Here is a 72,089-nt window from a genome sequence, read left to right as displayed (position 1 = left end):
TGTGTTAAAACACGTTTTTGTATCGAAAAAAAAAATTGATGGCATTTTGCCATCTGGGTTTGTTGTTTCGCTTCTAATCTGGATGCATCAGCTGATAAAACCGCTGCTTGTTAAAATTAAATGCTATACACCACACCTACCATATTTAATTACAAATCGGGAACAAAGATCATAATCACTCATTACGTCAAATGTTTCTGTGCTTTAACTTGTTACAAATATGTGTGGTAAATGAATATACTAGTGCTACAATATACTTGGAAAATATTCTTACATTTAAACAGCTTTCAATGCCATGTGCTTTAAGTGATGGTGTATTCTCAGGAAGTCTCGAAGACCATCCATTTTCTAGTATTGATGTCTTACCTGTAAGGAAAGTTAATATAAATTCATATTAAAAAGCACAGCCTGTAGAGATTCTCCTTAATGGGCATGGGTATAACCCATGTACATGTTGAGACCTTAGTATGTAGGGTATGTGAAGCACGTCATGGCACAGCAGAATGCATCATAGCATAAACTGGCAAAGACATAACTGACAAACACCTAAAACTGATTTTGGCACTTGCACATCAGTATGGCCTGTCTGTGGATGTATGTCTTAAAAGAATCAAGTTACGTATTTTAAATATCTAAAAACTTTAGACATTAAGTGTTTGCATTGTGTCCAAACTGCATCAGGGTAGTATGGAATTAAGAAACTTTAAAAATTAAATTGGCCTGTTGGAGTTGAATAAGTGTTATAAATAAGGTAAGTTTTTTCAATATAAGTCAATCTTTTGGATTGAAAGAGTATGGCGTGGAAACCTCAGAAATGAAGTTCTTTGGTCATAAGATCAAAATACAGGTGGAAAAATGTTTTGCTTTGCATTCTTTGATGAGTGCTGATTGCTACCTTGTGTGGCTATTAAAAGATTGTGGTGCAAAAATCAAACAAAATCAGCAGAAATTAATTATTTGCAACTGTGTTGCAATCAAACAGTTGTGATAAAGAGGCTAAACATGTTACATCAGAAGCAAGTTTTCTAGCGTGAAAACATTTGAAGTACAGCATAGTGTAATCTCAGATGCTGGTTAAGACTGACTTTTTGTTGTGTTCATTTTAATTAAAACACTCAAGAAACATTAAACTATTTAGTCAAATTTTTCTGAGATCAATGATGTCAGTTATCGGATTTTAAAAACCAATTTTTAGAGTTTATAGAAGTCAAGATTTTACGGTTTACACATTAAGATGTTAAGGATTTTAATGACGATTATTATACACAAGCCATGTCCTATGTAAATACAGAGTACTACCAATGTTACAGCTTTCCCAAAACAAGATGCAAAACATGACTGTTAGTAGGGAAAAAAGCTTATTGAAAAAGTTGCGATATCAGGATTTCCTTTTTAAGCACTGCAAAATGAATTTTGACACAATATTTTTAAAAGTAATTAAAAATAATTCAAAAGCCAGGTCGATTGCTAAACCCCTTGCATTTGCCTTTTTGCAGACAGTAGTAATAGAATAACAGTTTGGACCTTTTAGAGTTCACAAGAATCTCTAATCCAGGGTTTGGAGACTCTATTCCAAGACAAGTAAAGATTTGGCTTAGTAAAATTAAATAAATGCGGAGAAGCTGGCATTCTTATTTTCTGTATCAAATATTGATTTATGGCTTTTAATGTCCAACGTTACAGCTTTGTCATCATATAATTTGTTACTACAGTCGAATCCGGTTAATTGCATAGTCAATTTGCCAAGCCTTTTTATGCGATTAAACGAATTATGCGAAAGTGCAAATTCCACTTATTTTCTTACTTGACGTGCAAAGCTGGTCATGTGTAAAGACGTCAACACGCAAAACACTAACGTTTATTGTGTATTGCGATCATCCATTCATTCAAGCACGCAAAAGATGAAAACATGCTTTCTTGCATTTGTGTTTTTAAACGAACAAATGTGGCCATGTCCGCCCCTTCAAACTGTAGTCGTTGGCGAATTGTATGAAGTACATACAGAACTTCTTTATTTTTTAGCGTTGTCACAGCGATTGCGTCAGCAGAGCCTTCTTTATTGTTGTCGTCTTTTTCAACTTGTTTGTTTCGTAAAACTTCTTCACATATTACGGCATCATCTTAACGCAACGCTTAAATGAAACTAAAACAGTGCGAATGTTAATGTCTGCGTATTGATAGCCACGTGTTAATGCTTAAATTGAGCATTGTTGGTTTGATTGTTTCGTAACAAAACGCAGTACAAGTCACAAAGCTTACGCATTGCGTGTGCGCTCTCAGTGCGCGTTGTTTTCAATTTTATCTTTTAAAAACTTTTGAATAATTGAATAAATCACCTTCATTTTTATTCAATTAAGCGGATTATGCAATAAACCAATATGCGATAAACCGAAGTATTATCTTTACAAATGATAGACTATGGTTTGGGACTTGCGCCCTTTATGCGATAAAACGAATTATGCGATTATCCAGAATGCAATTATACAAATTTGACTGTATACTTATAGCTTAACAAAATTTTATTCAAGACATACAATAATAACGAGCAGCTAGGAAAGTGTAGTTTTTATGGAGGAACTTGAGAAACTCCATAATATGAACATCATCTATTAATTATTTATAGTACTATGCATATCTTTCAAATATTGAAAATAATGGACAGCCAAAGTGAACAAACTAAAGGGGCAAAAAAACAAATTTTCTATATAAGCTGATCGCACATCGATGAGATTTTTCAACAACTTTTACATTTAGATTTGTGTTAAAGGTACATCTGGCGTATTAGCCAACTCATGCTTTTTTCTTGCGACAAAAGTTTTGCGTTATATATCAAAAAACTGATTTTCACTACTGGAAAATCATCCAAACTTTGTTCATTAAAACATGCATTCGTTAGCCAACTAGAAAGTTCTGTGCAATATTACATGACTGCAAAATAATTATAGCACAACAAAATGCTCAAATTGGGTTTAACTTTACTAATCTTGTTTCTTTACTTATGAAACTAAAGAGACGACAACTTTAGATGACACCAACAAGAAGAGCGATTCACTGCTATACTGTCAAAAATTACATGGCTGAATAAAATACTCAATAGTCATACGTTGAGTATCTTCATGTGAAAGCAACTTGCCTGATGCTATGCAAGATTGTGTTGATGACAAAACAATCATTTCGTTGGTAAAACTGGTGCACTGGCCTGACTTGTGACAAACACAACTGTTCCAAAAAAGTATAACTAACAAAAAATTAAATTTCTATGATAATTAACACAAGTTTGGTTTGTAACACAAATTACAGTTATAGAGAAAGTATTTTTATTCCTGTGACCAACAACATGGCTGTAACCCTGCACCACTGGCCATGCCTTTACCCTGCATCTTTTAAGTCGTTGCTTTTGCTGATTGAATCAAAAGGTCAAAAACAATTTCACATAATGCATGTGCGACAAACATTTAAGAACCAAATTTAAGTTATCTATAGTCTTGTCAGTGCAGGGAACCTAACTATGCGTTTTAGCAAATTTTTAATTCTATTTTAAAAATTAACAAAAACTTACGAGAATGGACTGAATTTTTCATACCAAAAATATCATTTCAACAAAATAACAAACTGAAATTTTCTAACTTGGATAATAAACTACCAGTAGGCTTTTCAGAAAATAAACTTAAACTTAAGGAAGACCATTCTATGCAAGATGGTGTCCAAACATCATTGATCAAAGATGAAATGCAATTCATGTTTCCGATCCTTCAGTTTATTAGAAACTTTTTGCAAATATTGCTTCAATCTATCCTAAAGCAATTCCTATTTTGGATGGACCATGATATATAATAGCCCTGGGCGTATATTGTTGTTTTTTTATTGCTTTATAAATAAATATAAACATTGTTATAAATATTTACAATTACAGTGATAGACACTATATTTAATATTTACTTTATGATATTGGTGTAACACTTACCACCAGTGCAATCCAAAAGCAACTCATTTCCCATAAAACTTTCACTGAAGTCAATATCCATTCTGCTCACTTGTCCACATTCAAATACAATTTTTGCATTTTGCAACCATTTTCTACTCAGATAATTTTAAATAGGGTAGGCTAGCAAATATTTGAAAGCAAGCAGTGTGTCAAATTTTGCCAAAAATCGCTAATTAAATTTTTATTAATTAAATGAATTTTCATATGAAAGAGTAGCAACTCTTCTTCTTTAAAAATGCCAAATTTCAAGTGGCTACTTGCATTTCCATTATTCCTAGAAAGACAAACACACTGACCTCAAGGAAAGCTAAATTTTCCATTTCGGAGAAAATTTGATCCCTGCACAAATCTTTGAATTTTTCCGAAATTTTAGAAGCTAGAGGGCTCTTTTTTCGCACACTTACGCTTCAGTTCTTTCCCTAATTACCTTTATATTTTCGTGGAGCTACCTTATCTTTTAGTATCTTTTTAACCAATTCTTTTACATCGATCTAACTGAGATAGCCCATAAGTGAAAATATTTCAATATTAAAACCTGTTACATTTTTGCACCAAGAGACTACATTGCTCTGTAAATACTGTAAAATCCTTACTTTGACCAACTGTCGGTTATACTTTGGAAAATTAAGCTGTCACTAACAAAGTGACAAGAAGAAAACTTGTTGTTCACCATGACACTTACAGCAACGATCGTGACATCATGTGAAAATAAAGATTTGTTAGCTTGGTTATCTGTAGCAATCATAGATAGTTTGTAAACATTGCTATTTAGTCTTCATTCAAAAGCGAAAGGAAACCTTTGCTTTAATATTAACTGTTTCTAAATGTTAACTTGTTTCCCTAATAACAAATTAGACGGGTGCCTTCAAAACATACAGGTTCACTTGGATAGCTTGGATCACTTCGCTCGTTTTGACAACTACGATTGTTTGTGGATGGGTTAAAACTGCAAAATTCCATTGAAGCCTAACGTGACGCTATCTCACAAACTTGAGGACAGGTTGAAATTTCAAAATTTAATTAAAACCTTGCGATTAAATTTTTTCAAACTCGTGCATATAATGCGTAATTTATATAATGCATATAATTTATGTTAACGGTTCTATATAAACAGAAGAAATGGACATGCGCAAATAATTTAATCACGTTGCAAAAAGTGCAACAAAAAACATTGACATTGCTTTAAAAAACATCTATTCGGCGACATATAAAAACATCAAGTCAATGACTATGAACTCAAAATTACTCCTGAAAGTTTGTGAGATGTATTGTCATAGCGATACCTTATTCTTCAATTGGATTTTACAGTTTCAACTCATCTTCAAGTGATCGAAGTTGTTAAAAGGATCGAAGTGCTTCATGCAGCCTAAGTGGTCCAAGTGAATTTAACGGCCCAAGTCTGCAAGTAAACCTGTATATTTTAGAGAAGAATAAGACGCTTGGCACTAATTTAACCCTATTTACACTAACTAGGTATGGCCTCTCCTGCACACAGTCACAGCAAACGTGGCGTTCAGTTACACTTTTGCTGTAGAAACGTGAAATTTGGTGACCTTTCCTAAAAAAGTTTCAGTTATCTTTCCACGTTGGTTTTATAAAGTTTGATTTTGTACTTTTTCAAATATTGTCATATTTTCATAATTTTGCTCTCTCTCCGCATTGAAGCGTATCGTTTTCGTTTACTCATTCACGCACAAATGACTCGACTAACTGTTCTCTTGTGTTCTCTTCTCGCGGTCAGCTGGTTTTCCACACAGCGGGTGCACGGCGTAACAAGAAAAACTTCTAGAAATGTATCACTTGTAGAAATACTAAATTTAAACTAAATGCACTTTCTTTAGTTTTACAATTATGATGTATACAGGAAGCCAGATATTTTTGCTACTAACCTGTAAAAATCTGATCAGTTTACGACGTATATTTTTGAGTAGTTAACGATTGAAAATGTGTGTGCAGTGTTGACCACACCTAGTTAAAATAGTAATGTCGCGCACCAGGTTTGGATAAGGTTAAAACTGTTTTTGATTTATATAATTTTTTTGGAACAAAATTCTTGCCCTTTTCTTCACCTGCCATGAGTTCCCATTCGAATCTTGCTATTGTTTGACTTTTTTTTTGTCCAAAATCATTTTAAGATCTAATTTAGTCATGAGAGATCGGGTGGAAGGGATTAGTTATAAATTAATTTAAAATTTCGAAATATTAGGGGTCTAGTAGAATACAAGTTCACAACCAGCAAATCACACTGTCAAAGTAGCCTAGCTGGTGTCTAGTATATAAAGGCAACCTGTGGTTGTGTACTTGTATAAAAGAGTCAAAATTACTAACTTACGTCATTTTTATAGTTGAGAAGTGGCATTTATTTGACGTCGCAACTCAGTTTAGAAATTTAACCATGAGAAATGAAAGTTTGGGCCAGAGGGGATAAGTTTTAGGTTAATTTATACTCTGAAAAAATTAGTACGTTGTTTTAGGTTGAAAATTAGCATACATTTCAATTCACAGCCTAGCCTAATTGTCATTTACTGTATTTGTAATTTCCTACTTCGGTCAACGGTGACCGATGAAATAAATGTCTACTTCACCAGCCACGTTTACCAAAGTAAAAAAATATCAATTGTGTATCGGGTTAGCCGTTTACCTAAGTCACTTTCTCCCAATTCGGAAATCGGTAGCCGGTGAAATAGACCCTGCCCATAACTTTTGATTGCCTCAACCGATTTTTACTTGATGAAGTGAAAAGTTTTGTTCTTCGACAAGGAATTTGGGCTATTTCTACGAGTCAGTTTGGGATGTACTGCTGTACTGAGTGCTGGGTGTACGATTTTTTGAAAACAAAAGTGTGCCCTGCTGACAAATAACATGCGGGAAATGCTACTAGTACTAGCCTACTTTACATAAAATAAACATATTTCTGACGTATTATACGTATATGACGAAAGATTTAACTACTAAACCCGTCTGGAACCCTCTAAAAGTAGACATAAGCTAGGGCTACATTGAAATAAATGAGAGTAGGCAAGAATTACTGGGAAAATCGTTCAGTAAATTAGGAAATGGTCTGAATAAAGGGGATTCCCAAAACCTTGGCGTCAAGCAAACGCCACATGAACATACAAGCAAACAACCTTTGTTTATACTATGTATGCCACGCATAATTTCAAGGACAAAATGTGCTAAACTGACGATTGAATTCTTTACAAAAACCAACGTTTCGCATGCCCTACATACAGCGGAAAGGTCAAAATCGTTTCGAAACATGTCGACCATAGATGCTGCATTGCAGTGTATGTCAGGCTTGCTCAGGCTCATGGAAATGCATAACAACAGCGATCAAAAATTTCATTACGGCAACCAGCTGTCAATGTAAGAACGTAAATCTAATTAATTGGTCACAAGGGTGTTTTTCTTCTACACACACATAGCAGTCGCACTTCACACGAATCATGGTTTCCAAGAAAATGGCTGTTACTCTGTTACCGACTTCAGATCATACTGGCTGGATGTTGTTGTGCTTATTAGTAATATGGAAAATTTTGTTGCCGATATTTGGCCTCAGCAGAAATAAAAGACTAAACTCCAGCAATTCTTTTATTGTGCATTGAACGTGATTCAAAATATTTGGATCATGTTAACTACCAGCAATCTTAGGGTTGACTTGGGAGCCATAAGTGTCTATACTCTATAACTTTGCAAGGGGCCCGACATAAAAAAGTTTGGGAGCCTGTGAAGTAGGATGTCTATAGTAACTACGCTCTCAAGCGAAAATTGCTTTTTTGCCGCGAGAGATTGATCACCCAGGAAGGCAGAAAGGCAACAATTTGGCGATTTGCGATGTTTCGAAGCGTGTGGGAATAGCATAGGCTAGTTAACTCCGCAAACATACAACGATTAAGGACAAGCAGCAAAGCCCAAAAGCTTAAGACGTGCAGAAACTAGAAAACGACTAAAAACGTTGAATAATGGTTAGCACGTTTGTGAAGTGCTTAACAGCACGTGCATAGAATAACCTGTCATTTTTCAAAAATTTACCCTGTACCTTATGCGCCTGCTTAGGCCTAGTGCTTTGTTACATGGTAGGCTATTTCAGGACGTAACACACTTAAATCTGTGATTAGTAAATAAAAAATCTACAAAATAAAATAACAGTTATTGAGGTTGAATTTTCTATAGCCTACCGGTATTGCTGGCCTAGTCAAGCTTACAATAGTAATACAATCCAACAATATCTCAATATACGACTAACAGCGGACAAAATCGTGTGTTTAAAGCTATTTTTAATAGTTTGTTGTTATTCTAAATTCAATGTTGAGAGTGACTACTTCACTGAAAAATGATTACAGTAGATCGAAAATTAGGGTCTAGTGCAGAAGCGCACAAATACAGGATGCCTTTGCATAATAGACCACATGCAGTTACTCCAATTGTGACTGCATCTGGTTGTGCACTTCTGCACTAAACATGAAAATTGTACTTGCTTAACTGTTTTACGGCTACCCTGCACAACTTAAAAAATTAGCATTTGGGGACTGTAAGCTGTCTTCCGAAGTTGAAATTCATAGTTAGTGTAATCTGAAAATTTTTTTTCCGGTTATGCTAGGCCTAGTTTGCTAGTAGCAAATTAAATGTTAGGTAGTCGGAGATTGTGTTAAATTTACCAGATTATTTATAGTTACCCAAGTAAATTTCTAGTGGTGGGGTAACCGAAAAATAAAAAAGTAAACAAATAGGCCATTTCATGGTTTCACACTGTACTGATTACGTTGGTTTATGGAATGGGTAGGCCTAGCCCTAAAATATTGTTCCATTTAAACTGTTTTGTTGTTTCAGCTAATATTTTTATTTTCCAGGATGCTCGTTTCACTCTGAAATTTTTAAAAAAAATCACTGGCTGGTTGTGTTTGTTGAAACTGCATCATGTGTTAAATTTCTTAAAAATTTGAGAAAGTTTACTTCTCACTTTAGTCAGCGGCATTAGGCTGTCTTTGGTCATCACTCATCACAAACAATATGGAGCAGCAGCTATGGCGCCATATTAGTTCTTTAAATGAATATTCAGACGGTGGAAACAGGTCATCAGTTTATAAAAGTATTGAAAAGTAAGATGGTTTTATTAAGTTTCTTTGTTTATCAATGTCAGCTGCCAAGCTTTCATTTTTTCTGCAGCTGTTTGCGCTGCTTTACTGTATTTTTTATGTACTTTTTAATATTTTTTTAATTCAAAATTTAATCACCGGCATAAATGTTTGGATTGGTACTGCACTGCTTACCAGCCTTTCTTTCTTTCTATTTTTGGCTCATCACCCTTGTTATGTAGTCTTGCTGGTCCTCTTCTTATGGATAAGATATTATACATTACTATTCATTCATTGTTGTATTATCTGCATTTTATTTCATTTGGTTAGCTGCTAATTTTCTAACTCTATCCAGTAAGATTCCACCTTTTGTTATTAATGTTTGCCAACTCAAAACTTCAAATAAAAAACAGCAATTATGACCTTTTATGGCTGTTGTTATTGCTATATTACTTTCCAAAACTGTTATAGACTTAAAATACTATCCTAGCAATTTGCTAAATTAAAATTAATTTGTTGAATTTTGATCTAAGAGGCCTACTCTGGTGTGGATAAATTCTTTCTCTTGTAAATATGTTTGCTTCATTGACAGATTGATGAAAGCTTCTGATGTCAAGAATTCTCTACAAAATAAGTATGTCCATCAGTTTTTGGCCCACATAATGGCAGATTTGAAGACAGAAGATGAAGAGTTAACACAAGCAGCATTAGCAGTTCTCTGTTTACTCTTTTCTGAAAACTTAATGTATGCATTAAAAATTATAATTTACCATTTTACCAACATTGTGTTATCTAGTAAAAATACTATAAAAAAGTTAAATGAACTACGCTGGAAACTTGTTAAAAAATTTTGATAACTCAAAAGTGAAATGGTAAAATGTCTCCTATGTAAATCAATTGTACCAACTTCGAATACCTTGAAGTAATTTAATCTGTTCTTTGGCTCTGAGTAACCTCCGTGCAGTATAAAATTAAGAATTAAGCATTTAATGCCAGGTCAAGCCTTGAAAGGGAATATGAAAAGGATCTACTTACACAAATTGTGGAAATTCTTGAGCACAGTAAAGGTCCTTTTTTGTTGCAAAAGTGAGGACAAGTGTTGTGAAATCATTTTATAAGTTTGATGTTTTTCTGCTAAATATATAGTTTTATTAATTTATATGTTATAAATAAATTTTATGTTTTTTTTTGTTCAGAACTCTGTGTATTATAATTACCAAACAAAACTTCAGTCAAACCGTGATGGAACTGTTTGTTAAAAGTATTCTTTCTGCTCTGTCTGTATCCAATACATCATCTGATACTGTAATTATTGATGTTATCAACAGGTAAGTTTTGAAAAGTTGTCTGCAAAAATTGAATGGTTTATGTCAGTTACATTTTTTCTTTTACTGACGCGGTATGCATTGGTTTTAAATAGATTATTACAGCAATCTCCAAGGAAAATGCAGGAACACATGCTGCTTTGGTTAAAAATAACTTTGGAATTGACAGCAAACAACAGTGTGATAATTCGACAACTTGCAGTCACCACAATTAAAGCAAATCTTTCACTCATTCAAAGCAAAAGGAAACAGATACTGCCCGTATGTGGATCTTTCTTGAAACAGGTTAAAATGCACTACTTTAATTTTTGAGTTCGTTGGCCTATGACTCTAAGTGTGACTAGCAAAATGCAAATTATTTTAAAGTTGAATAAAAGTTTTAAGGTTTCAGGTCCAGAGCATTGGATGTTACTGTGTTGTAACCAATGTTCCCTCTAAGCTGCGCAAATGCGCACTGCTGACACGGTCTCCGCGCACAGAAAATCTGTGCTGCGCACAAGAAAAAATCTAACCTGAATTGAAATTAAAATAAATGCATAATTATGGCCACAATGCGCACGTGGCACGTCTGATGTTGCTCACGGTGGTCCAAGGTACCGCTCAGGGAGTTACTGTGTTTGCTCAGACTCGTGAAAAATTAGAGGGAACATTGGTTGTAACATGCCTATTGACAAATTTACTAGTTCTTTATCTTGCCGGTATTCCTTTTTTTATTGCTTTTCATAAATAATAGCCATGCAAGGTTACTGCCACGGACTCTGTTCTAGCAAAAGCACCATTTTGAGTAAATTTGTGTGTTTTTAATTCAGGAATTGAACTGGTTATAGGTCAGAATTTGATTGTTCTCTGTAGTCTCTTTAATTCCTAAGCCTTGAAACCTATAGGCTATGGCATTTGGCAAAACATGAAAAGAACGTTGCAATTTTTTTGTAAAATTTTGTCCTACATCAAAAATCAAACATTAATTATATCATTAACTCATTGGATTATTTTTATTTTTTGTTTTCTTTCCTGCCTGTGGTATTTGAACGAACTTAGTTTTTCATAGGAAGGCCTGCTGTTATAAATCAATAATGGGGGTAAAATTTATAAAAAATATTTAACTTTTGTTACTTCATATTTTAGAAGCAGTAGGTTCAAACAATAGCTAATAAAATGGTTTATGAATTCTGAGATATTTTAGTTGTTATACATAATAATGATAAAATGTATCACCATATTATGATCATGCCAATAACTGTTTTTCTTAAATACTTTCAATGATGATAATGAGTGAATGTAGTTTTGGAAATCATTTTTTGTATTTGAAATTAAGTATAACATTAAATTTAACACCATTTCAAAATTAAAACATTTCTTTTGCAGAAGATTTTAACAACTTTGAAAAGCCTTGCTACGAAAAAAGAAATCTTACAAGAAATATTGTCTGCACAGCTACCTGTCTACATGAATATTATTGGGGAAGATTTGAAACGAAGTGCTAGTCTTAGTAATTTGGTGTTACATTTTATGGAAAAGGTGAAATATCATTCTTTGTTTGAAACTGTCTTAATGTAGCATTATTTTCATGGCAGTAACTTATACCATGATTTTTTTATAAAATTTTGTTAGTTTGCTAAGGTTTTTGCAAATGTATTCTCTGCGAAATTTCTACAGGGTTTTCGTCATGCGGATGATGATATTCGTCTTACTGCTTTTAAGACTTGGGACTGTCTAATAGAATGTTTTTCTGCTAATAAAGGTGAACCTTAGTCTAACGTTAGGAATTATGACACACAAGTAGTACAACTATGAAGTATATTTTGTGATTGAATTATTAAGTCCTTCAAAATGAACAAAAAAAGGTTTGGCAATAACTAAGATCAAATAAGAGTTAAACTCAAAAGGACTGAGTATAATTATAGCTACGATGTGGAAAGTTGTACCATCATTAATTCAAAGCTTCAATATGAAGATGACGAACAGAACCAGAACCAGTTTTGTTCAATAAATTTTCATGTTTTTTTTCCGTTATAAATAAATTCCTATGGCCTATAGTCAAAGATAAAACTGTTCAATGAAATCAACTTTCTATGTAATCTATGCCACACACGGAAATGTTACCAAGATGCTTTTGCTAGTGGACCAGATGTCTACAAATTTCTTTCAGTTTAAAATTGCTGTAATATTTTTATGTTTATCTTCTAACAAAAAAACTTCACTCTTTGCTATCTTAAATAACTTCTTGGTATTTAATGATGCCGTTAAAACTAAGGATTTTTAATTATAAGAACTATTACTAAAGCTCTTTAGCTTTAGCAAAATAGGTTAAGAATACCATTAATCCTAGTCCCCAAATATACATACTGGTATGCAATTTTTTAGCATTTGGCATAATGCATGTTCTGAGTTGAATGTGAACATTTTTAAAGATATTTTGAAAACTTTGCCATTGTGCAATGCCATGAATAGTGTTGGTCAATATTTGCAAAAATATTATGGTATGGAACCTTGTTTGACATTTATACAGTATTGCAATATATTTTTAGTTATCAAGAAATCCTTTTTTTAGAACTTCTGTCTACATCAAAGTATGTCAAGCTGCTCACAGAGCCTTTGAAATTAAAGATAAAGTCGGAAGCACTGTTGCATGCACTTATTGGAACTATGTGGAAACTTGCTGTTTATCTTGATGACAAACTACCAGATCTTTTTGAAGTGGTAATATATGTGTATTTTGAATAGGTTTGTAGCAGTTGCTCAAACCTGTACCGTTGTACTTTGAGTCTCTGTGTTAGATAAATGTGTCATTTATGACAGTTATGCAGTCCACTCTTGGAAATTTGTTTTGGTGATTCTTCAACTCCCGTCAAATCAAGGTTAGACGTTAATTTTATGGGATTTTCTTCATTTATATACTTTGCATTTAATTAAAACAGTTTCTAAGTTTGAATCTGAATCCAACAATGTAGCTTTAAGTAAAACTATTAGTAAACAATTTGTTGGCTTTGTGATACAACAGTATGTTTATTGGCTAAGTTAAAGAATTTCCATTTAGCTGACCTGCTTTGAATTTGTTGTTATATAGCAGAAGATCCTCAGGAAGACTTTCATTGCGTAAGCAAGTTAGTCCATACAGAAGTATTCAGGTTTTGGGGGCAGAAATTCTCATTCGGTTATTATGTGATGTTACAAACTTGAATTACCCCATGAACCTATGTAAGGATTCATAAATCGTTAGGGTACTACAGTCGTATAAAAATCTTTATTATTTTTCACTTTTGCAGTGTTTGATATCATCGCAGTGAAATTTCAATGCAATATAACTGAAATGATATGTCATGCTACAATAGCTACGTATATTACCTTGCTATGTCCATAAATTAGAATAGTTAAACTGCTAATCTAGTTTTAGTTATATACTTCTTTTTTAGCATCTCTGCGTAAACCTTGGATAAAAGCTCCATCAACATTTGCTCGTTTTTTTTCTGAAGTTATGCGTTTTGTGTGTGATGCAACTTGTTATCTTCATAAAATTTTACCAGGTATATAAAACCATTGTTCTTTAACTAATCTTTGTGTGATTATGGTATTTCTTGCATTGGTAACGCTTTCTGTATGCAGCTGAAATTTTTTTACACTTATGGAAAAGTCTGGTGGAATGTACACATGACAATGTTGTTCGAAAACGAGATGTTGAAATGTTTCGCTGTCTTTATCAGTCTGTTCATCGTATAGTTTCCTGTGATGTCACACCTACCTTTCTTCTGGTATGTTATACTTGCAGTTATGTATTTGTTGGTTGGGATGGTGTGTCCAGTTAAAAGTAATTTTTGCAATTTTAGAGATTTTGGGAATTTTCAGAAACTTTTTCAGCACAGATTTAAATGAATTTTTTGTTGTTTGTAATTTATGGCATGAGATCATAATTTTTTTTCTTGGTCTGAGAAAAGTCTTTGCAACACTTAACACATGGTCATCTGCATGGAAAAAAATGGGAGCGTACTGATTAGAAAAAGTGAAAGGCACTGAAAATGAGATTTATTGAGCATCAAGCTCAATTTGCTTTTCTTATTTAAATTTTCCTTCAGACTATTTAAATTTATCAAAACTTTGAATGTTTCTAAATTTATCTGTTTATTATAATGTTTTTCATTTGTTAAACATTAATAAATACAGATACGAAATTGGTTGCGCAATTTTAAAATTGCCCAGGTTTTTACAAAAAATTTACTTTTTATAAATTCATTTATATAATATACTTTACCTACACTTGTATACTTTTCATGACAACCAAAATTAAATTTTTTGTGTATTATACCGGTGAAAAGTTTTAATTAAATTATTTATCGAAATCCAGATGTGTGTATCCGATGATAGCTAACCAGTTATCCCATTTTTGCAGGCAATTATATCGTACTTGACATCATTTCCTACAAAAATTCTCAACTCAAGTTTGCACTCTACTTCAGAAATATCAGCTATGCATGGCACACCGATCTTAAGCATATTCCAGTTTCTATTAAGCCCACACGTTTGTGTTGAAGAGAACATCAAAAATCCTAAGTACTGATCTAGTAGCCTATATTACAGTTAAAATGAGACAATAGTACCGGTAGCACCGCTTCAGTTAATACAAGTGGCCTTATTCTTTCATAGATTTCTGGCATGTGCAGAATTGGTAATCTGCTATGGACTGGAGAGGAAAATTGGAACACTGGAATATGTTCGCGCTGTGATTACTCATCTCTGCTTTGATAATGATATTTATATTAAAATGTGGAACTGTTTGTGCAAGCACACTTTGGACTATGTTCTCAAGGTTTTTGTAGAAGTTTTGTAAATTAAATAGCAGTAAAGAGCAGATGTTTTGAGCAGTGCTTCTCTATCTTAAGCATCTCTCAACTTGTGTGTTGGCACCAGAATCTATTAAGTTTTTACTTGTGAGCAAAGTTGACTAGAATGTTATGTATTGTGGTGAATTAAATATTGTTATTGTTTTCAGACACAAAACATAAATCAAGGTGACAGTCTTGAAAATGATTTCACTGCAATACACTCATTACTATTATTTCCAGTTGAATTTTTCCTGCAACGCAAGTCGTCTCTGGATTTTGATATAATAGATTTATGTAAGACATTTTGTATACTTTACCATCTATTACCTCCGTTTTAATGTCTTATCCACTTAATAATAATCATGCTTGTTACCAGCAACTTCTTTATGGATGGAATTATTAAAGCACTTTTTATCATTTTCTTCCTTGGTAACCAAGTCGGACTCAGATGAAGAAAGAACATTTTTATTGCGGCATATACTTTGCATGGTGCAAAAGCATAAGCTGGTTTGTGAATCAATTGCTTCTAAGATGACAATTGTTGAAATATGAGCCGACATTAAATTTTCATAAAAAATGTGTTCTGGATGATATAACAAAAATTGTCATGTCATTGTGTTCAAGGTGCACCTGTCTGAAGAGCCCATAGGATTTTTTGAAAAGTTACTGCTCGCATTAATAGATGATGCCAAGTTCCTCAATGAAAATATACAAAGAAAGTTACCAGCTAGCAAAAAATATGCTAATAATGACACATCTTCCTTAACTACTAATGGATTTAATGCAATTATAACAGAACTTTTACTGGAGTTTGGAAAGGTTAGGGTTTATATTTTTTCCGTGTGTAAATAAATTCCTTTTTTTAAATAAGACATGTTACAAAGGTTTCCGATTATTTACTCTGATCAATTTATGCCTGTAAAATTCTACTTTTTTCAAAGATTCTTTTACTTAGGTTTCTTTGATGGACAACAAGCAGCTGCCACCCAATATTTTGCCTTGTTTGAAAACCATTTTCAGAAATGTTCCCCAGGATCTTGTTGCATCGAATTTTCATTCCTTTATGGAGTTATTTTCAATTTATCTTAACATCCATTCAAAGTAATTGTTCTACATCTAGCCCAGCTGTGCTGTATGTTATTAAATTTATGTTGTAATATTTTTTTTTCATTGCAGTAAAACTTGGCCTTACCAGATAGATGTCGAAGAAACTTGGAATCAGGTTCTCTCTCGATTGCAATTAACTGATACAAATTTTGAGGATGATGTTGTATGTGATCTTTTTTTAATTGCCTTTTCACATCCATCGCAGTCTATTTATCACACCACTGTGAATTTTTGGAAAATGAAGATCAAAGACTTCCTTGATATCACCAGTTTAAATGAAAATTTCAAGTCAGTTAAGTGATTAGTACTGTCTGATTGGAACAGCATAGCATGTGTTTTTATTAATGCAGATTGATTAAATCTGAATCAGGTCTACACTGTTAAATATCTATGAAAAAGAAGGCTTTGCAGTAACTAGAACTCTTTCATCAGTTGATTCCTCTGAAGTAGATGGCAATGGTATGTGTGCTTTAAATTTTATGTTGTTTTAAAATGCAAAAGGTTGGAAGGTTATTGGAGCTGCTGTATATGCAGTTTGTGTTTTTATTTTTATTTGCAAGAATTACTTTACTTACGCTTTTGTTTTGCAGTATCTACTGAATCTTGGGAAAGTGATATTGAACATCAATCAAAGGTATGTACGGATGTACGTATGTTATATTTCGAACAAGTAACTTGACTCGAGTCAATGCGAATTAGTTACGATTCCTATGAAAAAAAATCAATTAATTCTGCCTGTATGCAGATGTTAACATCTAAACCAGGGGTGGGCAACCTATTTGAACCCAAGAGCCGCTTTGGTTGTTAAATTTTTACTGACGAGCCAAGTCATAAGAACTTATGATGTCATAAATAGTTTATGTCGTTTAATTGTTCCATATCTGCGCATTCCTCAATCGAAAAATATCATTAAATTTGGATAGTTAACAACTTGTCATCAATGCTGGCCTAAATAAGGAAAAGAAAAAGAGAGAAACGTTCATAATCGGTACTCTTGGTAGCCTTTACAATTTTTTTTTGAAATTTTACGATTCGACTAGAAGAGCCACAAAAAACATGCCGGCAAGCCGCAGTTTGCCCACCCCTGGTCTAAACTAAACAGACTGATTTCTTCAAGGAAATGTTTGTAATGCTCAACGTAAACATGCTTTATATGTGTTATCGTAGGATGAAGCCAATATTGCTGGTTTTGCAATAAGTCGTTATAATATATAGTTGGTATAGCAAACTACAGATTTGCATGGCTTTGCCCAGATTGTTGTACACATGCCTTGAAGCAAGATGCTTTATTGCTTGACATGTTTAATTATATAGAATTTTAATTTTCTTTACATAAGTTTTAGTTTTGCTTTTGTACGTGTATTGAACTCGGTGAAATGTTTCTGTGCTATACAGATTTTCAACAGTAAAATATGTTGAACTGACAGTTATATTCATAAAGCACATGTTTTGCTAAGAACAATAATTTTTTGCATTGCATTTCGTATTTCAAGGTTTCACAGGATGAAATTACTGAAGCATCAGGCGATGTTAGCATCTTGTCTACTAACACTGAAGATGATAATGTATTTGAAAACGTCAACAATACTCAGATTCCTTCTCCAGTATCAACAGCTAAAGCATGTCTTTCTTTAGTAATGACCTGCACAAATGATAAATCAGGCAACAAAATAAATAACAATGCCGAGCAAACTTGTGTTGTTAAACAACCACAAACTACTCGCCAAAGTGCTAGATTAAGAAAAAACAATTACGTCCAACTTGCTGGAGAAACAAAAAAGAAGAAAGTTGACAACAATGAAGATAGAACAACAATAGGACAACATGAAAATCCATACCATTCAGAGCAAACGGGAAACCTTGGTTTGAAAGAAAAGCATATTTCATCCAATGATGGAGAGGAAGATAATTTTGATAAAGTGCAGGAATCCTCCCAACCGGTCACAAATAGCTCAACTTCCTCAAGTAATGTAATAATTTTAGAAAGTGAAGATGAGGAATTATTTTCAGAATGCCAAAACACAGTTGATGGAAGTGCTGCTGATGATGAAAATGATAATATCTCTTACAACACTGCAGTGGACTATGACACTACAAGAGTAGATAGTGATATGAGTGTTAATTCAGTAGATGACACAAGGAGAACTACTTGTAGTCCTATGACCCTTTCTTCTGAACCTAGCCCTACTCATACAGATTCTGTTAATGCTAATGGAAGCATTTTTGAAGTGGTAGAAATGGCTGAAATATCTGTTTGTCCAGCTCAACAATCTCAAGATAAATCTTTTGCTACTGCACAAGCTTGTACTAATTCTGGTGGTGCTGCAGTGCTTTCTAGTAAGACTTTGAATCACACTGATGAACGTTCTATCAATGGTGACCACCACGAAGTTTCTTTAGTATCCAGTTCCCCTCAGCCAACCTCTCAAATTGATGAAAGTGTTTATGAAGTGGTGGAAATGGCTGAGATGTCCGTTTATGTTGGCCGCCAACTAGAAGACCAATCTGCTATTCAACAATTATTGTCCCCAGGTGCCGAACAAGATAACCTTAATGTATGTAAAAGCGACACTGATATCAATTCAACTTCGAGCAACGAAATGTTGTCAGTAATCAGTGACAGTAATGCAGTTGTTGCGGAGACAACATCACAACATGATGAAAACAATTCAACCTCAAAAAATGGTGACCGCAGTATGTATGAGGTTGTTGAAATGGCAGAAATGTCCATAAATCCAGAAGTGGTTTGTGACACAAACAACAGTGAGTCAGAGCTGTATGCAAATGAAGCACTTGTAAATGCCAAAAAAAACATCGGAGTAGAAGAGCTAATTGGCAGCAAAGAAGTTTTGGAGATGTCCTTGAGTTCTGATATAAGCCATGGAACCATGGACACAAGTATTGAAAAAAGCCTGTATGAAGTAGTGCAAATGGTGGATTTATCTAGTTCTTGCGTAGACCCTGTTGACAGAGCCCCAATAGAGACTTCGACACCTTTTTCCGCAGACAAAGAAAAGCAACCTGTCTCCTCAAACAATGATTCATTTAATGTCTGTGCAAAGGATTTAGACATCCATCCACTTGATTGTAGCTTTGAAGCTGGCGACGAACCTAAAGAGGAAAAACCTAAAGATAACCTAATTGGTGATACAATAACGCCTGTGTGTTTGAACAACAGACCTACTGATGAGGAATCTTCAAAAGATAGCTTATTCGTAAACACTGAAACTAAGAATAAAAAAATTGATGTAGTAGTTTCTCTTAATCGTACACAGTGCAGCAAGTTTTCTGAAACCAACACTGTAAAAGTGCAACAATCATCTTTATGTCCAGGTTTTCAATAGTTTTCATATTTAGTAGATTATAATTACTAAATAGTAATTTATTGGGTGATCTTTAGTGATAAAGAAAAAATGTGTTAGTATTTATTTTGTTCTTAATGTAATAACTTTGTGATATTCAGATCCTCATATACGTCAGTGTCTGACGGCGGCGGATCCAGCCACCATCTTGGAAAGCGCTGTTTTAACCCCAAAATCTTGCTTACGAAAACGATGTGAGTTGTAAATCTTTTATTTCTGTATTTACCTGTAGAAGCTTTTCTCATTCATGTAATACGTTTTGCACTAAATAACTTTTACTTGTACACTGTGTGCAGTTTGTATCAAAATGTTAGCTTTATATGAAAACATGTGTAAATCAGATGAAAAACAGGTTTAACTTGATTTCAGTGATTTCCAAAGATGCGTATTCTTCACCTAATGATCCACTTAAAGAGGGCATGACAAGAACGAACATCATGGATGAATTCAGCCCTGCAACAAAGGTATTATAATTGTTGTGGTGATAGAAAACAAACGTTTCCTGTAGCGAATAAATAAACTGTTTTTAAAGATTTTATTTATGTAAATCCAAAATAATAAACTGGTAGGTAGTTGGTAAAAGTCTATAGTTTAGTTATTCCCGTTGTAGCAAAATTTTGGTTATAATTTTAGTTATTTAGAAAAAATGTTTGTTGGATAACGTTAAATATGTTGACCGTAAAAATAACCTATGTTTTATCAGTCTTCAGTTTCCATTATTAAGTTGTTTTTGTAATTATAGTCTCGTCGAGTTTCATTTGCTGAGCCAATTTCGACGTCAGCTGCTAAAGAAGACATTTTGCCAATCTCTCCTACGGCCATTCCTGTTAGTGTGAAAAACAAGTTTCACCCAAGGTTAAATTTTACTTTAAATATATTGTTAATCAGCTTCATATTGCTGGAAGATGTATATCAAGATAATATACTTTTGATAATATAAGTAAGTTTGCAATGAAGTTAACAAAATCTATTTTCTTTCTTCATGCCAATTAGGGTGGTTAATCGACGTTTAAGTCTTCCGGCTCCAAAGCGGACTTTGGTATCCCCACGATTAGATGTTACACGTTCACCACTGAGCGTTAGAAGTGCATCTGTTGCTGCTGCGATCGCAGGAATAAAAGTATTTATGCATATGTTGCCTATATGATTTTAATAATGACTGTAATAGTACTTGATTATCATTGATTTAATTACACGCTGACTAAAACCGTCTTTGCTAGGCGAGAAACACGGAATCTCCAGTTCGTCCAGGGCAAACCAGTTTGACGAGTCAGATGTCGCTTTTGAAATCGCTCGATTTTAACAATGTTACCGTTTCAAAATTAATAGACCTCGATTATCTTAATAACCTCAGTACAAATGATCTTGAAAACTTGACTCAGTTTTTGCTGACATCTACACCAGTTATTCATTCTGTTTTGATGCAAAAACTTAAAAATCATGCTCACGAAGCTTGAACAAATTATGTCTTCTGTTTTCCAATCGTATCTGCAGAATATACGTTTTGCTCTACACATTTTATCGTTTTCTTATCGTGTTTAGTAAGTTTCATTTTTGATATTTACATATCAAAGGCAATGATCAATAGGCCAGTTTATTTACTAAACTATTTCACCGAAATTGGTCGGTTTGTGATTACAAAACTTGCTGCATTTCTTTTGCTTTTGTTTTGCCGATTTATTCAGTTATTGTAGTAGATTAGTGACAGAAGAGATGGTTTATTGGCTGGAAAAGCAGAAATGTGCAATGAAAATAGTACTGGCGTGAAGTTGGTTACTCGTTAAGCGATTTTTATTCGATAGCTTAATTGCATGTAAAGTTGGTTTAAGAAATAGCCTAACTAATCAATAACCATTTTTCACGCCGTTAGAATAAAACTTGAAGACAGATTTAGGTTACACTGGGTCACAAAAACCTGTGTTGATGAAGGTAAACTGCTACAACGTAAGCTTATGGACGCCGGAAGCATGGGGGCAGCTGTCCCGGAACGTTTTGCAGCGAAAGCAGTTGCTTGCCCTGTGATTAAACTGACAATTTGTTTCGTGGCTTTTCTTGACGTATGTACTGAGTCCAATATGTTATGGTAGTTATGCTTTTGCGCAAAACTGTACATGTAGCCTAATCGTCCCCAAAGTAAGGGTTTTGGGCTTAATATTTTTGAAAGTGGACTGTGTTCGAATTTGTTATCTTGCTTGTCCATAATCCATATTAACATTTCTGGGAACACGGTAGAATTCCCAATCATAGCCTACGTATAAAAGAATGGTATTTTTAAGAGCAAAATGTCACAAACGTATATCTTGTAATTCATCAATGAAATAAAGATCATAGAGAACAGTTTTAGCGTGTTTCAGGCTATTTGTTTGTACAAACTGAAATTGCATGGTTGTCTTTTTGGATTATGAATCGCACTGATGCTTTCAGAAAACGCTTTTCAATTTAAGCTAGTCTGCGTTTCGACGCATGTGGTAGTGTTGTGTATAAAAAGCTTGTTCAAGCTAGCTGCAGTTGTGGTCCAAGAACAGCGCGGCATTGCATATATGTTGTCATGTGCAGTAAATCCAGTGGCGTATTTAGGATTGCGTTGGGGGGGGCAGAACTCTTTAGTGCTAGATTTAAAACTCTCGTGTAGATCCACTCCGCCGAAATGCGCGGAGCGCAAATTTTTTACGTTTAAAAAATGCCTGGAAATGAAGTGTAGTTCTATTATTACCCTTGCGATATGTTATTACTACTAAAGTTAGGGACACCTAAAAATATACACACAATGTAACTTTATAAAAATACAGCTATCACATCAATACACTAACAGTTTTAGTAAATGAAACGCATTAATGAAATGACATAGCAAAGTTATTAACAACGTCGATTCTTTTGACCAAGCTCAGGAATGACATTGTCGTAATTTAATGCCAGATCACGATGAATGTACAAAGAAGCGAGACCATTTAAACCAGGGATGTCCAACCTTTTATTGTAGTGGGCCGCATTGTCACTTGAAATAATTCAGTGGGCCGCAGAAACTATTAAATTTCAAGAAAAATGGGTACATCTTCGAGTCTTATAGTTATATATAACCCTGTTGTTACCATACTATACTATTACTGCACCCCTAAAAGCTGACTGGTACATTTTAATTAGGGTAAGATTGAAAGTTCAAAATACTACTTGGAGTGAAAATGACTAGCGGGCCGCACAAAAATCTCAGGCGGGCCGCAATGTGGCCCGCGGGCCGCAGGTTGGACATCCCTGATTTAAACGATTCTTGCCCATGGTGTCCGATAATTTTTATCGGATCCGTTGTTTCATCAGCCATGAGAGTAAAAAATTTGACGTTGCGCATTTCTTGCACGATGACCTTTCCCTGTACAATTTTAGTAGCATTGATAAGGTCGTTTTGTGCACTAGGAGATATGTACATCGCATTATAAGGAGCATGTTTTAGATGTTTTTGCAATACATTATCTCCGTATTGCATCATTAAATGGAGAAGAGCTCGAAAGTTTCCCTCGTTGAATACTGTGTCAATGGAGAGCTCACAACGTACTAATGGTGGCATTTGCTATGACGCCACTTTGAAATTAGCATGATTGAGACTGGCGTAGTCGTGTTTAAATTGAAATGAGACGAAAACGGAAAATAGAATTAAAATTGAATAACCGTAACGTTAACCTCGTGATTAGCAGGTTTATGAACAATCCTCAGTAGTAACAACAAGAAAGAGGTTTCAGTGGCAAAGCGCAAAGCCTTACATTGCAACAAAACGACTTAAATTTCACTTCAAAAAGGGCAATAAAACACAAAAATTATATCTGCTATAAAGATTGGATCTGAAAATTACACAATTATAGCCTTAACTTGTTGCATGAAGATAGCTGCGACCATTGTATTATTCAAAAATGGTAATTGAACTATGACATTTTGCTCTTATGAAGCTCTGGTGCAGATATTTTCTGTACACTGTGACGATTACGTCACGAATCATGAGTTACTTTTCGAGATGCTGAAATTTTATTTTGGGATCTTGTGATTCAGTTGTTGATCGGACTTGAATTCTCCTTAAACACATCAGATAATTTCCTCGATTGAACTGATGTGTCACATAAAAATACTGTTGTAATGTTTACAATCCTTCCTTTTACCGTTCTCATTTGTTATTAAGCGCAATGTAACATTCAGTAAGCTTTACCCGAAGGTGAAAACCTTTGTGTTTTATAATAAATAAAATGGGAACTTTATCATTTAGTAATATGTATAGACAGAATTTAAGTAACTAACAGCATAGTCACGCCGTTTGGGAAATGAGAACTCGTACCATCGAAGCAGAAGTAAAACAAGTTATCAACAAGTTATATACATATATCAATCGTCCTCGCTCATATTGCTACAGCCGCCAGCATATGCGGTCTTTATGGCGAATATGTTTGTTGTGTAATACTTCACACAAGTAATGCACAAACTAACAAATTTGTCATAACACAACCCGGGATATTTACGGGTATTCCCCAAGATTGAAGCAGAATCGCTTGTACCTACTTGTCTTGTAGTTTGGTACCATAGAAATGATGTAGATAGGAGCCTCTAGTAGTCCAGCTAATGTAATGAAATGTAAGCTTTTACCAGTTGCTACTTCAGAATGTCAGCTTAGTAGTATGTAAATTTATCACACCGTTTATCCTTGAACTTATGAAAGTCTTTTAACGACTTAAATTCGGCCATGCTTTACGATATAACTCGAGCCCCATGCTTCAGTTACTGAGCTCATGCCTGGTTCCCTACAAGAAAGTTTGTTTTCAGTGCGCTGGATAAACGCGCCAATAAATGTAATGCCAAAATTTGGCCCACGCCAACGTAATATTTTTCATGTAAAATACCAGTACAGAGCCAATGGGCAATTCTGCGCAAGAAAATCAAACTTACTGTACAGTAAGGGCTTGTTTTTGTCACCGCGCAAATTTCGATCAAATTCAGATTGGCACACAATTTTTAGTTTATAACCAAAAGATGAGCTCTTCTGTCCGTATATATGTTCATTTTATTGACATCGCAATTCGCAATATATTCTAATTCGACTAAAGACTAAAACAACATCACGAAACACTGTCTTGGGTACTAGACTGTTAAAAGACCGAATAAATAAATCCATTCCAATTTAGAAAAAAATCAAGTATACCCGCGTAGTGATAAAATAGTTTTCGAGCATATTTTTACACCATAAAATTGGTACTGGAGCAATACTATAATTTTTATTATATTTAAATTTAATTCCGTTGTACAGTACGAGTGTTTTAGTTCAATCTTTTAAAAATATCTTCAGACAGGTGTTGTGTGTAAAAATTTTCATTAAGCAAACAGTGTGTTTACCTGGGTATTGTATTTATTTTCCAAGTCAGAAGATTACCAAAAGCTTGCAGATGTCAACAGCTCACTTGTCGGTAATACATAACCTATATGTACAGTACCAGCTAGAACTTTGCTCTGTGTCTCCTTTTGTATATGTTTAATTTTGCCATAAAGCGGTTGGCTATTGTTCAGTATTGGTTCTTCTTTATATTTGCACTCCTTTGCAATTCCTTTCATTCAAGCTTTTACCCGAGAATGCAAAAGTAGAAGAGTCCCTAGAATATCATCGCAAGGATCTGTGTAGAGCTACTGTATATACATTTTATGTTTTTAATGGTGATGATAACTAGGGCTAATTTTTTAAAATTGCAGTGCACGCTTCTCGAAATAGAAGAGTATTACCAGACATCACTGTGTTATGTTAGCAGTGGTCTTGCAGCAGACGAAAATGGCGATATTCAGCTTGCAGTTCAGCATTATGTTGATGCTATGCAATCCTTGGAAAAGGTTTGACTATAATTGTTTTAACGTTTTACTACTGTATTCATATACCAAATTTCATCGATATTTCCAGGGTGTAAAATGAGCAGTTGTGTGGACTGTGGTCATCTAAGATCAGTAAAAATTTTTGTTGTTGTGTGGCTTTGCAACGCTTAGCTGCCCAGCCTGCAGCCAGACATTTTGTATGGAAAGGAGTTACTGGCATTTCCACAGCCGGTTGTTCACCATAATATACATATATAACGTTACTACTGTGTTTATTGTTTCCTAGTTGACTTTAATGTGTGAACTTGGCAAATTTTTGCCAACTTCTTGTTACACAAGGTCAAACTTGTGAAAGCTCATTATGATAAAATTAAAGTTAATCATACTAGTAGAGAAGTGCTAACTTCTCTACTTTCTGTATTTAATTGTTTTTTATCTACAATACTGCAGGGCATTTCTGTGGAGTTGGTCAACCTATGTGATGAAAAGCACTTAAGTGCACAAGATATGCAAGCCAAAATGATTTCAGCATTGAAAGATGTTCAGACTAGACTTTATGAATTACAAGAAACGACACAGAATGTAAGTGTTGCAAGTTTGTCCCATAAATATTTGGCTTAAAGAGGCTTGCAAAAACTAAACTAAGCAGCATGTTTGTCTGCCATTAAAAGCTGTTAATTTTTATTTAGGATCCTGTACCTGAATATTCAGCTGTTATTCCAAAAGGTCATAGTGGTGAACCAATGCAAGCGAAATCTATCAATGCATGTGAGGTATACATAGAAACTAATTAATTCTTAACCTGGGACTAATCATACAGTTTATGATTTGGTGAGCATTGAGCAGTAAATACTGTTTAAAATTGAACAAAAAGCAATTGTCATGAGAGTAAATTTACTTTTTTAAGCTTCTTGTATGCATTATTGCATAAAAATTGCTTGCTACATGGTTTCCTTGAATGTAAGCCACCCTTGTTTGAAAATCGCCTGTGATGGTGCTAAAAGGTTAATTAAGTTACCCTATGTTGTAAGTAGTATGTAATGGTAATAAAATTTTGGTTTGATAAAAAAGTGTGACATGGATTTTTATTTTAAGTTGGAAAAATGATGATAAACAATGTATAAATCGTGGCTTATAATCGAATAAGTATGGTATATGTAAACTATAACAAGAAGATATACAGTAAAGATAAATACCACTAAAAATTTGTAATTTTTTTCATGCTATTTGTGATGTCACAAGAACAATACTATTGATCTGACTAAATTGTTCTTAGATAATTTTTGGAATTATGCCGATGAGATGATCACCATATGTGTACACTAGTAAAATTTAACCAAATTTCATTATATTAGGAAATTGACCTACAGCATATAAAAATTAAACTTGCCCATTGTAAACTTACGCAACTCAAGTTTTTATAATTTTTCGTTGATGTGTCATTAGTTAATTTGTGCCATGTTTGATGTACGTAATTGTGTGTAATTAGGCTCCAACTAACAACTTAGTGGCTGAAGATGCTGTGGAACTACTGCACATACCTGGGGGAATTCAACTGTTTTCTGTCAGTGAAGACTTGAATGTTAACGTTCCTCCGCCATCATATCCTACTTCACTGAGTGTGTTTATATTTGAAAATGATTTGGAAGAACCTTCAACACAACCTGCTCTGTAAGCATCGTTAAAAAATAAATATAACAGAAAAAATAAAAACTAGGAAGTAGCATAGTTTGTTTGTTGTGTGCTTTATGTATGGGTATGTAAAATAAGGATTGGTATTGTGTTGTTTTTTGATAAACTATGTTTACTCGGAAATGTTTTTGCTAGACCACCAGCATTTATACAAGCTGGTGACTGGATTTATCCTTTGGTTCGAGGACATTCGCCAGTGTTGCTCTGTGCCAATGGTGCATATATGTTTCAAAATATCATAGACCCTTCTTTACCTACCACAGATCATCCCGATTATATTGGTTTAGTGATTTCCTCCGCACTTGATCCCGCTTATGGTGAGATGTTTACTAACATACTCTCAAACATGGCTTGTCTGCAGGTATGTGCTATCTTGTTGTCAGCCTATGTATTCTTATATCATGCAATATACTTTGCTGATTTGCTTTGTAAATTAGTACCAGTTTAAATGTGATATTTGTGTAGGTGCAAGAGCAATCGTCTGAAGAAGGACCTCCTAAATATCTCTGTAATTTTGTTAATTACCAAGCCAAAGAAGAGCCAGTTACAAATAAGGATGAGGCAATAAGTCAAAAAATAGCATCTGGTATTGAAAAAAGTCAGTAAGGTTTTTTAAGATATAAGTGTTGGTATACAATGGTATACAATTTCCTAGAAGTCTTCATAAACAGGTGCTGGCTGGTTGAGCTGGGGCTTGGTAAAAGGAGCTAAATACACTTCCAGTTTGATTAAACTTGGTGCAGATCACCTTCAGAAAAACATAACTCCAGATGAGAAACCAACTACTGTAAATCCAACACTAAATAAGGGATTACAATACACTCATGAAGCATCAAGTATGATTTTGTGACACAGAACTGTTGTCCAGTTTATTTCTAATACTAATGATAGGTTTCTCTTCTGTTGACAACTACATATACATGAACTTAGGATATTTTGTGTATTAGAGTCTACAGTGAAAGTGAGCGCAGAAATTGTAAAAGGTTTAACAACACTGACAACTGGGGCCACCAAAACAGTTTTTTCACATGTGAAACCTTATGCGAATTTCTTGTTTCCCAAATCCAACTCATCAGAACAGGAAGCAAAAAATTCTAATATGAAGGGTGTCATGACTGTAGTTGGCGCTGGAGTGACAGGTCAGAGCACTTCTTCATAACAACGTATATTACAATTGCCTCAAAACTTCATATCAGTATCAACGTTTTGTAAATGTTTGTGTATACTATACAGGTTTTAGTGAAGTGTGGACGAGCCTGGAAAAAGCTGGCATGGCCATCGCACACTCAGTGTCGCAAGCAACTGTGGATACTGTGCAACACAAGTATTCTATTTTTTACAAATTTACAAAACCGGATAGCTTTCAGGGAACATATGCGAATTTAAGATAAAGGCATATATGGACTGACACTCCAAGTTTAATATGTGACTAACGTACATTTATATGTTACACCCAAGATGCCAAGCATACGTAAGGGTTTTTGAAAATGTGTATACAACAATACACAGAAGATGTATAGAAAATCGTAAACATTCGGTGCTTTATAACAAATTTCAGACAACAGCTAAATATTTTAAACCAGATGTGCAAAACCGTTGTAGTATATTCCTCCTACTACCCAACAAGCATTGTAATCCTCACTTGATTATTGTGGGTTCTTTAAAGTGTTTACAGAGATGACATTTCATTTAGAATACTAATAACAAAAGCAGACAGGAGCTATGAAATTGTCTTTAAATTATTATTTCCTTTCACAGTCACACGTAAATCGATGTTACACTTTGCATTTGTTTGGGCATGAAAAAAAGACTTCAAAACGATTTATAAAAATACGTTTTGAACAAGTTTTTGACATGCTCAAGAACAAACTAAGTATTTCCTTGCGATTAATAGCTTGTGTAATATCATAGGTATGGCGCTGAAGCTGGCAAGTCAACAAGTCATATAATGGGCACTGCGGTTAATGTTGGCAGAACTGCATTCAACCTTGACAACCTCGGTATAAAAGCAATGGTTAAACGCACGGCAAAGAATGCCGGCAAAACTGCTTTGATGAACTACGTAGGAAACAAGGAACGCCTCAAAGAGTCTGATGGTGTTCAAGCAGACGTAGGTGGTGAAACTTCTAGTAGCGAAGTTTACTTACCACCAAAACCTATGTGAGTTACTGGAGAACTAATCCGGTTACTATAGGACAGTAGCCCTATGTATGTTAACAGTTATCTAATTCAGCGCCACGAAAGTATTTTTTTGACAATATATATTTTTAGTTTGTTAATTTTTAAAAGGTCTGTAAGCGATATATTCTCATAAAACGTAATTTTTTGGAAAAGGTACTATGTATTTGGTGGTGTTTAATTTTGTAATCTTGTAATGTTATACTGGTGCGTTACTTTGGCTGCCACTATTTCACCGGGAAAAATTGTGCGTTCGAAGCTACTTTTCATATTTTCTTGTTAACCTAACTTAAATTTTATAACTTAGTAAATTGTAACCTAAATCTAACCAAAATCTACCTTCTAATCTAAATCTAACTCCAATAAAACCTTAAAAAGCTAAATTCAACTTTTTGTTTACCTATATTCCTAACCACCTATCTTTTACAACAGGCTGCGTGACCTACATACGGTGAAATAGTCACTTCCATTTACTTTTTTTCTTTTCTCTTTTTTATTTTGCTCGTTATTTATAGATAGCCAGATATTTTTGTAATAAATATTGCCGTAGCAGCTCTTCCTATGTCGTTTGTTTAAGTTTTCGGCTCCCTTGGAATTGCGCCCATGTAAAGTTCACTAGCAAACTTAGTTGATGAACTTTTAATTTTGATAATTAAGAAATCATTATCGGCTTTAAGTGATTTTTTTTATAAGCACTACATCTATAAGCATACCCACTACTCAGCCTGATTTTTCTTGGAAACGGACCTGTCGATTTATGCAGATACACATATGTGTCTGCCAATTATTTTCGCATTCTTTTCGGCATTTTTTGTTGTTGTTGCTTAGCGTTTTTCATTCTTATACGTCCTGACTTTTTTATGCACCTGATAATTGAGCATGGTATATTAAGTAAACAAGCGTTAAGATTTAGCATAGTTTGAACTTCAAAACTGCAGACTGCTAAACATGATCCTATTTATCTTGAAATTGTATATGCTTACAAAAAATGTATTACATGATATTTACAACTAAATCAGTTAAAAAGAGTGATCATCCAACAAATAATACTCATGGGTGCAATTTCACATGGATGCAGTAGGCTACCATGGTTACCCAAGTTTTCGAAAAGAACCAAATAGCACCTTACATGTAATGGTCATGAGTGAATAAATAATATTAATTTTGAATGTTAGAGAACTAAACGTCAAGAATACTAGCGTCTAGATTAGACCACGAGCAAATTGAATGAAAACGTTATATTTTTTACACAAATTTGACTTTTTGTTGGTAAACGTTTTAATCCGCATTCTCACCTTCCCTGAGCATTATGTTTGGATAAACAGTTTAATTTAAGATTAACACTGTTTAGGTTGAATGTTTAATTTAACGTCCTGCCTTTAAAGTAGGCATACTTCGCTCAAATCTACCTTTGCAGCGGTTTACACGTATGCTACGATAAGATTGAAACAAAGAAAACGGAGAAAATCAGCTTTTACTATATACTGCTGAGTCTGTCTAAACATTACTCGCCTTCGATTAACGACATTGAATCGTCAACGCTAAACCCATGATAAAAATCCTTGGCACACTGCAGGTGCCTATTCTGAAGGAGCCAATGTGAAATATAACCAAATTAAAATTTAATAACTGATTGTTTTGCGTCCATAAAATAATAGACTGTGTGAATTTTGACGAAAGCTTTTTGTTCTTCTCAACGGGTATGAAATGGAGGCCAAGAAAGTTTTTATATCAAATGTACCGTAAACCAAATAAAGGCAGACAAAAAGTATCTTGTACTTTAGCACATGCTCTAGGCCAGGGGTGTCCAACCTTTTTGGCCAAGGGCCACATGCGATTTACGAATGATTGCGCGGGCCACTTGAGTGTTTACTGCTAATTTCTAATTAAAACCCTCACACCAAAATTCTAATCTTAGAAATACTTATTATCTTCTTTTACAATTATAAGAACAATAAACAAATAAAGATATAGTAAATTCAACAAAGTTTTTACTACACGTCGACATTTCAATGTGAAGTTTGGCACTGTTTTTTCTTAACAAGTTGGCAATATTCGGTGAGATGGAGAATGTAGCAATGCGAAGCGAGTTTTCCATATGGCTGTCAGAAATTAGTAAACAAACAATAAATGCCAATTTCTCGGAATGTAAGTTTGCCATAAATTACTTAGGCAATTCCGTTGATAAATAATATAAGTCATTTCGACAAATACCGCGCGTGCCAAATGTGGCCCGCGGGCCACGGATTAGCCACCCCTGCTCTAGGCAATTGGATCTTGTTAAGCTTGCGATTAAGGAATCGTTGAAAATGCGTGGAAAATTGAATAAAATGATCCAATAACAATCTGTGAAATTATTTCATATCTGATGGACTGCCACACAAATAAGCTGTAAAAGCAACTGTGAGAAACGGCTAACACGAGGAACTATTTTGTGGGTTTGGTGGACACGCTAAGCTATCATCTTATAGCACAATTCTATTAATGCTATCTTGCATGTTTTTAAGCCCTTCTGCTTTGCTACTTTTTCCTGCTCGTTAATTATCCGTGAGCATGTGTTTTATTGTACTGCAACTGCAACTACACACCACTTTCCGTTAGCTAATTTTTGAGTATTTACATTTCTGGAGTTTTCCCTACGAAACAACCTAATAATGCACAACAAAATGGTATCTTATACAGTTCATGCTAATTTTGTTTATTTTAACTCTAAGGCAATGCTACAATTCACACCGGTTTGTATAAAGCTAAAAACACACCATGAACAATACTAACTTTCAAATTTACAGTAAAACAAAGCCTAAAATCCTATCACAGAATTATAATTATACAAAAATAAAATCTTTAACGGCGACCGAGTAAAACGTAAATTTGTAAAACAATTCAAGACAATGTTAATGCAATAAAACAATAATACCAGAATTGGTTATGGATTGACTACACTTGGGCACGATTAGTTGTCTAATTGGCAAATAAGCGCCACCCCACGACCTATCCAGTGAGCCTGTGGTTTGTCTGTATTCAGCGTTAGAGAAATAACAAAGTTGGTCGAATGTCCTGTTGTAGACAGCACACCACGGCGTTCAGTAGTTTTGTAAACAGGGGAAACATAGCAAGGTTTATCCGGAATGTCAGTCTGTATTAAATTAACATTGTTTAAAAAATGGTGATTTCATACTGTTCCTTTTGAGTACGCAAACAGTGACTCGATTTAATATAGCACACAAGTTTCCAGCAACTAACCTTTTTAGTGGGTACCAGTAATATCTTGGGCATAGGGTCGTGCAGAACCTTCGGAGTTGATTCAGCAAGCATTTTAGCTTTGCGATCCCATCTGGCGCCTTCTAGGTATAAACCGAACACGTAGGCACCTAAACAGAAAATATGAGAAATTAATTGCAAATTTGAAGAAAAATAATTATATGAGGAAATTATCAACAGCAAGTTATTCCCGGTTACCGTCTTCTGGGGGGATTTTGTAGTCTTTGTCATCCAACATAATATAATCAAAGCCGAGCAAATCAATTGGAATTGTGTACTTCCTCGCAAAGTTTTGTTGCACGCCAGTTAAGAAGGCTTGAGTGAAGAAGAATCCTGACACCCAGAATTGAGGTGGTGGCCCATTCTCATACCACAACTATAATGCAAATGCTTTTAAAACATCTTAACAATAGAAATAGATTGCATTAGATGTGATGCAACTAACACTTCTTGTTATACGAAAAGTATTTGTGGAATGGAGTTTCATAACATCTAAAATTAGACAACATACCGGCCACAAAAGCTCACCTGAAGGAAGTTCAGTCTCTCAAGGAAGTCACTCACATAACCTCCAAGCGGTTTCAAACTGGGATAAGACTTCTTCATCCACATTTGTGGTATTTTTCCCTGCAGGATGTTATTCAAAACCTCCTCCAAATCGGCACTCATGACGACTAAACCCTGTCAGCAAGAAGTATTGAAAAGTCAAATATCGCTGTCAAGAAAAATACGCAGCAAACGCACGCTAACGGAACAATTTTATTTTACCTTAATTGCTTTCTGTACGTTGATGAGTGAATTTCTAATAGTTGTGGTAAGAACGTTAAATCTGACCATCTCCTGGACCAAAACGGTATTCATAGACTGTTTATACGCGGTTGGATATCTAAGAACATTAACAAATCCATGATGCAGTGACTCGTGTCATAAGAAAACGATAACATATTATGAGAAGTTATACTCACCGCCTCAAAGCCGCCTCTGTATCAAAGTTGCTTGGTATTTTGCTGAGAATATCTCCAGCAACGTTGTAAACGAGGGTGTCATTAGAATCTCCACCACCACCACTGGAGCGTGCCTATATTATTTGGGTAAAACCGTTGTAAATAGCATACTTAAAATGAAAGTTATTTCAAATATATAAACTATGTATATATAGTTGAAACATTATTTATATTTACAATGAAAGCCATAGCTATATAATAAAGTCAGGTAAAAAATACGAATACATCACAAAGATGGGACGATAGTTTGCTTTAACCAGCATGAAGCTGTGAAGCGCTAGGTGGCATGGGTGACATGGTAAGTGACTGTAAATCCAGATAAAATGTTATAGTTGTAATCTACTGGAAGTGCATGTTTAATACATTGAATGTCCTGTGCATATTTCACAGCAAAATAAGCAATTAATCATGAAGCGATGAACCATAACCAAGCATTTTAATGCAGAGTACAGCTAATTAGCGCCGATGAAGATCAATACAGATCTATGATTGAATGGATTTCACATATTAAACGTCTATTCTGGGTACCACGCCGTTTGCTTTCTCCAGAGTCTAGACTCTAGACCTTTTATGCACTAACACAAATTCAGTGAAATTCAGATAAATGCTTTTCATAAACTAAACTCTTACAAAATTTAGAGATACACTTTCTTAATATGGAATTATACTGGTAGTACTGTACTATAGACGATGGAGGCTACTAAAACAAACGAAAGCTCCCAAACTAAAGCTTACTGATACCCTTTAGTACGCTAACGTCAATCTGAGTAAATGCTGAATCCCGGTTTCACCTCATGATATACAGTTCTTGTGCTAAATTTTTAATCAAACTAGACTCGTCAATGCAAAGCTAGTGACGTAACTGATACCTGACCTTTCAAGCAACAAATGGATAAAGCAAAGCGAAGTACTTACGGAGTCGTCTGCCTGCAGAGAATAAAACGGGTTGATTAACGCTAGATGGCAAAAATCAATACACCAAAAACAGTCGACGAAACAGTTGGTTTTACGCACATGGAAAAAAGATAGCCTATGTGATATTTTCTGTAAGTATGCAATCAAAATCATTTAGTCATTCAGAATTTCCGACCGATATACGATAAATTCTGTATAGCCTTGAGCTTGCTATTTACGGGCGTCAAAATTATTGTCGGTCAAATGTGCGCTCTACGTACAATCATTTTTCTCTGTTAAAAATAACTGATAAAAATGAACAGTTAGGAAATCAACAGTGGGTTATATCTATACGAGACTGTAAAAAATTACATACCAGAGTGAGGAGAACGCTGTTAAAAAGCTGTTGAGTTTCATTCTGGTCCTTGGTAATATCAGCGTTGGCATGCATTCCAAACACTCGCGGGTCAGCCGCAAGGGGCAAGTTCTTACAAAACTCGATGTAACTTTCCCACTAATTTGAAAAAAAAACGACCTAAAACAGGCACTGAACAGAAAAAAACATACCACATACCACATACCAACAAATCGTACTTTCCGGTCAACAAAATTAAATAGTTTCTGGCAATTTCACCATATTAGCTCCCTGACAAAAGAGGCAAGTATTAAAATGCAACATTATATAAGTAAAACATTTACGTCGCCTTCGGGTGGTCGCTGATATTGTTCATCTTCGTCGAACTTGACATCATCATCGTATACAACAGCGTCATTGTAACCTCTCCTGAGGACAGTGTTTAAAGTTCTGCGATCCCAGTCGTCTGTCACTCGACCTCCGTAATTGCATTCACCAGCCAAATAAATCAACGCCGGTAGAGGGACGAACTAAAACAAAAAGTGTTTGATAAATATTATGTCAACTCCACGCAATTCAGTTTCATTTATTTAAAGAGCCTTTGTTTTGTTACGATAGTTGCTCAGTATTGTACGCGGTATAACTCTTTTCAAGCTTGTTCAGGTGGATGATGGCCCAATTTTTTTCCAACCTCAATTGCATGTTATTAGTAGTTTTAGCTTTATGCTTTGTTCAAAGTATATTCGTAACTATGTCTTGTTGGTTTGCTATGTCTTTTAGCGAATTTAAGGATTTTGAAACGTTATTTCGTCTCATGCAGTTTTGCCATCCATAATGATTGATTTTAATTTGACGTATTTTATAAATGCCATGCACCTACTGTCCTACTCACTCAAGGGCCGTATTTGGGCCAAACAGTTTTCGGTAATTTCTCTTTCAAAATTGACCATTTGAAACCCCAGGTGAATCGGAAAAAAAGGTTTTAAATTTCTCGATAGAGATCGGCGTAAATCGGTTAGAAATATCGGAAAGGTGGAGAGTAGACAGAGAAACAAACTAATAGATCACTACAGGAAATAAAGGGCTTGCCTGTCATGCATTGACTTGATATCTTGACTTCAGTTTCTGCTATTTTCGAAACCTTTATTTTGTGTACTCTTGTTGTTTTTTGCATCAGCAAAAAAATGTTACGCTTCATGAATCATTACCCCGTTATGATTGGTTGTGAAAAGTTGAATTCAAAACTTACCTCATACTGGTTGAGAAACATGTGAAGTTGTCGGACTGAAATGCGAAGATCAGTTTCATTGAATTCATACGGAATGTTCCAACCCAACGGTCCGAACTTTCTGCGTTCTTGCACAAGTGCATGGAAGAAGCATAAGCCAAAGAGTAGCCGCTTAAATGCAACCTAAAGCCATATTAAATGAAGATGTAATAAAACAAACACTGTAAGGAACCCAGTCTAGAATTCATTTTTAACATCATAAAGAGTGAGATATTACCGGTTGGTTGCAGCTTGTAAAAAACTCCGGATCTGATATTGGGTCACTCAAATATGATCGCAGGATGTTTGCTTTAAGTCCCTTAGGGGGCTCATTAGTCATCTTCACTCCATTTTGCAAAACTGCCACTGGAAATGTGTTAGCTGGATAACTGGTGAGCCATAGTCGGAAATCAGGGTGAATAGAATCAGGATTAAGAGTTTCCTGGTAAACATTTATAATTAAACTACAGTATATCAATTATTACCTATACAAACAAATTATAATGCGTTTACTGTTTATATTAAAGTACAAGTCTGACTATAACTACCTTACGTGTAAATTACAATGGTTAATTGTGTTCAGTTCTACACATTACTTACTTCACAAATTTTTTCAAGAGTCGACATCCAAGACGTGGCAAGATGACAATTCTGCAAAACCACCCAAGTACCTTCCTTGACACCTCTGTCTATCATTTTCATTGCAATCGGGCCTTGGCCTTGTCCAAGAGACAGAGATGACATTTTCGATCCTCCAAATCCCTACAATATATATATAGCAGGGTTGTTGGTTTAGACACGAAACTGTAAATTAATTGGCGTACTTGAAATAGAAATAAATATCCTTACAGAAAGTAAGTTTTGCTACGTATGTTTTAATGAGACTATAGCTGTTTACCTGATCATCTGCAAACTTAAGTAAAGATGCCATTGGATCTGCTCCAGGGGACAAAACAAAAATAAGGGGTGACGTTGCATTGCTGTCCAAAAACGTTTTTGGCAAATCAAAGGGAGGAGGCTCAATAAATTTACGGCCCAAGTTGTTAACGATGAAATTCTGCATTGCTGGAACCATCTGAAGTCGTATATTAAGTCAGTTAGACCAAATTACACAAGTATTGCAACTTTAGGTAAAAAGCAAGAGCTTTTACCAAGTGCAAAATACGATTTCTTCAGAACCCTCGCTGCTGATATTAAGAAACCTGACACCTTGGTGTCAATAAATGTCAGCAACAACTTTTTTTGTTGATCATCAAACGCCAAACCGTAAATTTCAACTAAGACATCGTAGTTTTAATTTGTGATAACCTTGTCTGGTCGCAAACAGCGAAGAACCATCATGCGGTGAAACTCCGATAATTTGGCCCAGTCACCAGGCGGTATCTTTTTATGAGGATCAGGACTATCGTAAATAGCTTTCCATTGTTCTTTGTAAGCAGGAAATTTCTTTCGGATGCCTTCAAAATGTGCCAGAGCGTCGAGACGGCAAAGTTCATCCCATGACTTTGAAGGAAGCCAAGTAGCAGGATTAGAATGAGGGTTTTCCAGACCAACACCTACACAAAAAGGCAGACTCAATGTAATTGCTATTTATATTTGCATATTGTATATATGACACTTTGCATATGACCATCAATCATAACCACTCCCATACCAGGACAACACATAAGAAGTAAAATGTATAAATAACATCCAAATTACCTCCAGTAAGGAGGAATCGGTAATCGTTTTCATCAACACTGCCTTCGTGTTTAAGAAGATTGACACAAAGAAGGATTGAAAACAGTAATTTGTCCTTTTCAAACAATGAACGACAAATATTGCAGTAAAGTGAATACGTCATGTAATTTCTCAGGTGTTCGAGTCTGTAAACACAAGACTTCCACCTTCAAAACTGAAACTATTCATCATTTTTTGGCTTGAGCTGCTTAGTTCGAAGTGCTATGTTTTGTTTATGATGATAAGGAAACTACTTAACTAAAAACAGGCACTTACCTTTTCTCCAAAACGTCAGATTTCTCAGCATTATCAATCGCGTTAATGAAGAGGTTCACATACCAAACAAGCGAATACTGATACATGGGGTCAATGTTTGCCAAATCAGTGATACAGAAGAACAATATAGTGGAGTGAATAGCGATTGGAGTATAGCCCATACGAGCATTGTCAATTTTCTTTTCGGTTTCCTGCAACAGAAAGCTCACTCATTAAAGAATATAGACGGAGTAAAAGTAGTACAGCTTATAAAAGTTTCATTGCAAGGGTTATATAAATCTTGTGAGATAAAAAAATCTTTTGGCAAATATTTTAGTTTACTTCAGCAATAGCTTGTTTCTCTGAAATTTCATTGGCAAGGGTTTTTGAGGAAGACAAGACTTTAATTGCAGTCTCATCTTCTAGAATATTGCCCTCCGAAGTAGAAAGAACTTCTAAAATCTTATCTTCAATTTCCTTAAGTTGCCTGAAGTGTAAGTAAGCAAGTGAAGGTAACTAGTCATAAAATCAACTTCCTATAATAAAATCTGGTTCATATACACTACAACTGTGCTTTACTTCTTATTTTCAGCTGACTGCAGAATCAAAGCATTCTTTTCTTCCTCAAGCTCTGGTCTTTCTCGGGCAACAACGATGCCAAGAAGTTGATCCTGTAATCCTTCCATTGTAATCATGAAGTTTAACAACGTAACCTGTGTGCAGTAGATTGAAAGCGTTTCAAGCTAGCATACGTTTCACTAATTCATCGACGTTATACAACATACTACCTCACGGACAGTAAGTTAACAGCATTAATACGTATTAACCTTGACAGAAGTCTCCGGCATGTAGTGAGGATTTCTAAGCTTCGTTGTCATATAGAATCGGAAATCAGCGCTGTACTCAATAGTTGAATCACCAAGTCTGATGCAAATTGCGCCTCCTTGCTTAAACGTTTGTTTTAGAAGAAGAGGTTCTAGAAGAGGATCTAGCTCTTCACCTGTGAAACATCATTGGTACAATGATTATCCTGCTATGTGTCAGGGAGCTAAATAGCTGCACATCAAAAAGTGATGTAAAAACTCTGATGCTGAGCATATTTTTATGATATTAGAGATTATCATTTCATCAGATAACTTCATAATATTATTGATACCAACAGTAATCAAAATTCACTTCATACCAATGTTTTCAAGAAGCACTGGGGTTCCAAACTGAATGCAATTCTCCAACGTTCTGACAAAGTCGGAATCTGTAAGTTTAATTACGTGAAGATTATTGGCGCGTTCCATGTTCTTGATCCATTTGTTTGCTTGCCCTTGAGGATCAATCATCAAAGGCCAACGACGAGCATTGCTAAAAAGATGAGTAATATTAAAGTAACATGTAGAATCTTGTAGACTAACATACAAGCACACTAGCATCATTTAAAAAAGTATACCAACACAAACCATTTGGGCAACGGAATAATAATTAATTAATTAATACATTGCCATTTAAAATCGTATAAAAGTGCTGACCTTATAATTATGCCGTTTTCCACCGAGAAGGTATCAGTGGGCAATCCATAGATATTCCATTGACGTATCTTCACTGGCTCACCCAAAACCATGTGAAGAGTAACATTGTCAGTGCAAGGAATACCAATCTTACGACAGTCCATCAACCACTGTTTTATTTGGTCCTACAAAATATACCATAGCTTAATTTTATGAAACAAACAATGCACATAGATCATCAGGACCTATAACATAATTTACCTAAGTCTGCCAAATAATCTATTTCTTACCTCCCTAAATTTAGAAGTAAATGTGCCCAAATATGCCACAATACCAGAGGCAATTAAAACATCTCCAGTGAGGTTGTTGAATGTAATGCCAAGATTGTGAGCAGTTTCTCCCCAGCGATCTTTTTCACCTCCTAAACTTTCAATCAGCTGGGTAGCACGACTTAACTTTTTGCTACAGAGATCGACCTACAGAAGTATACACAAACACAAGTTTTTCAAATGTTTTTGAAATTTTGTTTGCAGCAAGTATGCTGCAAGTTGTTGCAACCTTCTACCTACAACAACAGTAGGACACTGATATACCTGATTTTCAAGATCAGCTTTTCTTTGCTTGTTGAATTCAAGTTTATCTTGCAATATTTTCAATTTGTCTTGAACTTCTTTCAATGCAGCTTGTTTTTTGCTAAGGCTGGTCATTGCAATATTCAGTTCACCTTCAGCTTCCTTTAACACAATATAACAAGAAAGTTAACAGCAATTGGGCTTGACACATTGTAAAATTGATATTATATTCGGCTTTAGAAGCGATACAACATAAATAGAAACTAGACAAGTGTTCCTAGAAACTAACCTTAAGTTTAATTTTCTTGGGAGCCACAATCTTTGCCACCTTATCATAAGAGTCCATGGCCCTAACCCATTTGCATAAACCTTCACAGGCTGTGGATGCATTTCGAATCTTCTCCGGTATAAACTCGGGATTAGGAATGTATTTTGATCTAAAAAATCGAATGTATTTTTTGCCTATTACAAACTACAAGTATGATGTTTTTTAAATGACACGACATGGTCATGTGTCGAAACATGTAAAGTTAACCTTAAGAGTGCCAAACTATATCCTGTTTTCTATTTTACTTTAAACTACAAGTAGCAACAATTACAAAAGCCATCTTTTGCTTACCTGATTACTTTCATGTACGCTACAGGTATATTATCTCTGTCAAAGTCACGAAGACCCTGTAAGAATTTCATGTCACCAAGAACCTTTTTGGATGGACCCCAGAAGTCTTCCACTTTTTTACCTATATTTGGAAAATATTGAATAAATAACTCAAAGACGACCTACATCTATACTCTACATGCTTATGAAAGAATATATTTTATGCAGATTTGATAAATTTAACAAACCTGAACCAGAAGGATCAGGGATTCGATCAGGCTTTATCCCTTTCAAAATGCAGATTGTTTCCATAGTAAGTTTGACAGGATAGGGTGGGTTTTTCATTGCCTTTACAACAGTAATATCAGCTGGGGTGAGGGTATTCAACGCAGAGAGCGCAGCTTCCAGTACAGGTATAGCTTCAGCCAAGTCAGCATCACATTCATCTTTAATACCTTTGGCCACTTTTGCTTGCTCATTAGCAACTGCTTCATCTGCTTTTACAACCTATTTGGATAAATGCAAAGTGAGCGTTGTTGTTAAAATGCAAAAAAATGTGATACAAATAAACAGCAACCGACCTTTTCAACTTTGGCAACCTCAATACTCTCTTTCTCCACATTGACCATAATTTCATCGACCTCTTTACTAGCAACCACTAATTGAGGTTGAAGATCACGCAATTCTTTTTGCATGTCAGCCACCTTAGATTGTAAAACAGTTTAAAATGTACCTTCACCATGCCTGCCACACTAAAAAAGCAACACACATATGTACCTGTGATGCGGCAGAATTTAATTTTTCCAAGCCAACTTCATATCTTCTTTTCAACTTGTGCACCTCAGTGCGCTTTTTCCCAAGTAAAACTTTAAACGTTGAAATAAGTTCCAAGTAAGATGTGGGTGTAACATAATTATGGCGTTGTAGCTCATTTAAGAAGCGTTCGGACAAAAGACGTGTTGACTACACAAAAATAAATGCAACAGGATCAATACAGTTTTATAATGAAACATATCATAAAAACTACTGAGTAGTCTTACAGTATGAAAGCCTTTGCACATTTCTATGCAACCTTCACGATGTTGGTCAGACATCTCCACTTCTTCTAAAAAGCGTGAAGCAACAGCAGTTAAAGCATCTTCTGGCCATGACTGTTAATGTAAAATTATTTATTAGTATTAAATTATTATCACAAATGTCTTCCTTATAAATACAATGGGTGCAATAGACACAGAAGATTGAAAAAATTTATGTATACGAAAAAATAACATAAATGACAAAAATTTCAAAAAACACCTCAACAAATATTGCATCAAGATTAAATGTTGCTTTGTTAATGCAGTTAACATAGTAGAACTATTATTCAGCTGAAAACTTAATTAGTAAAAGAAACCTTATTATTGATTAAATTTACTACACCTGAAACCAATCAATAGTGCAGCAATTGACTAAAGAAGGGAATTTCCGTAATCTGGTTCGGAAAGCATCTCCAATGGGACTCATAGCCAGAACAACATGCAGTTGGTCTCGACAGCGATCTGCAAATATGCCAAATACATAATATTAATAGTTATTAAATGTTTAGATTTATCTGAAAAAGTTTTATGTTTACTGGTTTAAAATAAGTATACATGGCTTTTTGTTTTGTACATACCAACAAAGAAACTAAAGAGTGCAGCTGGGGTGCCATCTGTTTGCTTTGACTTATCACGTTGCCTGTCAACTTGTCTCATTTTTTCTATAATTTCTTGCTTTTCATCAGTTGCAAATAGATTTGGCACCTACAAATTTTAGAATATATAAAGTTTACTGAAACAAAACAAAAAATAGGAAATATCACAACTGGAAGAGTACTATACCTCTCCGGCATTAAGGAGGTTGTTGATATCCTCTAGAAACGATTCCTCTTTAATTTGTGTGTCCGTAAACAGAAAAGTGCCATGTTGATCTGATTCTGTTGATTTTCGGAGAATAACTTTTAAGTCTTCCCTCCATTCTGTAGATGTATAGCCCTTGGATATTTCCACCTAAAACAATATTAATTTACATTGAGTTAAAGTACAAAATTAGTTATTATAACATTCTTTCAATAGCAATGCTTACTAAAATACGTAACTTAAAGGAGTGATATAAACATATTTTTGTTGCAACACATTTTTTTGTAACATGACCACATCAAAATAAGCTCACATACCTGAAATAGCTCATAATCAGCCATATGAGAAGCAAGTCGTGTCAAAGACTGACGTCCAGACCCACCAATACCAACAAGCAGTGCATGACTTCTCGGTTGCTTTAGTATCCGAGAGATACGACATACATGCTCAATGGCAAACCTAATGTAAAACATTGTAGCAAAATTTGAACTTTTGGTTTCGGATAAAAACAACAAAGTATATTCTGATGAGTGAATAAACATGAACAAAAAAGAAGAACTTTAAGATTATATGAAATTCTGCTGTATCTGAACTTGATAACTGACATTTTGAAAAAATTAACAAACAGCAAGAACAAACCTGAATATGACTAGATTCATTGGCTTTTTACTCATATTGTTAAACTCTTCCAAATGGTTTTCTACCACCTCCCTCAGTTTGTCAACATTCTCCACTTCTATGTAGAGCTTGTTTTCATTTTTTGGTGTAAAGTCACAAAACATAAGACTGCGCAAATCATCTTCCTCAACCTAAATTAAATTTACAGGTTTTCCAGTCGAGGTCAACAGAATAACAGTATAAGAACAACAGCGTCATAAATAGTAACATAATACTAATATATTTGCAAAAATTAAAATAAACTACAACATGTGTTTTCAAAAACGTGACCCCTTAAACATGTGGTTCACTTGTTCAGCTTGCAGGCAAAGTTGTTATGCATTGAATGAATATGTTCAGGCAAAACGCTTTTAATAAAATCTTACATGAGAATTTAAATAATTTCAGCAAATTAAGACCATGCACGCTAACCTTTCCATCATTGTCAAAGTCAAGATGCTGAAATAATGTGTTCATTTCAACATCAAGATGTTCAGGAAGGGCTTCACAAAGGTAATTATATAACCAAGACTTATCAGATGCATCGACAAGCCGATCATAGTACACCCTCATCGCCTAAATTTAAAATAGTATATTAATTATTATCGTCATTTTGAGTCACTGCTATGTTGAGGTTTGCAAATTATGTTAATCAGTACCATATCTGTTTTATAAATTTCACATTATAAAATAACAATCGTGTGTATTGTGTAATATTAAAAAATATTAATTCTAATCATTATTTATGGAAAGTCACACATCACCTCATGCACCCACAGACGTTTGATGGCATCAACTGTGGCTGCTGACTGAGGAGTAGACAAACAAACTCCACCAATAATTCTGCTGTAGTCTCGTAAGTTGAAGAGGTAATGGGACTTGGCAGGAGTTGGAAGTAAGTTCTTTGATGCAGAATTGTAAACAGCAGCTGTGCTTGCAACTAGCTTCGGAACTAGGGAAGTAAATTCTTTTTCAAAGTCGTATCTGTGCAAATGAAAAAAGATTTATCATAACAGCAACAATAAAAAAATTTAATTAAAAGTTCACAGTAAACATTGTTTCTGTAATGCTGAAAGATTATGTTTAAATTGTAAATTGAAAAATTTAACTTGCACTATTTTTAGTAAAAACAGAACAATAGGCTACCTAATGGAAAAGTGCCAATTCAAGATCCGTGAAAAAATGGTTGACATAGCATCGTCATCAAATGCATTGATTGTTATAGTATTAAAGTGTCGCAGGAAGCGTGGTGTCACTGGGTTACGACCACCACCTGGAGGGCCCATGGCAGCCATCAGTTGAATGTCTACCAATTTGATCATGGAACAGTCGCTTAAGTCATACCTGAAATCATGCAAGTTACAATTATTACAAAAAATATACCAATCACAAAGCATCTACAAAGAGCATAACTGTTCAGTTAGTTTTGTATACAAGAAGTTTTGATGCTAAGTTTACTCAGTATTAAAAAAGAAACAGCTAAACAGCCACTTTGAAAGCTAGACAACCCATAAAAAATTGAAAAAAATTATCAGAGAGCCATACCAATTCCAATGATCAAGCCATTGTCTTAGCAACTCAATAGGTGGTTGAGCTCCATATGTTTCACGCTGGGGCATGTTGATGTCATCAACAAACACAATCTGTAACCAAATAACAAAGGCGCATAAAGTAAAAGAAAATATCTTACACAATAAATAGCCTCAAATTTATTTTAAATTTATACATCTGCCAAAGATGTTATGCCACATGCGGCCCAGTCGAAGGATTTGTGAGGGCCAAGTAGAAGTTTTTATTGTTATGTATGCCCAGTAATGACAACTACCGATACACCTTAATTTAATAGGCAGTAAACAATTGTGAAGAATACTCTGGCCAGTGAAAATTGACCAAAACAAACCATTTTACAACAATGTGGTTAAATATTTCACAATTAAAATTTGCTTTATTTAGGAGGGATAGATTTTTTTAACATATGCTATACTTTGTGTTAAATTTAGTTAAGTATAATCAGTTCTTCAGCATCCAGCAGTTCTTAAAAAACCTCATTATTGGTCCGCATTAAAGCGTTTCCGTTGGAAAACTGTTTTAGCATAACTGATTAATCTAAAGATTTATAAGTTTCTGACAAGATGCTGCTGGAGAATAATGAGCTGTATTGTTGGAAATGTGTGCGTTCAGTGTGATTTTGTAGTTATCTTATATTATGGGATGTATTATTAGGTCATTACAAACAATGCTAACTAGAGCATTGTTTTGTGCATACAGTTTTCTTTCCCAAAGGAGGTCCATAAACTCCTTTACGACGTTTATCCAGTTTAGACATGATGATATCCTGAGTTTGCTTGGCGGTAGTTTGAGCGGAAAAGTTGATGTTCATCGGCTTATAAGATTCCATGTCCAGCTGATTTGACAAGTAGTGCTAAACAAACATAAAAATGTTTTAATTAAACGTTAAAAGTTTTGCAACCTTCTATCCAGTTTTAAACTTTAAAATTATCAAATAGATGAATTTTGCACCCACAAATTTTATCCACACTTAATATAAGAAACAACTTTAACACTACCTTATTATGATAATAACATTATGTTTCTATTGCTTACATTTATGTATACAGATTTGCCAGTTCCAGTAGGCCCAACGAGAAGAAGAGGAACTTGGTGAGTGACCAGTAGGTTAATCAAAAATGAATACCTTGCTGTATCCAGAGTAGGGATAAGAATTTCATTGAATGTTATATCTTTCGGCAATTGTGGTGCATTTTTGATGCTTTCAGTCCACTTTTCCCACCTGATCAAAAAAATAGAATAAACTAGATGATAGCAAAAATAATTTGTACTAATGTTGATAAAAATCTGACAAAAATTGTCTAAATCTATGTATACAAGTAAATGCATCCATATGAACCAATATCTTTTCTAAAGGTAATCTGCATATTCCTGATTGATATGACATTTGTAACTTACCGCCCCAAACCTTCTCTGACAAATTTCCAGCTGAAAACATCAGCAGTACGAGGAATTGGAGCTGAAAATGACTTGCTTGGTGGAAGTACTGGATCAATGATATGATAAGCATTCTTTGTCTCTTCACTAAGAGGTCCATCCATAATTTCACGCATCAATTTGTCAAACTTGGCACGGCCATCAGAATCAGTTGTTGCTCCAACAGACCAAATGTATGAGAATAAGAAAATTCCCTGCATTTAACCGACTTTTAGTATTTACACAAGATTTCAAACAACAACGCATGTATGAGGTGTGTCTGAAAAGTAAGGTGACTGGGCGCTCAGTGTTAAAAGCTCATCGGGATTAAAAACATTTTTTTTCAAATTGTTACATAAAGATATCGAAAAACATATGTAAAGTATTAACTTTCACTTTCAGAGTCTTCAACTCCCTAACAATCTCTTCTGAAGCACCTTGAAAGCTTCAGAAATAGCTCACATTACTTATGTTGAGGCAATTATATGACCGACACATATCTTTGAATGGAACAAAAGATTTTAAAAGGCTGTGAAAAAGTTAAGAATTATTCAAAATCCACCAGACTTTTGGCCCATTGCATTTTTGGATGCCAATATTCAGTTTTTACTGAAAGGTTGGACAATACAGTTAACATGCATATAAAAAACTTTACAACAAGTAATTAGATAAGTTGGCAATGAAAGGTGAGATTTGTGGAAAACCAATTTTCAGTCTCTATCGTAAAGACGCTCTCATATGTGTCTTGGGAATTTCGGGCTACAGGGAGTTTTCATGCTTAAATAAAATTTTCATTTATTTGAAACATATCACATTTTCTCCAGACCTGGGCACTGTGAAATTTTAGAATAAGCACAATGAAGAAGCGGCACTAAGAAATGTATTTTGCAAATACAGAAGCTATTCCAAAAGTAAGGACGAGATGCTTTGAAGCAACATGAAAGATGCGTTTTCTAGACGCTTGCAAGGACAGAGAAAAGGAGTGGAAAAACGCATAACTCTGTAAACCCTGGACAATACTTTTGCAAAGGAAAACTATGGAGCATTGATAAGTTTACAGTGATAAAATCTTTATGACCCCACTTTTTAGACACAACTCGTACATCACCATCATAAGTTTTATGCTAGGAAATTAGCTGAATTTTTCCTTTAAGCTAAAACTGTGATATACAAAACAATGTAGAAAAAAACAAACCTCGATCCATGCAACGACTTCTCTCTGGTCCATGGACTTTATTTTAGCAGCATCTTTAAATTCATCCATTTGAGCCTCCATCAAACGCATCAATGACACTGCCAGATTTGTGTTGTTAGTAGGTGAGAGTTCCTATGGTGCAAGATAGGACATTACATATGTATTGGCAAAATTACCAAATGATTATTCATTGGTGCAATCAAAACTCCCTGTCACAGTTTTCATGATAAATAAATGAAACTGTTTTTACCTTAACACCTCCTTTTCGAAGCCACTGGGTCACTGGAGTAACCATTCTGTCAAAGAATCCTTGAATCATAGTTTTTAGTTCATCATTTACACCTTCAGGAAGAGTGTTTAACCAAGACATGAGAAGTGGTCTCCACCCAAGCATATGTGGCTCCATATAGATCATACCACATCTTGATACCTAACAAAAACAATAACAACTGACAAACTTTAAAACACACACCATTTAGACATTCCACTTTAAAACATGCTGGGCAATAAAGTACAACTAATAAATTTTGAAATGAAGAACATACAGTGGCAGGTGATGCTACTTCCAAATCCATAGGTTCAAACATAAGACTCATTGGAGGTGACATCTGGATAATTTCACCGGACATAAGACACAATTTCTTGTTGTCATCCAACACAGTGTTCATGTTTTCAATCCAAATAGCGTCAACTGGACCATCAAATATCAGCCACTTTCGATCAGGTGTCTGCAAATTTCAGTTATGCCAATAAACAGTGAAGAAGAAAAAAAGTCATATTCAAACTAAAAGCAACTGAAAATATGATATAGATTTATTTTATAAATTCAAAATCGTTTCACAGCTCACCTGAGAGGATGCAAAGGCACGATAGCTGATAGCAAGAACACCATCCGACCACTCATGTGAAATGGGATCAAATGAGCCATAAAGCTGTCCCATAGTTACTGCTTTTGGATTTAATACTGTTATTTGTACTTTGTTTTCATCCATCAGTCCCTTTATGGACAAAAATTTGCAAATTATGAAACAAGTCAATATTCAATATTACCAGAATGTGACATAGCAACATGTTGGTACGTTTTCTTAATTTTTTGGTCATACAACCTTTTCATGAATTTCAGTCAGAGCTCCAGCAAGAATTCGATATGCACATGTCTTTCCACCAAAAGGTTCACCAACAATCATAAAGCCATGACGAACAATTAACATTTCGTAAATCTGAAGAATCTTTTGCGTGAAGAAATCTGTCATCTACAGTAATATATATGTAGGCAAATGTTTGTCCGAGTATGATTAAAAAATGATAAATTTTATCCGATCGATTTGTCATATGATTTTAGCAACTTAAAACAAGAAATAATAAAATTAGTTTATATTCAAAGCCGGAAATTTTTAATCAACCTATTTAAATAAAAGACGTCTTCAAATGTCTGAAAGTATAAAGTACAAACATTTCAAGGCGTAAAGTAAACATATCTAGGCAACATTTTACGTAATCATTCACTTTGATTCAAATCCACTACATACAGCATGCTATGATATGTAACCTGATGTTAATATGTTTAGGTGAAAATGTTAGTGGACAACTCAAAATGCTAAAAATTATAACTTAATCTGCATGCATATGTAACAGTGATACAAAGTTATCAAAGTTTAGTTAGCAAACAATCCAGTACCTTTAAAATAAACATAACTTACAAAGGTATTAACAAAAAAACAAGCTTACAAGATTAGGCATTCTTTATACTATATACTGCTACTGCCAAATGGCTTATTGTTTAAAACTCAGATTTATGCACATGCATAAAATTTTGCAAAACACAAATATCATGAACCATGCAAGAAGACAGTACTAGCACAAGTAGATAAAGAGCTTAATATTTGATTTTATACTAACCTGAACCATAATCTAGATTTTGTCAAGCAAGAAACGTAAAAAATACACTCACACTGTAAGTGATACAAGTTACAAAACAATTTGATCATCAGCTGCATGCTAAAATTGATATGTGAACTTGGACATAATAATTTCAAGTTCATGCAAAGTGATTTTTGTGTGGTGCACAGAACTAAGTGCAACATTTTTACCAAATCCTCGATCCCAGCTCCAGCCATTAATGTAGGCATATCAGGGTTGCAAGTTCCAGGTTTCCACTGTTATGTTTTTGAAATGCAAGCAAGCAATAAAATATTTGAAGCACAAATATAATGCAACTAAACAACGTAGTTGAAGGAGTGAAGAAAAGCAAATATAATCTCAGATTAGTGAAAATAACTTTAAAGCCTTTTTTAGTTAAAGCAATTTGAAAACAGCAAAGTTATGCCAAATCGTGTTTAACTAATGTGGTGTATTATGTTAGGACATTCTTTGTTGTTGTTAAAAATCGGTAATATGTTATTTTAACCAAAATACCACTCTATTGGTATAAATGTTAGCGATGTCAGAGTTCTCACAAGCAAGTGGCACAAAAAAATGATGCTAATTGGGGTTCAGTTTTGGTTACATTCAACAATTTTACCTCCTTGGTTACTCCAGGCCCTTCTTCAGACACAAACTAAATTAAAGGTGCATTTATAGCATAGCTAAGTCATAAACTTATTAAAGACAAACTTTTTCAGGGTTGATTTGCTAACACAGTTATAATTAATATTATCAGGCAGTAGGTCAGTGGTTCTTAACCTTTTCAGTGCTGTTACCCCTTTTAAGAACTTCATCGATTTCAATTACCTCCTTTCAAAAATTAACAAATTGTAGCTTGTAATCAATTATTAATAATAAAAGCAAACAAAAATGACACCACACATATTCAGCGAAGCAGCAGCAGCTACCAACGTGTATTGCAAGAGCGTGATCGCGTTTCATTTACAAAAAGGCCAGTTTAACAGAAACATAAAGCATGTTGCTTTAGGTTTGTTATTGTGGTTGTAAATTGTAACCAAAAAAAAAATTAAAAATTACCCACAAAAATGTAAAATTAACCCTTTGCGGGTAATTACCTACAGGTTAAGAACCACTGCACTAGGTAAACTGAAAGAAGGTTTATAGTTTTTTCATACATGTATAAGAATCAAGAGCTCATAAAAATTTTTGAATTTAATATTAATATTATCCAAGAAATTCTTAGCAAAAATACATATGCAACAATTACAACAAACATGTTTTAATACATCAGTACATAGAATACAGTGCAACAAACCTGTAAGTTCATCTTGTCACATTGATTTTTGATTGCAGCAAGCAAGTGTGTATAATCTGGCTTAGGAAGTTTAACTCCAGGAAAGAGATCTGATGTGATACCATTAAACAGAGGAAGATCGTGAGCCAAAAATTTAGGAAGGTTGACATCAATGATGGAACGCAACATCAGAATATCTTCATTTTCATCAGGATAAGCTAACTGTAAACCATTGATGGCACAGATAAAAACAATGCTAATAGTAGTAACACGTTATTTATAGATATTCCAAAAAGCTTCATGTATTTACAAGTAAAAGGGATCTACATTAAACTGACAGTGGAGTTTTACAAATACTCACTTTAAGATTAGCTGCAGCAGTAAGCACAGATTTTACAGCCCTCATACCATAATCATAATGATGTTGTGAAGAGAGCTGTTCTGAGCAAAGTCGGTAAGTAGCCACAATTTTCACAGAAAGAGGTCGAGCATTAACAAAACCACAACTGCAATGTACAATGTATTTTAATTGGCAGTAGCAACACTCATTGCAATGGCATTTATTGAATTAAAATTTTCAAAATCTCGTGTATAATGTAATTTTAAAACAATACTTACCTGTAAAGCATAATTTCTGAAATCATAGCATAATCCGGTACCATCATAGCTACTGGTCTAAACAAAGCCTTCAGGTTGTCAGGAAGTTCAGATCGGCCAGCATAACCTAATAGATAGAATTTATGTTTACAAGTGAACACAAATGCCCATAAAAACCATTCCAAAGTCATTCAAAATGATAACTTAAGCATAACTTACCTGGATTCATGGTAATAAATACAGCACAGGTAAGGTTCAGTTTGATTTCAGTTCCTTCAAAGAGCAAAGTATCATTTCCTGATCGAATTCCAGACTGAATAGTTAAAATTTGTTGCGCAACCACAGACAGTACTTCCAAATCAATGCGATTAAATTCATCAAAGCAAGACCATGCGCCACAAGAAGCCAAACCCTTGGTTGAAGAAAAACTAAGTTAATGACCATGTTTAAAAATTAACTTTATATCTTATTGGGTACAGCATATTTAATATTTTTTTGCAATGAAATGCTATAACCTTAAAGAATTTTCCAAGAGCAATATAATCCAAGCCATCGGAACAGTTAAACACAACACACTGTTTTGCAATTGCTTTGGCTAAATCTTTTGTTGTTTCTGTCTTTCCGGTCCCTGCTGGGCCTTCCGGAGCTCCCCCCAAAAACAGATTCAATGCACCAAATAATGTTCTGTTAAGAGCGTATGTGACATACAAATATTTTTTGTTATAAAGAGAAAATTATCATAAACATAAATAAATGAACGTAGATACTATATACACGTTTTACTTATTGAAAGAATTATAAGCAAACATATACCGGTAGCAACGATCTGTCAGTGGCGTGATAACAAGCCTAGGTGTGTTTCCAAGATATTCATATCCATATGCCAAGCCAGCATTAATCATACGAGTTTGCATGTTTTCTTCCTAAAGTGACAATAAATAACATTTGTAGCATTGTGCAAATCAAAAACTTGTGTAAATATCACCAATGATAGCCTATATATGCAGTGGTAGAAATACTGTCACCTTGCAATAATGGCAAGGTAATAAGATGTGAAAAAGCACAATTATAGATAAAAATTAAAAATGGTTCCAAATAGAATGAAGAAATATTTCACTGCAATCTTATTGACATGACAAAGTAAATTTCAGTTTTTTATGTAGGTAGCTATGCATAGCATACAATTGAACAAACATGCATATGTATTCTGTACAAAAGAATGCTTTAAAGATCGGAAGTAGGACATAGCTATTGCTATTTTTTATCTATTAATTATTTATCTTACCTCCCAATAATATCTCAGTTGACATAGCCATGCAAAATCATCTTGAGTCTGAATTTTGTTTTTAACAAGGTCTACAAGCACATCACGAGCATGAACATCAAGGACAATCAACGCTCCCAATGTGACACGGTTCTGTTTGGACAGTTTTCCACGGACAATCATGACAATATCTGAAATCTGGGAATTGCTGAGTTCCAAATAATCTTGCATTGCCTGCCAATGAATACATGAAATATAAATTTTTATTTTAGGATATGACATAATCCTTATATTATAAAACATTATTAAAAAACATCAACTGCAAAAAGGAATAGCATTTTAAACATTTATACAAACCTGTGGTCCAGTTCCTAAGGCCAATTCTACACTGTCTGTCCAGTATTTCTGTGTTACACAAAGTACAGCCTGACCTGGCCATTTTTTTACCCATTCTGTCCTTGGTTCAACTTTAAATGCTTCCAAGGAATCAGCAATTACCTAGTTGAGCAAAAATGTCATGAAACTAAGTAAAAAAACCTTATTGTACTGATAAATATAAATATCTCTTTTAGGTACACTGGTTATCAGCAAATTTTAATCAGAGAAGGCTTTATGTGTTCCCGAAAGCATTTTTGTTGCTTATTTCAAAAATTTCATCATTTCTTTCTAGCACGTCAGGTATTTGAGATTCTTATTTTTCTGTTTTAAAATTTAACCTACAATAACTTGGGCATTGTAGATTTTGCCATGCATTCTAATTAAGCTTTGACATTTCAGAAGGTATTCCATCAGTGGCTGAACTGATAATGATAAGAAATATCTGATAAAAAGCAAGTATTTGCTAAATAAGTCATTTAATAGTTAAGGGCATATGTGGTGTGCTTCTGGTCTTTCGGTAGTTTTAGTTGTTTATAGCATTGTTAAATTGGAACGCGGAAGCAATAATCAGTTTTTACAGAGCTGTATGTGCACTAATTTGATTGCTTTATAGTGTACATGCATTAGTTTCATCACCATCATACCAAGAAAATGTGGCTCAACGACAAGCCATCAGAGCAGATCTGAGAAACCCATACAAACTGTATTTTGGTTGAGCGTTGGGAGATGACGGCTAGCAGTGGGCTCCGCATCAAATACGTACTTCTTGTTCAAGCGACTTGAGTAATTGGCTGAACAAACAAACACCAGCAACGGTTTTTGCCGATCCTATGATATGGAGGAAACCTAAAGACCACTTTCAAGATCATTACTTTTGCCTTATAAATGTAAAGGGTAATTCCTCAAACATGGAAGCAAGATCATCTCAAATCTAGGCTCAGCCTGAAGACTTGTTCCACATGACGCATTAATGTCTGCACCACTTTCACTTCAAGATGGACTTGATGCTGCTACTAATGAAGTTGAAGAGGTTGGTGATAAAGGAAGTATTTCAGGTCTGAATGAACAGCTTCCGAGTTTGATCAAGAAGAAAGCTTGAAGCCTATTTTTGTTACCCAATAATGTTGAAATGATCTTACAACAGACCAAACCCTGCTCAAGCTAAAGGCAAAATTGTTTAAATCAAGATTAATAGAAAACAATTTGCATGAGAAAGATATGGTGGTTAGTCATTACAGAAAGCGCAATATGCGTCTATTAATGCTCAACAATATTCAGAGTGGATGGACCACTCTGTTATGCCATAATTTTAAAAGTTGGGAGAGAAACACATGGCATGTGGCGTCTTTTTCTAGACTCCTCCAAAAGAAGTCTCAAAGATGTTCTTCTCCGCAATGGTAATAAAAAAATACATTTTCCATAGCACACTCCGTGCATTTAAAGGAAACTTACAAAAGTATAAAAATCTTCCTCAATACCAATCAGTATAGTGATTACAAGTGGAACATTCGGGGAGATCTCAAGGTCATTGGCATTCTAATGGAAATGAAAGGAGGATTCATCGAAAACTGCTGCTTTCTGTGTCTGTGGGATGATCCCGCTACTGCTGGGCATTATAACAGAAAAGAATGACCTGCAGGGGTTTCATACAGTTCAGGGATTTTATTTTTTTTTCATTAGGAATTTTAACTAACCTTCTTGTCAATAAAGATACTTGTTTTCAGTATTGTGCATGGGCGGAGGAGTTAAAAGCAATGGAATTGACTAGAACAACGATTTGTGAACTGCCTAAGTGCATACTAGAAGCAAAATACCACTGATAAGGTAATAGCAATGTTGGAAATTGAGTGAGATATATCTGCAACATTTCTGATTAATTTATTGTTTTTCTGGTTCAAAACACTTCCACAATATACAAAAAATATCCGGAAGCTTTTTAAGGAAAATTTTCAAAAAAGTCTGATCATATTAATTTGAAACAGAGTTTGGTTTAAATCAAAAATACCACTAAATTCAAAAAATATTATAATGCAAATATCTTGAAAACCTGATGTGATAGAGAAAAAACAAAGGCATATTCGGGATCAGTGCAAAAAAATCATCCAAGAAAGTTTATTTGCATTTCTGATTAAAAATTTAAGTGGAAATTAGTTGACCAGTGTAATGTATCAACAATTTAATTCATACTTTTTTGATACTTGTAATCATATCTGCTTCCAGTTCTAACAACCACTTTTCAACCTGCCCTCTAGCTTTTGCTGTGGATATTTGATCAACCAATTCCACAATTTCACCTTCAGAACTCTTAATATGTGTGATATCTATAACAATAAAAAATTATAACATGTTGACATGAAACATATCTAATCAAAAAAGAAAGGTTATACATTTTATTAATTACACATTTTATAAATGACACATTAAAAAAACCATCACATTTAATAAAGATTTCCTTAAAAATGTGATTTGTATTTTAAACACGGACAATTTTCGATCTAATAATCTTCTTTCAAGAATAGAAAAGGTTTATCAATATGATCCATACACATGTGAAATTAAAAAAAAACTACATGATCTTGAAACTAATAATTATTTACAAAGGTGACCTGGACTCACCAAGAATATCAGTAAATTCAAGATTTGCAATCCCTTCAAAGCACTTTTTCAAATGAGGTTGCACTCGAGTTGGATCTTTAGTTTCAGATAAAATCTCAAGTAACTCATCGTTAGACAAAAAGAAAAATCTAAGCAAGAAACATAAAATACAATATAAAGTAAATTCATTAAAACCGAAATAAAAAGAGCCTAATCCTAAAGTGATCAGAAATTGGTAAATGAGGCATTTACCTGGGAAAGTAGAGTCGTTTCTTCTCAAGGTATTCATTCAAGCCTTTGAGAATAAGTTCAAGCAACTCATTAGACTTTTTCAACCTTTCAAGCATTTTATCAATATTCACCACAACCAAAACATGTTTGTCCTAAAAAAATCAATAAATTGAAATAAAAGTACCAAACTGGTGTATACAGGTGAAATAAAAATTATTGCATTTACAAAATTCATTTATGATTAACATGAACTAAGCTAGTGAAGGCTTGCATAGTATAAATATGCCCTAACCTTCAAGGTGTTATCAAATCCAGCTAAAAATATTCAACTTACTTACCACAACAGCTTGTTTCATAATATCTCTCCATGTTTTATCAACTGTAGTAAATCTTCTTCCTTCCTCAGGCATTTGAGCCATGATATCTGGAGAACTGAAGATTGGTTCCAGATAAAGCCAGGTTGCTTGAACCTTCAACCATTCATCTAAAATCTCTTGAACAAGCAAAAGTTTTTCTTCCCATGCCCTGACAAAAATAGCAATGCCTTATAAATAGACGGTCTGCCAGATAAACAAACTAGTATGTTTTAACCATGTGTGGATATTTGGACTGAGGACTTCTGTCACAAAATTGTGCGATTTTATAATATCTGCTAGCATGTTTTTGTACCATACTACTGTTATTCACGTTTTATTTAGAAGCTTCTTTGTTTGTCTTACACTTTTACACATGGGTATTTGTAGTACATCAGTCAGGTGCCTGTGGAGTATACTGCATACTCAAGTTATGCTTTCGTCATCACCAATAAGGTATGTTTCTATTTAAATGTTATATGCTTTAGTGAAATGATTTGGTCCAATCACTCACTTTACATTCATGTGATGTGCACTGTAGTTATGTGCCATATTCACACCTTTCCTCCACGAGGCAAGAAACGCCTCTCACATTAATTAGATCCTTAATTGGTTTGTTGGTCGTTGTGCATATCATTCAACGTTTAGGTGCGGACATGACCTTTGACCAGTAACTGGATCATTTAACTTGATTGATATAAAAATTCAAATAAACTATTGCTTTTACTCTGGTTTGTTTTGCAAGCTGAAGAAATGGAAAGTTTGGTTACAGTGCCTAGCCGCTATAATGGGAAGTTTCCAGGACCTAAAGGTTTAGCATGGCACTGTTACGGTTTTTGTTAGTTTTATGTACTTTTTACAAAATGTAAAAATATAATGGACATTTGGATACATCGTCGTATCATTACGGAATCGATTATGGCATATTTAACTTGTTTTGGTAACATGGTTCATTTGGCCCATGATATACAAATGAACCATGATGGTTGTTTTATAAATAACATGATACAAAACATTTTACTTAAAAGCTCATCTTCAGAATATAAGACAATATTACTTGATTTCTTCCTCAAATGGCTTAATAAAAGGAGATCCTCTCATTGTTTGAGTTTTAACAATGTGATCGTCTAAAAGCATTTGTATATCATCAACAGACGAAAGAATAGTTGTTCCTGTTTCTCGATATGCAATCATATTGAATTCCATCTATGAAGAGCACAACAATTTTAAAGACAGTGTTATAAATAAAATTGTGAAAAAATTACTACTTACATCATCCCATTCTGTCAGCATCTTTTCCATTGCTTTCTCTAAAGAGTATTCTTTACTGGCAGCCTCAGAAATTGATTCAAACTTTTCCAAATATTGTTCTAGGTTCATATCCAAATATTTGGAAAGAGTGCTGTCCTAAAAGTTTAAGCTTTTTGTTATTTGTGATGCACTGCCAATGGTGCATGGATATTAATCACTTGTTTTTCATCTTAAAGTTTACATTAAGTGATAAACAGTATAACGTGCAATCATCACATACATTAATAAACAATCATACCTCCTCTGGCTTCAAAGAAAAACCAACTACAGAAGTTAATTGCGTCCAATGTCTGTCCCTTAAACCAGGGTTACATAATGTTTGGACAAGAGGAATGTGTTCCTTGAAATCTTCTACTCTTCCTTTAGTCTATATTTTAGATGAACAGAAATTTTGAGTAAAATACAAGACAAAGTTGGTAATCTTTTAATGGGAGAACAATTGAGTATTGATCAGTTTCTTCAATATGCTGTGTGGTTTTTCATTACTATAATACTTCGAAAAAGACACTTTTGGAAAAACTGTAAAATATTTCTGTTTAAAGCCTTACAATGGCAATAAGCAAGTGATGTGTGAAGAAGAAACAGATTTAGGTTTGATCACCCATTGTAATTTCATCAAAGGACTGAAACCAACACGAGACAAAATCAAAAATATTGGAATAGCACCATTACCAGATGGAGACAGACCAAAAGTGTAGTTAAGGTTTATCTAACGCAAAATGTTCCTGTTATACAGTTAAGTACGTTTTTATTAAATTTAATACTCTTGACTTGTTGACTGCACGAAACAATATATTCATACTTGATCCAACAACCTGAGTCATCCCTATTGTTTCTTTTATTGTGATGTAATAAGAGTCGCCATCCATCCCATAATTAAGTAAGGAATTTCCTTTTGTTGCCACTTATATATGGCAATAACTGCTAAACCACTACATATCAGTACAAATCCTTTCTTCAGTGTATTTACTGACAACTACTCTTAAATTTAAGGTCAACTTGTTTTTGAACTTACCCCTCACATTGTACAAATTAAATTGCAATATATGTTTGAATGCACATAATTTTGAGTCTTTTCTGGTCTAATTTTGAGATTATAAGTGCAATTGATGCCCTGAGGCAAATAAAAATACGTCAAGATGAGAACCGAAACTTCAGATTAAAGGGCTTTTGAGCTTCATGTCAGTGTAATTAGTTAACAAGTACATGCATTATAGCAGGCAATGTTCCCTCTAAACTACACGCGTGCGCAAATGCGCACTGCTGACATGATCTCCACGCACAGAAAAATTTGTGCTGTGCACAAGAAAAAAATCCAACCTGAATTGAAAATAAGATAAACGCATAATAATGACCACAGTGAGCACGTTTGATGTTGCTCACAGTGGTTCAAGGGACCGCTCAAGGAGTTAGTGTGTTTGCTCAGACTCGTAAAAAATTAGAGGGAACATTGATAGCAGGACCAGTTAAGTTACTATGAGCTATCTAAAACTTTGAGTTAATAAACTTACACCAATCTTTTTTATCTATACCGGTCACATATTTCACATTGCTTTGTAAATAAGACAGTATTTCGCCTAATATATTGTACAAAGATAGTGCCACACCTTTTCTGCAATCGATTTAGCATTTGGATCTTCTGTAAACGATTTTTCAAGTTTGTAGAGGCCTCTCCAGAAATTCCCTATATCCTGTTCAACTGTATCAGGGTCAACTTTGTCAAATGTTCCATCAATCCATTCCCTACAAAAAACAAAAACAAACTAAACAATGTAAGTTAATTGAGATATAATTTGAACATGGACCCAATGTAAATAGCAGCCTAATTTTTGACAAAAAGTTTAATCTTCTATATTTTTGAGGCAATAATCTACTTGTGCTTGTTGTTGAACTCCACTGTAGTTTCATAAAGCTTGAGGTAAGGTGAAAGTGTAGAAACAAGTGCTTTGCGAATGGGATATTGACTTGTTTCCCATCCATATGCCTCTTCCTCATTGTTAAATTGTTCAATTTTTTCAGCTGCCACTTCCAAACGAGCTACAAAAAGGTATCAGGATTAAAATAAAAGGAAATTTGTATAATGAAGTTTGTCTTGTACAGCATAAAAGCTACAAAAACAGTAAAATAATATTGCTTAGTTACTGTTAAGAGCCTGTGCTTTCTTGAGATAACGATTGACATCAGCAAGATCGCCAAAAGAACGAAATTCTTCCAACTGTTTTTGATAACCTTCCAGCTCTTCAAGGAATCTTTCTCGACGCAACTATTATATTAATGAAATATTGTTAGTATTTTATGAGTGTAACCAATAACCATATTGTGACGTTTCTGGACCAGGCTCTGCTCATATCATACAAAAGACCATACATAAGGCTTAAGGCCATTACTCAGTGAACGTAGCAAAAGGTATTACTAGCAATATATACAAGATATAAAAAAGCAAAACATTTGATAGCATTCTTGGGTTTACACTTTTCTTTTTTCTGTGTTTCTTTTATTTTCTATGACCCAGTGTTAAGAAAATAAAAATAAAAGTTAAGCCTAGCATGCTAAAAAATATTATAATCTTTTATTTTATTATATATATCCAGGGTTTACACAGTCAGCCATCATCAATAATAAATACAAAGTGGTAGGTGTAACCCTGAAGAATTTGTCATGAATAAAACACAGCAAACGAGAAAAACTTTCTCACCCTATATCAACATAATATGTTTATTGAATCACTGTTCTCCAGCAAATCCGCAATTAAGACAATGAAGAGAACACTTGTTTCGGATAAATACTAACAAACTACCTTAAGCCCGTCTTGGTATTGGTTCTGTTTTTCATTGACAATTTTTTCGTGGTCTTCAAAAACACGATCCATTCTTTCGTGCCATTTAAACACTTCACTGTTTAACCGCATTTCCCGCGGGGCAAATGAAGTAAAATCAACAAGGAAGCTCAGCCTCTCTTTACATGAATACAGCTTTTGCTCCATCTCAATCATATCTTTAGCTCTCACCTATGTCAAGTTCCGGTATATATTATTTTAACATGCACTACTCTTTCCTACAATTCATATTGCCTATGCAACACATGCACATTGCATAAAGTTTGTTAAGCAGCCGTTATAAGATAACATATTTGTTTAGATTTATTTTCCTCACATTTTTGACATAGGCTTGCAGCTCAATCAATTCGTCAGTATTTGCTGGAGTGGTTAAGGCTTTTTTAGCAATAACTTCATATTGCTGGCAGAGCCTATAGCATGACAAGTATACCAAAGTAAAGAATGAATAAAGTGTAAGTACTGCATTTAAGCATTTACACAAACCTCTCATTTTCTTCTTGATGCTTCTTACTCATTTGAGTTAGCATTTTTTGAGCAAGTCCATCAGCACGTTTGGCCAGCACAGAAATAAGGTCATTGCAATGCAGTTCAAACATTCCCAGGCGAATTACCTGTGCAAAAAAGAGAGAGAAATAGAATAAAAAAAACTTGCATGAGATTTAAAATTGCATTGGTAGGCACTGTAGCATGGGTGATGAAAGTATAGACTTTGGTTTTAAAAATCCTGCTGAGTAGGCATAGCATTACATAAGGTTAAACACTCGAGGTTACAAAGGCAACAAACCTTCCTAGAATTGTAAGTAATTTCCTCGGCAAGTTTTTGGTATTTTGTGACTTCCTTAATGTATTCAGGAAAAGTCAGGTCTTGAGTGAGAAGATGTTCAACATCTGCTTCAGCCTAAAATGTTGGTAACAGTAAATGGACTAAATCGTATGAATACTAAATCAAATGAGGTAACTAAAAAGGTTGAACACACTCAACTTTTCTTTTGTATGTTTCTTATAAATATAAAGTTACACATTATAGGCTTAACAATGTAGATAAATAGATCGTACCTGTTTGCTTATAAGGAAGTAATATTTGTCATACAGTTTCAGATGCTGTTTTGGTGGAATGCTTTCTTTAGCAATAACTGCACGAACCCGAGACTTCACATCATTCATAACTTCATCCAAAATAACTGGCTTAAGTGTTGTGTTGCTCCCAGACTGTGACAATTTACAAAACATATAAACTACTGTAATTAGGATGAATGATACAAATAATGTAAACTAACAAAAGATTTTCAAAAGGTATGTACTGTACAAAAGATTACAATTATGATTTAATTATAATAAACATTAAAAAACGGCCTTTTTATTGAATAATATTAGCTAGTATAATTCATTTTTATATTGCAAGTAAACATAGTGACTTGACAAACTTAATGAAAATAAAAAGTTAGCTATATATGGAGTAAGATGAAAACAAATGACCACGAATGTACTGAACAAACATTTGTTCATGTTCATAACAATAGCAGAAATACTTTGGGTTCAGGGATGGAAATACAACAAACAGTGCTATAGAAACAAACTCTTTTGTTTTGTTTGGCAGGGGATCCCAAAATACCAAAATAAACTCTATGGCGCAACAACTGACAACTACTTCATATTTTTTACAAATACTTTGTATCAAAGTAGTTTTAATAATTTAATTAACAGTCAGTCTAAACTTTGTTAACAGCTGAGTATTATTTATTTAAATACTTAATATCAGTACTCAGTAACAATCAATTAATTATTTATCAAAACATATTTTTCATTATCTTCATCTCTAACAAGAAAGAAACCAATGGATCTATATAATTAGAAACAGCACTGATTTACAGGGAAGCCCTCATAAAATGCAAGTGTGAAATACAAACTACAAAGCACAAGAAGAAATCAGTATATTATAATACAACTTAAAAACATAGCTCTAAGCTTACCCATTCAGAATACAGCTTTGTCTCAACTCTTGGAACAACACCAACAGCTTTCACCATGATATCAAAAACATTTACCAAAACCAATTCAAAATCTGGAAAGTCAGGTTCAAAATTAACTTTGGTTCCATCGAGGATAAGATGAATAACAAAGCCAGAGTGCTCATAGGCCCGCACAGATGTCTAAAAATTTTAAAAATACAGATAAGCTGAATGTCAAGGTTTGCCTTTGAGATATCATTAGCAATATGTTGTTACGTAAAATATAATGCTAATTAGAAATAAAAATAACTTTAGATAAATGTTAATTGTTAAATACAAGAACACAGATCTGGTAGATATACATAGTCTTTTATAATCATGAAATTATTACAATAGAATTACCGGTGGTTGACATATCAGATTGGTATAATCATAAAGGGAATGCAGGCAAAGGCTCTGAAGTTGTTCTGTCATAAGTGTGGCAGCACAGTTAAAAAAGGCTCGCAATTTTGCTTCATTGTGATTGCTAGGAACTTGTTTCCTTTTGTTCCCTTGGTAGTATATATTTTGCACTTCTGGAAACCATCTTCAAAGACAGTAAAAGGCACAAATAACTCATTGCAGTTATGTGCAACACATAACTTCAAAATTGGTCAAAGCTCAAAATCAACAGTCGTTCAAATTTTGCAGTCGTTGAAATAAAATGAATTTTCAATATATTCTACATCCATGTTTTCAGTTGTTATGCAAAAATTTTTTTTTGACATAAAGAAATTGTATTTTGCAAGTGCATCTTTTTAAAGATCTTTAACGATTTTTAAAGATCGACCTCAAAATATATCAAGAAATTTTGAGATAATATTAATTTTCAGATAAACACAAAATTTGAGTTAGTGAAATATAAAAAAACTCATAAAAAGTAAACCAGTTATACTTCTTTAACAACTTGTCCTTAGCTATCTCTATGTGCCTCATCACAAGACCTTGGAAAGTCTGAAGTTCCATGGATTCTTCTCGTTTATGAAAATCCTCAACGTCGACTAATCTCATACGACTAAAAATAAAAATATTCTAAAATTAAGTTATTACACTTGTAAAAAACAAGTTTAACTGCAGTAGTAATAATTTCAGAAATGCAAGACTAATATATATAAGCTGTTATTACTTTATTATTTCTGAAAAAAGTATTATGTAACCAATAAAAAATTTCTAATAAATTGATACAAGTAATAAATAATTGTAACCAATGATATAAACTTAATTATGAGACACCAGAAATCCATGAAAAATTCCATTACCCAAACGAGACATGCCATAGATCCAAAACTGACATCATAGTAGGATTGATCACATTCAGGTTTTCTCGAATCAAATCACTGGCATTGACATATGATTGGTACCATGGTTTAGGCACAACTTCAAGCTCTGCTCTATGTGGAGGAAGCTCTGGAGCTTCATCTTCCTTCTCACGAGGATCTCGAAGAACAAAGTCCACTGACAAAATAACAAAAGTTGGTTTAATTGAACAAATAGAAAATTTAAGTGGTGAATAAATGCAGAAAACTACAGTTCAAAAATTAATAATGGATTAATTATATTGACTGACATAATTACTGTGTTTTTAATGCCACCATATATCTAACCAATAAAAGTAAATGGATTACAACAAAAACATAGTCTTTTATGTCGACAATGCAAACGTAATATCATTGACCACAGTTAAAATTAAAAATGTAGTACACACCGAATTGCATCAATACACACAACATAATTGTACTTGTAGTCTTGTACCTATGGCTTTTTTCACAGATAGCAAATAATCCTCCCTCATTTCATCAGATAGACTTTCAATTGATTCAGCCAAGCTCTTCAGGCGCTTTGGAACCATACAAAGAACATTTTCAAGCCAAGAGTCCTCCATGGGAGCAACATGTTCTATACATTTGTTATGAAAATGTGATAAAAAAACTTTTGGAATTCAAACTGAACGCATTGATTTAAATATGTACATGCACCATTACTGAAATATGTTAAGTTATTATTGCACTTTGTGGTTCGTTTATTAATCCAAAATGTTTTCAAAACATTGGGTTGGATTATGTGTTGCTTCACTTTCACATACAATTTATAGAAATATGCATGGCATTTCTTTACTAATGTGACATAATCCATCCAAATAAACTAAGACTATCAACCATATCATATCAACCATAAAACACCACATTATCCAATGCAAAGGCTGCAAATCTCATAACGTTGCCATAAACAAATTTCTTATATTAAAACTGTAAAAATAACGACAAAATAAAGACCATAATGACATATTCATCAAGCAATATAATCCCATTCCCATCTGATCCCATGACAAAGAATCACCGGTTTTAATAAAATATTTCACATAGCCTTAAATAAAACAATAACTTTGTTAAACTTTCTTTTTTTTATAAGCTAATTATTCTACGTTAGCCTATGCCTTTATGGTAACAAGTGGATCTGTGCACCCTGCTTCATTGCATGATAAACTTGCAATAAAAGGCAAAATTTTGTATCATGCACTATTCTTTGTGTCACCCTTCCTGATATCCTTCATTCCTGTAACTGAATAGTTTTGCCAGTCAAATCTACTTTTTACCTATTAATTATTGCGATTATTGAATTTTAAACAATTTCATGCATTTTCACTCTGATAAGGGGCTGAAGTATGGATAGTCTAAAACATGCTTCAAGCTCTTTACGTCTTATGGCATATAAGTATGTCTAGTTTGCACTTATTGTGCCCCAGAAACAAAACAATTTGCTATAAGAGTGCATGTGTCTTAAATTATAATGAAAAATACCACGTGTACATTTTGTGGTTTGCTATTTACCTGTGTCAATTCCATTATTTATATAGTAGTAGTATCTCAGTATGTCTTTTTCGGCACTTGTAGGTGAGCCAGGTCGACCAGTTGATGTTTCAATATCGGTACTACTTGGACGGCTTGCTTTTTCTTCATTTTGCCTGATACAAAGACAGGTATCAGTTAAGAGTGTAAAATTAGCAAATTTCTATTCATCGATTTTCTGACTAGCAATATGTAAAAATACAAAATTAACATTTAAAATTCACAAGTTTGTACGAAAATTATATTTTGCAGGAATTCTTGCCAACTTGACAAACTGCTACAAAATGTTGTTTTAACTTACATAATAATGTTAACTAAGGAACTACGAAAGGCTTCTCTATTTTTCTTTGGGTGACTGAAGGAAGAAGCTACGTTGGCATTATTAGTGTTTTCATGGGCCTGGCTTTGAGGTGGATGAGGATGAGTGGATTTAACATCCCATGATCTCTTTGGCCTTAGTGGTTTGCTTTTGTTGAATGGAGGAGCTGTCAGTTCTTTCACCATATCAATACGATCTCTATTTGGTAATGGAAAAAAATCAAATGCTAAATAAAGGGCTAAAAATGTACTTCTCATGGTTATAAAATGTTTTGTAGTACTGTAAAAAACAATTTAGAAACACACCTGCCAAGCAAATCAGTGGGAGGGTTACCATTCAACACAAAAGAAGGAGCCGTGCTTGACCATGCTGGCTTATTTCTTGCTTGTGGTAACTGAGGTAAGAATTTAGAAGTCTGTGGCTCAGAAAGTTTCACCCTGTTTGAGCGAACTTTCCGAGGTGTCTGAAAGCAAATAATTCAAAGATATATCATGAAAGATATTTACAGTACTTAGGACCATTATGCTTAATTCTAGACTAGAAAGTACCCATATGATTATAATACAGTATTTTTATATAAAATAATAACATCTAAGTACTTGCCTGGTATTCCATGACACAAAATTACGTGGATTTGCTAGGTTTCACAGTACTAACCAGTATTCATAAGCAGTATTTTACCCATCAATATTCCAAAAAAATTTCTATTTAAAAAAATAAAACAAAAACATCATTCTACCTAATATTAAAAAAAATGATTCAATTAAAGTAGGCTCTGAATGGCTTTTTATCATGTATGCCATAGCAAAGGGTAAAAAATCTAGCAAGAAAATGCAAATCTTCTAACAAAAACCATAGCCTACATTTTACATTCTCTCAACAGATATGTCTAAACTCATTAGTTGATTGCAAAAAGGAAAGCAAACATCCGTAATCTTTCAAAGCTTTTAAAAGAAATTAAAAGTTAATAATAGTTTAAAAAAAGGACTCATCTTAACGCTTGCAAAATGACTTTCTGCATTTTTCAAAATCTATCCATTTAATACAGTTTCCTTGTCTGCAACAACACTGAAATTCCTTTTTTCCTTGACTTTAATTCATTGAGAGTTCTCAGTAAAAAATATATGAAGTTAAGCAAACAAGTTAAGAATGATAAAATGAAGCACTCAACTTATTCGTACAAACCAAACTGTCTCATTGACAATCACACAGTTTGTTACTATCTAGGTTGGTGTTGATCCTTAAAAGTTTCTGCAACCTTGAAAGAGAACAGGCTTAAATGTGGAACTTTGTTTAAGCATAAATGCCAATTTTATTTGCGTTTTGCACTTTCTGTGTGTAATCTATTATTTTTCTTTGTTTAGTTTTTTATTTAATCCTCGTTTAGCTTATATTTACCTTCTTTATATGTCCAAAAATGGTCCTTTTTGGGTTGATTTGATTGTACCTCATTTTCATATATTAAAATTTTCCTATAAAGATTGCAGAAACTTGCCATTATAGACAAATTGACACTATTGACAAACTATCGTAAACCACTCCAAAACTATCTTTTGATTCAACAGAACTGTATTAAACAATCAGGTTTGCCAGTAGCCTATAATGAAAGATTACAAACTTGTCGAAACTTATGCAAAAATTCCAGTACACAAAGAAATCATTGAAACAATATTTTAATCAGAGATGAGGGCATAGGATGCTGTTATAAAATTACAAAATAGGTCTGGGGAGCTGGTTAAAAAAACTATTTAAATGTTTTGTGTATAACTTTTAATTCTATTTTTAGATTTTATTTGACATGCATCCAGAAATATTGTGAACTCAATTCTTGACATTCTACTTGCTTTGTCCAGTTAGTGGCGAAGTGATACTAAATGAGTTTATGCTGTGTAGTTAAAAACGAAACGCTTCTTAAGGATGGTAATCAACAAAAGAATTTAAAGGGGAACTAAAGTCATTTTCAACCCATTTTCTAAAAACGAATAAAATTACGCTGATTCCAAAAATATAAACAAAATTTCTGTATCTTTTTTTCGGCAAAACTGTGTGGGGAGGGGTGAACTCAAACTCAAATAAAAATCGATGAAGTTTGCAACCCTAGAACTTATCCTGATTACTGCCCCAAGAATGCTGCAGTTTTCACTGTCCTTGTTGCATAACTTATTCATTTTTGTTAAAGTTATTTATATCCAAAAATGCAAAACTCCAACGGTTAATCTGTTTCAAACATAAATTCTAAAAAAATGTTGAGTAAAATATGAATACTTGCATCAAAACAGTAACCATAATGTTGCTCATTCAGATCAAAATGTTGTTTGATTGCACATGCTATACTTTGCACAACATGCTTGGGTTTAGATACAATTTTGAGAAAAATGTAAAGTTTGGGAAAGTATGTTGTTTGGAACACAGTTCTATATAGTACTGGTATCGAATATGACGTGGTATTGGAAACTTTATCCTCAGACTGAAGAAAATCTATGTATAAATCAAGTTCAAGAGTTGAAGTAGACCATCAAAGGTATGGTGTTGAAAACTTGAAACCAAGAGTGGAGCTAGACCATAAAAGCTATAATGTTGAAAACTTGAAACCTTTGCAAGTCATAACAAATTATAGTTAAAGTGTCAATAACAAAGTAGGTACCTGTTGCATATATATTCACACCCTGATATTTCATGCTAAAATATTATATTCTGATCTGCTTTGAACCATCAAAAATGTTGATTGAAAATACTGTTTCTATGCTTTTCTTAGTCACGAAACTGATGTAAGTGTCAACAAATCATAAAGATAAGCTCAGATGGGAGTAATTTAAAAACTTTGAGGAACAGCTACACCCATAAGATCCTTATGGTACATCTGATGAAGGACAAAAGTATTTCTGAAACTATTTAGCTTCTAAATAATTATACATTTCTCTACAGTTGGACCGGTATTGCTTTTAACAAGCTCGTGGTAATTTGTGCTTTCACAATCTCATATTTTAGGTTGATAAATACTTCTCAAACTACTTGTTACTTAAGTAGCTTAATATGATCCACTTTCTAGTTCATACTTGAGTAGCTTTGAATAGAAATACTTCTATATTTGTAATGGAGTAGATTTTTACGAGAGTAGGCTTAACAATACTTCTACTTTAGTAACTTATGTGGTTAGTTTCACAACCACTGATTCTATGCGATGCGTATGACAAAAGTCAGTTTGGCGTACATTACGAATACGACAAAGACGTTAAGCCAACTGCAGTGTATTTAAAAAAATTGAGACATTGTGCTCTTTTTGATTCAGCAAAGTGAATTTGCAGTCAACATGGGTGCGCCACGACGTGAATCGGCTCCGTGTCACACCGAGGTTGAACGCACTTTACGCCGTTTGACCGTTGCTCACAACGAAGAGCTTTGGCGTAACTCACATGAAGTACACCTTGCCTGATCTTAGTGTAGGTGAATGGACTGGATTATAAATGTTAATTCCGAACCTTCCTAGTTTGGTACAACAGTGACTAGCCTAGCTATGCAACTCTAATTTATCGCTATTTCGTGTGATAAAGGCGTACCCTATGTGGTTCAACGAGAGTACTAACTTACTATGGCTTTCTTAACCTAGGCTACCGAATAAAATTTGTAACAGTGTATACTTGCCCAATACATTCACTGCAAAAATACTTCGCTTGAGGTAACTAAGCAACGATGACGTCACCAAAGTCTTATTTCATAAAGTTCTAAAGAACGCAGCTACGAAGTTAACTTCTTCATTACTACTTCGTTTCTGTGAGCACTACCCAATAGACAAATAAAAAACAATACATAATCTGGTACTCTTGCAGTTAACTTAATTTTCGATTCTTCTACACGAGCTTTTGAAAACATAAGTTTGCTTCTTCAGGAGTAGGCCTGCAGAGGTTTCTGCTGTCAGTCTGTACTTATGTCATTCGGACTTAATTTACCTGCCGAATTAATGATCTGACTCCGTGGTTGCGTGCGGTTAGAATTCTCTAACCTTAACGTGTTACTAGCCGAAAGCTCTTACGATTAACAGATACAGTTTATCAGAAACAATCCTTTATTGTAGGAACTGTACAGGTTCCGAATATGATACAATCACAAACTTAGCATTCACCAATTAAACAAGACTGACGAATTACATTTTACACGACTAACGTAATACGTACGATTCGGTATCTCTGTCTGCGCCGCTACTCGCGTATCAGTTCGAGTTTATAAAGCGGTGCGATGTGAACGGAAATATTCAACACAATATACACGAGCATTTCAGAATGTGTGAACGATAAAAGCAAAGCGTTGGCAATGGGAATTACATTCAGTTAAAACTGGGATGTTATGAAATCACCTGGTAACGCACTAAACGGCGTTTTCACATAAAGTTATTTAGGGCAGTTTCCAAATATTAAACGACAATAATTGTGGTTTTATCAAGTTGCAGCTGCAGCCAAATTGCATCTGCAGCCAAATATAAAATGCTAGCTGCAGTTTTATCAATGAACAATGTTTCAATAATTAAATGGGGCATACGTTTCCACAATTGATATAATGGTATTGGATGTGGCTCCCACGCCACTACAGGCCTACTAAGAAATGACAAAAAATATTCCCATAGAGAAAATAACTTCATTTTTGTCATATAGGCTACTGTATCACATTAAGAGCACCCGTGGCTTGTAACACATTAACAGATCATAGTCCAAAATATGGAAAGACTACGTTGATAACTTCTATATGATTTTAAAAGAAAATTTTTAATGTTTTCACCTGTAGCGGCCTGAGTGGTAATTTTAATGCCATTACATCATTTCTTGCAGAAGTATTTTCTAGTTATTGATTGAAGTTTATGAATTTGTTTTTTGGAAAATTAATAATAATAACTAATTCAAAAGGTAAATTGAGTAAAGATAAGCTCTTCACACTTACACTTCAACTCTATGGAATCTTCTATAAACTTCACGTTGGAAACGGAAGAAAATTGTTCAATTGCTTTTTTAAATTCACATATTTTCCGAAATAAGTTAGGTCTACAAGAAACCTACTCATAGAAACAGGTGTCTCAACTTTCATTCAATGTACCCACTACAGTACAAACGCTCGATGGTGAAAACTCTCTTACACCGAGCAAAATCCCTTTTGGCAACAGATAACGATAGAAAGAAAAAAAATAAAGATTGGAAAAGAGTCCTTACGATTAAATGGTTACCCGGATTGGATAGGCTACTAAACACAAGCCAACAAAAAGTCAAACTAAATTTAGATAATTCCAAGGTTTTGTTTTTCTTCCGTATATCCCCCTCTTCGCCGAAAAGCTAAAACGAATTCTAAGTGATCACAATGTGGGGATGGCGATGTGTATTGTTTTAAGGTTGGCCTAAAGCCAAAGGCTTTTAGTCTTTCTTTTAGAACTCCTAGACAATTGTGTCTTTGACTCCGTTGCGTCTGCTTTCTCTAATTGTTTCTTTAAATCAGCACAACATTAATTAGGTCTAAATTGTTATATTGTCCGAAATATAGTCGTAGTCACATCAGAAACAATTTCATCACCATTTCACATTCAAATAGAGCTATCACTTGAATTCAATAATGAATTATCCAGAAGGTAAACTGATAAGATGAGAAGAGAGAGATTTTAACCAAACCGAAGTTTTTATACCGCTGTATCAAGCCAATCAACGACAGACATGTCTTGCCATTCTACGTGTAACATATGTCATATGTATTATTCTACGTCATCTAAGCTTTTTCACCAAAGTACCATCAAACTTTACGCCGTGAAACACAATGCTACTTGAAACACTTCAACTATAGGTGGTATGTCGGTTTGGCGCTACAATATTTGAATAACAAACTAAGCAAGAATAATACACTTGTTTAAATATTCAATTTACATCTAACCGGAGAATACACAATCGCTTTTAAAATGCCAATTATAGATCTTATTTAAATTTATTATCACGACCGCCACAACAAAATCAAGACTCCTTTCAAACCGGCTTTGAAGATTGGTGACATCCTTTCCTCTCCCAAAGATCTGATACCAGAGGGAAATAGACAACGTGCCATTTACGAAATTCCTTGTAAAAGCTGTAATGGTACTTATATAGGTGAAACAAAACGATCCTTTGCTACGAGAAAGAAAGAACATAAATCTGACATAAAAAACTTTCGATGCAAAAAAAGAATTCTTTGAGTAAACATGCCTTGGAAAAAGAACACATATTAGATTGGAAGAATACTTAATTTCGAATCAGACTACTGGAATAGAAAATTTATGGAATCGTTTCATATTAACACGAAACAGGATGTAATACACCAAACGATAAAAAGGACACACTATTGACATCTATATACTCGCTATACTTTACTTAAAACTGTTGTATACATTTGTTCGCCTTTAACTGCTAGTTTTTTACCTATGCTTTATTATGTAATTTTGCGTTTCTTACGCCATCATACCACAATCGTTTCTTAGTTATTGCTCTTATGTAGGTAATTTTATGTTTGTAGTTTTCAAAAAATATTTCTTATTCTCTTTTTGTAATCTGCCCTGACGAAGCTCACCGGCATGGGTTTGCGAATCGTTGGTTCATAAAAGAATTAATTCACCAGCTGAGTACCTTTTATAATTGAAATTATGCCTGGTGGCAAACAGTATTTTTACACTTAGTACGATTTAATT

At 34.1% G+C, this 72,089-nt stretch overlaps 4 protein-coding genes across 10 annotated transcripts in view; 2 read left to right on the top strand and 2 right to left on the bottom strand.

Moving 5' to 3' along the window:
* LOC143468835 (uncharacterized) overlaps positions 1-4,124 on the bottom strand; it is a 19,243-nt gene extending 15,119 nt beyond the window's left edge. Inside the window, exons 1-2 of the mRNA XM_076966267.1 lie at positions 3,965-4,124; positions 275-366 (exon numbers count right to left, since the gene is read on the bottom strand). Of these exons, the coding sequence (XP_076822382.1) occupies positions 275-366; positions 3,965-4,025 (153 nt within the window). The 5' untranslated portion in view covers positions 4,026-4,124. The remainder of the gene's footprint in view (positions 1-274; positions 367-3,964) is intronic.
* Positions 4,125-8,839: 4,715 nt separating this feature from the next.
* Positions 8,840-21,327, top strand: LOC143469068 (uncharacterized). Of its 2 annotated transcripts, none has more exons than XM_076966626.1 (27): positions 8,840-9,084; positions 9,653-9,805; positions 10,057-10,146; positions 10,257-10,388; positions 10,481-10,670; positions 11,751-11,903; positions 12,042-12,126; positions 12,937-13,085; positions 13,185-13,243; positions 13,456-13,583; positions 13,799-13,909; positions 13,989-14,134; positions 14,770-14,930; positions 15,024-15,186; positions 15,370-15,496; positions 15,579-15,709; positions 15,827-16,021; positions 16,158-16,303; positions 16,379-16,597; positions 16,680-16,768; positions 16,900-16,943; positions 17,803-19,642; positions 19,773-19,865; positions 20,041-20,135; positions 20,414-20,526; positions 20,665-20,791; positions 20,892-21,327. In XM_076966626.1, the coding sequence occupies exons 1-27, from the start codon at positions 8,996-8,998 to the stop codon at positions 21,126-21,128; spliced, it is 5,265 nt and encodes a 1,754-aa protein (XP_076822741.1). In that variant the 5' UTR covers positions 8,840-8,995; the 3' UTR covers positions 21,129-21,327. The 2 variants fall into 2 exon arrangements, with proteins under 2 accessions (XP_076822741.1, XP_076822739.1); XM_076966624.1 differs by having other exon boundaries at positions 13,453-13,583.
* A 3,665-nt stretch (positions 21,328-24,992) lies between these two features.
* Positions 24,993-29,926, top strand: LOC143469852 (spartin-like). Of its 2 annotated transcripts, XM_076967709.1 has the most exons (11): positions 24,993-25,106; positions 25,387-25,521; positions 25,951-26,082; positions 26,190-26,273; positions 26,990-27,171; positions 27,328-27,553; positions 27,658-27,790; positions 27,864-28,028; positions 28,140-28,331; positions 28,426-28,516; positions 29,104-29,926. In XM_076967709.1, exons 1-11 carry the CDS (start codon positions 25,086-25,088, stop codon positions 29,354-29,356), a joined length of 1,614 nt encoding a protein of 537 aa, XP_076823824.1. In that variant the 5' UTR covers positions 24,993-25,085; the 3' UTR covers positions 29,357-29,926. The 2 variants fall into 2 exon arrangements, with proteins under 2 accessions (XP_076823824.1, XP_076823825.1); XM_076967710.1 differs by lacking the exon at positions 24,993-25,106 and having other exon boundaries at positions 26,190-26,268.
* Positions 29,927-32,042: 2,116 nt separating this feature from the next.
* On the bottom strand, positions 32,043-66,148 carry LOC143469851 (dynein axonemal heavy chain 7-like). 5 transcript variants are annotated; one of them, XM_076967705.1, is made up of 79 exons: positions 66,008-66,148; positions 65,710-65,867; positions 65,387-65,602; positions 65,068-65,201; positions 63,992-64,135; positions 63,499-63,694; positions 63,135-63,254; positions 62,603-62,786; positions 62,222-62,401; positions 61,308-61,460; positions 61,036-61,149; positions 60,735-60,862; positions 60,568-60,661; positions 60,213-60,422; positions 59,558-59,678; positions 59,290-59,452; positions 59,023-59,158; positions 57,654-57,782; positions 57,377-57,511; positions 57,162-57,310; positions 56,090-56,276; positions 55,773-55,903; positions 55,542-55,669; positions 55,113-55,246; positions 52,905-53,045; positions 52,569-52,781; positions 52,097-52,206; positions 51,799-51,967; positions 51,503-51,695; positions 51,305-51,410; positions 51,048-51,192; positions 50,708-50,908; positions 50,030-50,065; positions 48,615-48,761; positions 48,357-48,506; positions 48,054-48,236; positions 47,759-47,938; positions 47,509-47,640; positions 46,296-46,528; positions 45,933-46,119; positions 45,595-45,750; positions 44,874-44,971; positions 44,475-44,672; positions 44,093-44,312; positions 43,761-43,904; positions 43,311-43,480; positions 42,989-43,130; positions 42,654-42,821; positions 42,449-42,575; positions 42,214-42,332; positions 41,835-41,945; positions 41,572-41,757; positions 41,376-41,498; positions 41,043-41,301; positions 40,816-40,936; positions 40,486-40,633; positions 40,218-40,358; positions 39,915-40,100; positions 39,646-39,809; positions 39,309-39,481; positions 38,953-39,125; positions 38,705-38,838; positions 38,468-38,612; positions 38,147-38,337; positions 37,853-38,016; positions 37,460-37,707; positions 37,050-37,226; positions 36,752-36,913; positions 36,390-36,593; positions 36,134-36,295; positions 35,229-35,414; positions 34,906-35,043; positions 34,551-34,562; positions 33,597-33,709; positions 33,400-33,517; positions 33,160-33,312; positions 32,830-33,007; positions 32,614-32,741; positions 32,043-32,506 (listed from the first exon to the last, which is right to left on the bottom strand). In XM_076967705.1, exons 1-79 carry the CDS (start codon positions 66,017-66,019, stop codon positions 32,324-32,326), a joined length of 12,105 nt encoding a protein of 4,034 aa, XP_076823820.1. In that variant the 5' UTR covers positions 66,020-66,148; the 3' UTR covers positions 32,043-32,323. The 5 variants fall into 5 exon arrangements, with proteins under 5 accessions (XP_076823820.1, XP_076823818.1, XP_076823819.1 ...); XM_076967703.1 differs by lacking the exon at positions 50,030-50,065 and adding an exon at positions 49,599-49,664; XM_076967704.1 differs by lacking the exons at positions 34,551-34,562; positions 50,030-50,065 and adding an exon at positions 49,599-49,664.
* Positions 66,149-72,089: the final 5,941 nt, after the last annotated feature.

Source organism: Clavelina lepadiformis, chromosome 8, assembly GCF_947623445.1.
Source record: "Clavelina lepadiformis chromosome 8, kaClaLepa1.1, whole genome shotgun sequence".
Lineage (NCBI taxonomy): Eukaryota > Metazoa > Chordata > Ascidiacea > Aplousobranchia > Clavelinidae > Clavelina > Clavelina lepadiformis.
Note: the sequence above shows the minus strand (reverse complement) of the source record. Positions and strands in the feature narration are given on the sequence as shown.

Coding starts and splice junctions, on each gene's coding strand:
- LOC143469068 (XM_076966624.1), top strand. CDS start 8,996: ATGGAGCAGCAGCTATGGCGCCATATTAGTTCTTTAAATGAATATTCA. Junction 12,127..12,936: donor ATGTTTTTCTGCTAATAAAG/GTGAACCTTAGT, acceptor TCCTTTTTTTAG/AACTTCTGTCTACATCAAAG. Junction 15,710..15,826: donor TGGTGCAAAAGCATAAGCTG/GTTTGTGAATCA, acceptor ATTGTGTTCAAG/GTGCACCTGTCTGAAGAGCC.
- LOC143469852 (XM_076967709.1), top strand. CDS start 25,086: ATGTCAACAGCTCACTTGTCG. Junction 27,554..27,657: donor CAAACATGGCTTGTCTGCAG/GTATGTGCTATC, acceptor ATATTTGTGTAG/GTGCAAGAGCAATCGTCTGA. Junction 28,332..28,425: donor AGTTGGCGCTGGAGTGACAG/GTCAGAGCACTT, acceptor TATACTATACAG/GTTTTAGTGAAGTGTGGACG.
- LOC143469851 (XM_076967703.1), bottom strand. Junction 52,782..52,904: donor CCTTAGGAACTGGACCACAG/GTTTGTATAAAT, acceptor ATTCATTGGCAG/GCAATGCAAGATTATTTGGA. Junction 48,237..48,356: donor GTGCCTTTGCATCCTCTCAG/GTGAGCTGTGAA, acceptor TGAAATTTGCAG/ACACCTGATCGAAAGTGGCT.